The sequence below is a fragment of the Mustela erminea genome, chromosome X, assembly GCF_009829155.1.
Source record: "Mustela erminea isolate mMusErm1 chromosome X, mMusErm1.Pri, whole genome shotgun sequence".
Taxonomy (NCBI): domain Eukaryota; kingdom Metazoa; phylum Chordata; class Mammalia; order Carnivora; family Mustelidae; genus Mustela; species Mustela erminea.
In genome coordinates this window covers 122,087,305-122,158,683 of record NC_045635.1, presented here as the reverse complement: position 1 = coordinate 122,158,683, position 71,379 = coordinate 122,087,305, and the positions used below count along the sequence as shown (strand labels likewise).

At 45.4% G+C, this 71,379-nt stretch overlaps 1 protein-coding gene and 1 long non-coding RNA gene across 3 annotated transcripts; one reads left to right on the top strand and one right to left on the bottom strand.

The window, feature by feature from the left end:
- Nucleotides 1-8,060: 8,060 nt before the first annotated feature.
- Nucleotides 8,061-27,686, top strand: LOC116583137. Its single transcript, XR_004282629.1, has 3 exons — nucleotides 8,061-8,071; nucleotides 16,174-16,178; nucleotides 27,612-27,686. It is a non-coding gene; the product is annotated as an uncharacterized LOC116583137 (long non-coding RNA).
- A 26,837-nt stretch (nucleotides 27,687-54,523) lies between these two features.
- On the bottom strand, nucleotides 54,524-62,333 carry SLITRK2 (SLIT and NTRK like family member 2). Of its 2 annotated transcripts, XM_032331152.1 has the most exons (3): nucleotides 62,144-62,333; nucleotides 58,500-58,553; nucleotides 54,524-57,991 (listed from the first exon to the last, which is right to left on the bottom strand). In XM_032331152.1, the coding sequence occupies exon 3, from the start codon at nucleotides 57,946-57,948 to the stop codon at nucleotides 55,411-55,413; it is 2,538 nt and encodes an 845-aa protein (XP_032187043.1). In that variant the 5' UTR covers nucleotides 57,949-57,991; nucleotides 58,500-58,553; nucleotides 62,144-62,333; the 3' UTR covers nucleotides 54,524-55,410. The 2 variants fall into 2 exon arrangements, with proteins under 2 accessions (XP_032187043.1, XP_032187042.1); XM_032331151.1 differs by lacking the exons at nucleotides 58,500-58,553; nucleotides 62,144-62,333 and adding an exon at nucleotides 58,233-58,336.
- Between the last annotated feature and the right edge of the window lie 9,046 nt (nucleotides 62,334-71,379).

Genomic DNA, 71,379 nt, shown 5'->3' with positions numbered 1-71,379 from the left:
GTGTTTTACTTGGTCAAAAATAAGAGTCCACATTAGTTTTCTACCTCATTAGATAATTTCCATACAGTTAATTAACAAATCTTTTCCTCATTGATGTAAAAACTTGTTCCTATATATCCCTGAATCTTTTTTTTTTTTTTTAGAGATTTTATTTATTTGACAGACAGAGATCGCAAGTAGGCAGAGAGGCAGGCAGAGAGAGAGAGGAGGAAGCAGGCTCCCTGCCGAGCAGAGAGCCCGATGCGGGACTTGATCCCAGGACCCTGAGACCATGACCTGAGCCAAAGGCAGCGGCCTAACCCACTGAGCCACCCAGGCGCCCGCTGAATCTTTTGTTTTATACTTTTAATTTTATTGTAGTCCTCTATTTTTTATTTCTATGGCATAGTACTTTAGGTTTTTTTTCTTAGTTTTTTTTTTTTATTTCTACGGCATAGTACTTTTTTAGTTTTCTATAGTACTTTAGTTTTTTTAAAAAATTCAATTAGCCAATTTATAGCACATCATTAGTTTCAGATGTAGTGTTGAACAGTTTATCAGTCTCCTATAACACCCAGTGCTCATCACATCACGTGCCTTCCCTATGGGGTGTTCTAGTTTTATGATAATTTTCATTATCTGGTTATGCAGATCTCTCTTTGCTATTCTTTTTCACTAAGGCCTTAGTTCTTGGATGATCATTCTTTTCAGTAAACACTGAAATCATGATACCAAGTTTTAAAAATAAAGCTGTATCAACCAGGGCCCTGGCAGAAGACAAAGGACACCTTCACCTCGAGAACTGGAGTTTAGTGAAGGGGCGTGTGTGAGTCATGCGGGGGGATGGCGGGGCAGGTCGGGGCTACCGGGAGCAAGTGGCTGGTGCCACCTCTGCGCCTGAAGGTTGAAGGGAAGATAGAAGTTACCAGAGTCCTGAGACTTGTGTTTTGGATAAGATTAACTCTCCTTTCTATTAACAAACGGTTCTCAATGATGTAAGGGAGAGTTGTTAAGTTACGGGCATTTATTTTGTGTAAAGCAACTATCAAAATCTCATATAAACTCTATTTCAGAACCCTGTCTCCCGCAGCTCACCCTCCCTGGGAATAGGTTGGAGCAGGAAACACAGGAATTGAAGTAAACAAATCAAGACCAATTTGTCTGTCCGTAAACAGTGCAAAGAAGTGAAACAGTAGGCAGGATTGGGGAAGGAAGCACCACCTTACAGACAGGGTGGTCACGACTGGCCTCTTTGAGACGGCATTATCCGAATTGAGACCTCAGTGACAAGGACCCAGCGGACGGCTCTGGAGACAGTATGTTCTGAGCACTGGGGGACGTCAGGGTCAAGAGGCTGAGGTGGGCTGGAACTTGGAAATCTGAAAAGCAGCAGGAGACTGGGAAGTGGAGCCCTGAGGGCCTCATGGATCATGATAAGGACATCCGGCATTGCTCTAGGTACACCGGCATAGCACTGCAGGGCTTCTAGCTGGAAAATGCCATAGCTTCCCCTCCATTTTTCTTTCGATTTGCTACTAAAATGAGTTATAATGTATGAGCCTACCTCTTACGGCATATACATCCAAATGTTTTCCAGTTGTTCTAATTTATACCTACTTTAAAGAGTGTGGTTCTGTCCAGATCAGTGTATCCTCTGTGGCTGAGTATATTATTTGAAAATAATTGCTACTTAGTTGGTTAAATAAGTTTAAAAAGGTATCTTGCTGCCTTTATTTGTATGTCTTTAAGTAGTGGTGATGGTGCCATTTATTTTTTCATTTTTTTAAATTGAATTAAGGCAGATTAGTCTTAATGCCTAGCATTCATCCATTTTCCCGCCGGGATATGTGGCGTATGCCATGGTGTGCCCCCCAGATCCCCCTTTCAAGACTGAGGCACTCTTTCTCTCAGTTGGTAAAAATGTCGATGTCCCAATGCCTTGCCAAGATCATTCCTCTTCCGGGGGGGCTGGCTCTCTTCCGTGACTATTCAATGCAGGGGTAAAGGCTTGGCTCCCCACCTTAAAGATGGTCACCTCCAAAGGGCTAGTCCAGCTTTGAGCTCTCCCCGGAGGAGAGGGAAGTAGTGGACTCCTCTGTGCACACTCTCTTCACACACTACGGGGTTTGGTCCTGATACACTGATGACATAAATTCCCACCTCAGAACTGTTTCCTGAAGCAGGTTGTTAGTAATTCAACACTTAATCATTAATTAGTCCTTAGATTTACCCCTCTATCTGGGATACTGTAAGCTATTTTCTTGGTCTGTTATTCGTCATTCTTGTTCATAGTCTTTAAATTATTTTAATTAAAAGAAAACTGTGTCTTCACATGAGGGCATATTAATCTCTCCCATTTGAATATTGGTTTTACATACATAAAGCTTGTTCTCCTTTTTTTCTCCAAAAAAGATTAGCTTCTCAGTGCTAGGCTTCTTTATTTATGGAAGATTTAAATTTTTATTTAGTGAAGTATAATGATTTTTTTTATAAATACGTTCAGGCTTAGTAAGCCTCTGCCGTCAAATCTTTAAAATAGTAATCAATATTGTCTCCTATGTCTTTTTTAATTCCATGTTTTAAAATTTTCTTTCTTCAACCCACTTAAAATTTGTTGGGATACAGTGAAAGTTTCTCTGTCCCCTGGTATATCCAACTTAACCAACCAAATTTCAGCTGTTTTGCTCAACTTTTCATTTGGTCTCTCCTTAAGCCACTGCCACAGTATTTGAATTATTTTGGCTTTCCAGCATTTACTTAATAGCTGATATGGCAAATATGCTCTCATTTTTGCTTCCTTTTTTTTACATTTTTTCTGAACTAGAGCATCACTTTGTTAAAAAGAAAATATGAAAGTAATATTTGGATTTTAATGCAATTACCTTAATTAGAAATGAACTAGGAAAACTGGCATCTCTGTGATATTGAAGTGTCCTATCTAGAAACTGCTGTATGTCCCTCAGGAACAATTTCTAGATTTCTACATACAAGCCCCAGTCTGATGTTGGTACTTGACTCTACATTTCACAGTTTTTTCTTCTGTTTGTGAGTGGGGAGGTCACTTAATAAGTTGTGTAATGTAGACAGTTATGTAATCCCACTTGCCCCACCGGCTGTATCTGTAAAGTGGCGAGGATAACAGTGCCTCCCTGCAGGGTTTGTTTAGAGTTTGAAATGAAGTAACAGACACAAGGCAGTCTTACACGGATGATCCACAGACATCACTATTATCCATAAGCCCTACCTCCTCTAGGAGGTAGTTGTTCTGAGATTGCCTGTTAACTTTAGCCACCAGTAATCACGCAATGAATATTTGACACCTGATGCCTGGGAACCTGCTTTTATCGTGGGCCAGCCACTGTGCTGGGTGCTGGACAAAACGTCAAGGAAACTGATCTGGTCCCTGCTCCTATGGGGTTTCCAGTATGTTGGGGACAGACAGATAATTAAATGGTATGCAGTTAGAGATGTGGTTATCTCTTATTAAATAGCAATGTAAAGAACTGCATGTTATGAAATACTAGCTATGGAGACGCAGTTTGGGCAGGTGGTAGGGCCAAGCAGCGATGACATTTCAGCCAATACTGGGCATGCAAGGAGCTGATACCAGGCAGAGTATGCAAGACAGAGCAAACAGCATGTCTGCAACCTCTAAGGCAAGACAAATCCTGTGTTTTTGGATGCACAGGTCACGGAGAAGCAGTGTTCTCTGATAAAATGAACATAGGTTCTGGGATCACATGTACTTGGAATTAAATTCCAACTCCTGTCACTTACTATGGGCGCTGGGAAATTTTGGCTTCTCCGAGGCTGGGTTTCTTTATTATGAAATGAGGTGGGTTAGGCACCTGTCCTGTCAGACGTTGTGAGGGCCCCGTGAGATCATGTGCACAGTGCCTAACTACCACCGTGCTGGGGATAGATGGATAGAGGCGGCGCCGACCAAGGCAGTGTTCTTGGGCATTACCACTAAATCTTACTCCACTTTTTTTTAAGGCTATTTATTTACTTGACAGACACAGAGAGAGTGAGGAAACACAAGTGCGGGGTGGGCAGGAAAGGAAGAAGCAGGCTCCTGCTGAGCAGTGATCCTGATGTGGGGTTTGATCTCCCAGGACCCTGGGATCATGACCTGAGCAGAAGGCAGATGCTTAACGACTGAGCCTCCCAGGCGCCCCCTTATTCCACTTTCTTAAGGACTGGACTCCACTTTCTTGTTGCTTTTTTCTTGTGTCTCCTTACATCTATGTCTCCTGTAGTACAAAGTGGCTTCAAACATAGTAGTGGCTGTTAACTGAGTATCTCTTACGTGCCTACACCATGGTGCTTGTGTTTTTTACGCATTGACTCCTTACAACACTGTAAGGTACGCATTGACCCATTTTGAAGGGGTGAAAGCCAGTGCATGGAAGAATTACTGGTAGAAACTGAAGCCACACCATCAGTAGCAGCTTTGAGCCATTATTTTGAAAGAGGCCATGCAGCTTTCTCCTTCACAGAGTTGGCATTACAGCTGAAGTGTACCCAGGACTCCCGCTTTACCCTCCGTTCTAACCTCCCCTGCCAGGTTCCTTAATCTGCTGGTCTCCTGTTTTTGTTGTCTTTCAGGTTTATCGTTTGCACCATTTTCTTCTCTTCTACCTTGACTTCTCTTAACAGTGATTCCGGTTCTCTACCAAAACGATATGCTCGCAAATTGATTGGGTATTTCGAGTCCTTCTACCTAGAGTCAACCCTGTGAAATCCTGTGAGCAATGTTTTTGATGAGACTTGGAAAACCCAGTGCACAGGAACCAGACAAGGTCCACTCCAACTTACCTTGTCCTTGAATGAAGAAGGAGCACACTTGGACCCAGGGATTGATAGAATTTCTAGCACTAAATACATTCCGTTGTGTTGGCCTATGAAAACTGTTTAAAAATTAAGAGCAAAGGACTTTGAGTTTTAGCAAACTAAGGCCATGGCAAGTTAAATAGCTTATCATGTAGATTATCAACAAGCCTTGTACATGGTCCAACTTGACAGCATTGGAATTAAGTAGATGTATTCAAGACACACACCTTCAACTGTCTGGTAGTTTTATTGGTACAGAAAACCCAGGTGATATTTTCTGTCTATAATTTCTTTTGAGACAATATAGTCATTTAGAAATGCCTTCCCAGAATTTAAAGAAGAAAGAAGAGGCTTTTCAGACAGATTATGCACAATGCCAAAAGCAATAACTTCAGTCTGAACTCAAGTCTCATCTTAGCAGAAAAGCAATAGCTTCTTTGTAGAGCGGGCATCCTAATTATGTTCATTAATTACACACAGCTCACAGTGAGAACAAATGATTCTCAACTAAGAGAATGTTGTGTAAATTAAAATCCTGGGTTCTAGGAAGGGAAGTTATTCAGTAAGATGGTTTCTACGTTGTTGAGTAAAGGACTTCATTGAGAGATTGTATAGAAGGTCACTGTGTAAGAGCATCTGGGTGGCTAAGTTGGTTAAGCACCTGGGGTCTGGGGTCATGATCCTGGGGTTCTGGGATTGAGCCCTGGGTCAAACTCCTTGTTCAGCTGGGAGTCCGCTTCTCCCTCCTCCTCTGCCCTCCCACCTCCGCTCATGCTCTCTCTCTCTCTCTCTCTCTCAAATAAAATCTAAAAAAAAGTTCTTGAAAGGGCATCGCTATGTAGAAAAGGTTTTAAAAAAAAAAACTATTTTGGGTCCAAGGAAGAGCCTGTCCCCACTCTCCAGGGCCCCTCCTGTAGGGTTTTCGATGAGGGCTTTTGGGACAGTTAAGAAACTACTGGTTTAATTGTCTTCAAAATGAATTTTTGTAACTAAAAGGAAAAGAAGGTAAAATTGTCCACCAGATATACTTTTCCTGGACATCTGAGGCAACTTTTCTCTTTGCATCTGAGGTAGTAGTTTCCTTTGCACAGCCCAGAGCTCCTCTTCAATCATTTACCTCATTTAAACAAACTCTTCTCTCCAGTGGCTATTAAGCACACTTTAGTTCATAGCAACAGCCTAAGTCAAGTTGGACAAATAAAATCAGCTCATGTCTTATTCATTCCCACATACTAACCTTAGAATTTGTAACTAGCATTCTCATAGCGAAGCAGACAACAGGTGACCTTGTGCAAAGATTTAGCAATTTTTGGGAGGGGAGCTTTTGAAAGAGGAAGCACCCCCACGGGGCAGGCAGTTCAGGATCCAGAACAAAACTTTGCCATTTGCTTGTTCATCCATTGTATTTTCAAACCTTTTATACAAAAGTCAATAGTGCTGATTTGAAAGTAATTCTGCAACTCGTGTTTTTAATGGCTGGAAGGGCCACTTGAATGTTATTCTAGATGTGGGAATAATTGAGGCTGAATAATAGATGTTCACATTTTGTCTGACGATTTAGGAGAATAACTTGGTCCAAACACTGAAAGAAATGCATTACAAGTGGTTACTGTATTTTTTTCTAAAGATTTCTTTAAAAAAAAAATGTGAGAGAGAGCCTGTGCATGCTTGCAAGTGGGGGAGTGGGGAGGGAGAGAGAGAATCCTAAGCTGACTCCAGACCCATTCCAGAGCCTGACATGGGGCTCGGTTTCATGACCCTGAGATCACGACCTGAGCCGAAACCAGGAGTTGTATGCTTAACCTACTGAGCCACCCAGGCACCTCTGGTTACTGTATTTTAGCAGATAGTTTAATTTACTTGAATTGAGCTAAATTTACATCACCATACTCATTACACCGAGGCCAGCTGAATGGATATCTTTGTAACAAATATAGCCGGGTTTAAGGAGCTGAATTTCTAGAGCTTTCAATATTCACTAAGAAATCCCTGCTTATATTTGCTCCTTTCCTTGGGAGCTTAAAAAACCATGCTGTATTGGGCGCCTGGGTGGCTCAGTGGGTTAAGCCGCTGCCTTCGGCTCAGGTCATGATCTCAGGTCCTGGGATCGAGTCCCACATCGGGCTCTCTGCTCTGCAGGGAGCCTGCTTCCTCCTCTCTCTCTGCCTACTTGTGATCTCTCTCTCTGTCAAATAAATAAATAAAATCTTTAAAAAAAAAAAACCATGCTGTATTAAAAAATTTACTAGCTGCTTTTTTTCAAATAAGTGATTGTTCAGTAATGGAGGAGGTAGGTTTGATAGCGCTGAGGAAGAGGTCACATGCTTTTATAATTGACAAGAAGTGACTTACACAATAGGGAGATTCAGAGAACCAGTTCTGTAAGTGACTTGTACGTTTGACTTGACAAATCTTTTTATGGATATACAAAAAGTGCACATTATCTTACGTCAGTATAACCAAAGAACATTTTAATTGAAGATAGTAAAAAAGACAGTTAATGGCCTGCTGTGAATTTATGTCAAGGAGAAGTTATGCTTGAAGTAAGACACACCCACACAGATGTACTTCACCTGCTCTCCATCAGGAGACTAACAAAAGATGAGCAGTTTGGATTTCTGATGACAAGTAAGTGTTTTGGTGAGCTACTAATGGGAAATAATGATATTGGAGGTATTTGCATGTAAGAACCATGTTTGTTAAGCTGGGGTTTTTATCCTTTTGTCTAAAAGTTTTATTTATGTACATGTAAATACATATATAATAGTTATATACTTAGTTGTCTATGCTCTTTTAATAGTTCATACTCTGTAAGTTAACTGTAGAAACTTTTTTTTTTAAAGATTTTATTTATTTATTTGACAGACAGAGATCACAAGGAGGCAGAGAGACAGGCAGAGAGAGGAGGAAGCAGGCTCCCTGCTGAGCAGAGAGCCCGATGTGGGGCTCGATCCCAGGACCCTGGGATCATGACCGGAGCCGAAGGCAGAGGCTTTAACCCACTGAGCCACCCAGGCGCCCCTAACTGTAGAAACTTCTATCTCGTGTACTCTATTAACTATTTTGCTGACCATTGATAGACCTTCCATACATGTCAAGGTTGTGTGTGTGTGTGTGTGCGCGCGCGTGCATGTGTTTCTCCAAATAATGGACAACAAATTCAGGTAGCTCTAAGTATTGGGCACAGTGAAGAGAAAAGAAATTTTACTAACTTTTATAAAGAAGTAACTAAGGTGACATAAGTTGCTTCTCATAATGTGTACAATTCTATTTTACCTGGCCCAGGCTTTCTCCCTTCTGTCTAGCTGGAACAAGTATCAATAGCATCTCCGATCTGCAGCTCAAGCTTCAGGAAGTAGCCAAGTTGAGAGTGCAGAAGCCTGAATGAGTTCTATCTATAGAGTGAAGGAATTATTTGCTGTTTGGCAAATTGAGGAAATCTTAAGATGGGTTAAGGGGGATACAGTTTGAAGCCAAGGGCTTGGATTCCTGAAAAGATCAAGGGAGAGAATAATAATAAGATGGTTGAGCAGGGGCACAAGGATCTGGAAGAATACCAGCAATAAGATGCTTTTAAACATGGATGAGCTTTTTCTTTCCCTTTAGTCAGTGGGGGGTGTGGGTACGTTCCAACATTGCCTCATTCACCCTTGACTACCTCTATTATTATGGATAATTGAAAGCCATCTGCATCGAGGTTCTTTACTCTCCCATTATAACTAAAGAATCTATGCAAAAAATTGCCTAGCTGCAAAACAGACTCAAAATATGCAGCATCTAATGGGTAAGATCTCCCAGGATTTGATCTGAATGGTCACATCAGGTGGTCCAGAGTAGAGCCCTTATAAAATGTTTGCTGAAAATCCCTGAAGTCTCATAATATTGAAATTACAAATCTTAGCTCCGCATTATCTTAGAAAGAACATATCCCAAGTATCAAAGCTTTAAAAAAAATACCTCCCTAATGAATTTTCAAGGTCCGGGGTACAAGCAAGGTATCTAGAATTAGGGTACAGAAATTACTAAAGATTTTTTAAAAGATTTTATTTATTTACTTGACAGACAGAGATCACAAATAGGCACAGATGCAGGCGCAGAGAGAGAAGAGGAAGCAGGCTCCCCGTGGAGCAGAGAGCCCGATGTGGGGCTCGATCCTAGGACCCTGGGATCATGACCTGAGCCAAAGGCAGAGGCTTTAACCCACTGAGCCACCCAGGTGCCCCAAGATTTTTGATAACTACTTAACTGATCATGTGATTGAACTTTGAGTTCTAAGAAATTAAGCATTGCCGAAAGTGCTTTCATAAAATCTTAAAGCTGTCAAACCTGTTGTCCTGTAAAAGACCTTTAACAATTATAGGTCAGTCCTAAGAAAATCGACTTACCAGTTTGAAGAAGATTCTGTTTCAGTGTTTAATGATCCTCGTTATTATGACTTTTCATTATTTAGACTTCAGTCCTTCAAATCACAACTTAACACCCTGTGTTTTTTCAGTCTTAACATAGCCTCTCAATTTGCTGTGGATTTTCAAAAATGGCAGCCAATGTCAATCATGTCTAAGATTTCTAAAACGTTCATATGTTCACTATCTTACCAAATCATAACCGCCCTGCAGTGCAAGTACTGTTATTATCACAGCTCTACAAACCATGGAACTGATGATGATGCACTTTATCCAGAATCACACAGCTGTTAAGTGATTGAGATACTTCAAATATTCTAGTATATGTGATGAGAGAGACAGTGATAAAATACTTGGCAATGATGTCACGTCAAGTTTCCAGGGCTTCACTCTAATGGGGAACTCCCTCCTGAATAAAAGTACTATTTGCCAGGCACATTATTTTTTTTTTAATTTTTAAAAAATTTTATTCGTTTATTTGAGAGAGGTGGCGAGAAAGAGTATGAGCAGGGAGAAGAGGGCGAAGCAGGCACCCGTGAGCAAGAAGCCCAGGTGCCCCTAGGCACTGTTTTAATTATTTCTTTTTTTTTTAAATATTTTATTTACTTATTTGACAGAAAGATCACAAGGGGGCAGAGAGGCAGGCAGAGAGAGAGGGGGAAGCAGGCCCTGTGCTGAGCAGAGAGCCTGATGGGCTCGATCCCAGGACCCTGGGACCACGACCTGAGCCGAAGGCAGAAGTTTAACTCACTGAGCCGTCCAGGCGCCCTGTTTTAATTATTTTATATGTACATTAAATCATTTAATCCTTGCAAAAATCAAAATGTAAGTACGATTATTGTCCCAGGTTTGTTTGTTTGTTTAAGAATTTATATTTATTTGACACAGACATAGAGGGAACATAAACAAGGGGAGTGGGAGAGGGAGAAGCAGGCTTCCCACAGAGCAGGGAGCCCAACTCGGGGCTTGAACTCAGGACACTGGGATCATGACCTGGGCCAAAGGCAGACGCTTAACAACTGAGCCACCCAGGCGCCCTATTGTCCCAGTTTTACAGATGAGGAAACTGAGGCCCAGAGGTGAAATAACTTTTCCAAGGTCACACAGGTGAACAGGCAATGCCAGGATTCCAAACTAGGTCATCAGGCTCCAGAGTCTGTAGTCTTTATCTTGGCATCCTGCTGTTGGCCAGCAGAACTGAAAGTGAATCACTGGAGCTTTAATTTCTATAATCATCACCTTGATTTTGGTTAGCTAATCTGATTAGTCATTGAGCTTTACTGGTCATCCTCCCTGTCTATATGGCATACTGTCAAAAGTTTCGGTTAGGTAGACCCTTCCAGGTCAAGACAAAAGTGACGAAGTCGTGTTCACACACAGCTCGCGCTCTCCTTTAAAATATTCAGACAAGTGGGGCACCTGGATGGCTCAGTCCATTAAGCATCTGCCTCTGGCCCAGCTCGTGATCCCAGAATCCTGGGACCCAGCCCCGCATTGGGCTCCTTGCTCCGTGGGAGCCTGCTTCGCCCTCTCCCTCTGCCCGACACTCTCCCTGCTTGTGCTCTCTTTCTGTCAAATAAATAAATAAAATCTTTTTTTTTAATGGAAAAGAATGGAGGGAAAGCAAAACACACTAGCCACTTGCCCTGGCTACAGGAACCCAAGCCAGAGGTCAGGCCTGAACTTGGAGGGAGCTGTGAGGGCCAGGTGGAGAGAAGCTTTACACTGGGTGTGAGCTTCAAGTGTTGATGTGGACTGGGCTGGACTTCGGAGTCCCTGAAGGCAAGTCATGGAAAGTTTGACCAAAACTAGGAAGTCTGCACTTCCAGTTGTGGAGCAGGGAGATCCTTCAGAACAGTGCAGGAATGATGCTTGGGGGAAAAAAACCAAGTCATTTCCTATTTGTGTCTTACCGTTTCAGTGCACTTCATAAGCTGGTTGCATTTGTGGATACGGGGTCTAAAGTGTGTACCCAGGGGCAGAGGTTTGGTAGAATCATTTTCCCCACCTCTAGGAGAAACCAGTATCTAAAGTCGAGATTAGTTTGGGGGGCTATTATTGGCTGACCAGGTTGTCTGTCTTTGAAAAGTGACTCCGACGCACAGTCTGAGAATTGCTCTGAGCTGATGGAATATCCGAGATGTCCAGCGTTGGAGATCCTCGGTCAATTCATCAAAGCAAACAGGCCCTCGGAGGTTGGGGAAGAATGCTTTGAGTCCCCTTGGGTGCTTTCAGATGAGTTGAGAGAGCTGGAGGACAGTGCTAGGTGCCTGGTTGCCGTTCAAGTTCAGGTCCAGCCTCCTGACCAAGTAGTCCAGATAGGGCTCTGCGGCCCTTTGAGGTTTTCAGTGGATGTGGATTCATGATAGAGCTCTAAATACATGAGAAAACGGAATGATTTATCCACAAATGAATTGGAAGCCAAGCCATGTGGACTCCGCAAATTCAGGGTCTCAGTCACTGTCATGGGGAAAAGACCTACGTGAGAAGAGAATGATGCTAAGTGTTAAAAGTGACATGAAAATGATCTTTGAGGGGCGCCTGGGTGGCTCAATGGGTTAAAAAAACCTCTGCCTTCCGTTCAGTTCATGATTCCAGCGTCCTGGGCTCGAGCCCTGCATCGGGCTCTCTGCTCAGTGGGGAGCCTGCTTCCCCCACCCCCCGCCTGCCTCTCTGCCTACTTGTGATCTCTCTCTCTCTTAAATAAATAAAATATTAAAAAAATCTTTAAGAAAAGAAAATGATCTTTGAAACTAAGCAGTGTTTAAGGGATAGCAAGGAAACCCAGCCTTTGCTGTGGCTTTGCAAGGGGAAGGCTTCTTTCCCACTCCTGAGCGACATATTCACCCACAGTCCTCACTCCCTCCTCCCATGTCCTTCATTTGGAAGAGAGATGCCGCAGGAAGCTTTGTGGGATTAGGTCTTTTTTCTCTTTTTGAAAGAAAAGACCAAGCTCTCCATATGTGTTGTTTTATGGGAGCAGTGATGGTCTCCCTAGGAGAGTGAGACAGCCTGTCAGCTGGTCAGAGAGCAGCAGGGGCTGGGAGACTGTACCATGGGAGCCTGAGATGCCTGAAAATCATCATTATTGGGAAAATCTTGGACTTTGGCAAGATATAGAAAGGGCTTCCAAGTCCACCTTAACCTTAGAGTGAAGAGAACTCAGATGGACATCTGAGGTGTATATGTTTTTATGCAAACGATCCTTTCAAACAATATTTTAAAATGCCTTTGTCATTTTCATAAGGGAGAAACAAGAATAACTATTGAAATAATCTTTCATAGGAGTGAGAACCATCCTCTTACCGTGTGATCTCACAGCTGAACGACTAAATTTCACACTGATATTGGATTAAGTTCTATTTTTGTGATATCAGTCTGTCATTGACTTCAACAGGGAAAAGAATATGAAACACCTCGCACATGCTTGGCATACGGTAAGTCCACAGTTAATATGTGTTGAATTAAATTTGTTGAGTTAAATGGAATTGGAATTTTGACGCTATTATATAAGAAATAGTATATAACCCACAAAGAAATTAAGAATTGATTGACAGAAAGTATTGATACGGGAGAGTGTGGCTTATCACTTGTGATTATCGTGTATGTGAGTCTGTATACATGCCTATGTATGTGTGTGCATCTATGCATCCTTAGGTGTATGGAGTGAGAAATTCTGTCACGTCTGCTGTCTGTCAGTCCGGTCCGTTGGTCCTTTGAGAAGGCATCACTGGGACTGTGTGCTCTGTGGAGGAGCCTACAATTGCGGTGGCCTGCCTGGAGGTGTACGGGGATCCTCAGACGTATTCCCCTTTGGCAGGAAACCAGCAAGCTTCCATTCAGACTTTCTTCCTACTTTCAGATCTTTCTTTATCTTCCTCCTTACACCTCATCCAAGGAGTCACTGTAATTGTCCTTTGGAGCGCCAGCTGATATTCGTAGCTTCCTGTGTCTTTGCCCAAGGGAAAAACGCTGGTTTCCTCTTTGCTATTTGGCAAATGTCAAAAGAAAAAGACTGGCTACACTATGTATTCCTTTCAGCAGCATGAATGAACATCCTGTATTTTTCCTCCAATCTGGAGAAGATTTAACTAGCTAAAACTTAATTAGCCTAAGCTGAGTTTTTTCCTATTATATCCCTATTTCTTCTCCTTCATTTGTTCCTTTTTATCTTCGAAGAATCCCGATCCTATGTACTTATAATCCCAGGCCTTTATATCTTTGTGTATCATGTTTCTCTCTAACTCTTTTTTCTCAGTTCTGGGAGAATTTTCTGAATTCTTCCTCTTTATGGACTTGGTTTTCTGCAATAATCTGTTCACTGCCCCCATGCTAGTGTTTTTTGTTGTATACTTGGGTTTTTCATCTGATGCAATCTTGCCTGACTTTATATTGCTTTGTCTTTACCTATGAAGTGTTTTCTCTAAACTCTTGAAAGACACAAAATATAAATGTTTTGGTATTTTCTCCAGTTCCATGGAGTAAGTCTCTTCCATTGGGAGAAACCTGCCCTTATTCCTTGGATTAGCCCCTGTCTTTGGGACTACCAACTCTTCAAATGTCTGGGAAGTTCTGTATGTGTGTTTTTTAAGTAAACTCCATGCCCATCCTAGGCCTCCCCCCATGTCCCTGAGCCAGCCAGGTGCCCATGGGAAGTTGTTTTCTTTTTACATCCTAACAGTAATCTTTACTGAGTTCTACTAGTTGGGGTGGGTGTCCGCACAGATAGTTTATTTCTGGCAAGAAAAGTGGAGTTTCTCATTTATGCACTTTTATTTTGCTACAGTGACGATCTAGGGGTTATAAGTAAATATGGAGGGGGTTCTTATGGAAAAGTTTTTCTGTTTAAGATGGCTACATAAAGTTAGCTAGAGGACTTCCTCTTCCAGGATTGTCTTGACTGCCCGTTCTGGGTCTGTTAAGCACATTCCCCTCTCCTAGCTCATCATCAGTGCTAGAGGAAGAAAGCAGGCAAGTGAGCACCCAGCCTGCCACTCAGCCTCTGTAGGGGGCAGTTGTTGGACTGTCCTGTCTCCTTCCTGTCACTGCCTCCCGCGTCCAGGAGCTTACCTGCACTTCCGCACTGCGCATGGTGGTTTGAGGAGCTGCTGTGCATGGATTACCCTCCACTTACCTCTTAACCTCACAATGGGGGGGGGCGGGTTCATTCATGTGCAAAACAAGAAAAGGGTAGGGATAATGTGTCTCTTGATTTGTCCTATCCATACCACCCAACCTTTCAGAATGTCCCCTTTCGTGCCCTCTGTTTTCTAGCAATAATGTAGACTTTCCCTAGTTTTTATATTTATGTGAGCATTTTTTTTTACTGAACGAGAATGTCTACTGCAGCATTGTTTTCATAGTGAAAAGTTGGAAACTAATAAAAGGTTAACTGAATTATTTATATCTGTTAAATATGAGGCCATTTCAATGACTGTAAATCTATATTGATTTCTTCTTTTGATTAATTATTTTTATTAACATATAATGTAGTATTTGACCCAGGGGTACAGGTCTATGAATCATCAGGCTTACACACTTCATAGCACTCACCATAGCATATTCCTCCCCAGTGTCCATAACCCCACCGTACCCCCCCTCCCCCTGGCAACCCTCAGTCTGCTTTGTGAGGTTAAGAGTTTCTTATGATTTGTGTCCCTCCTGATCCCATCTTGTTTCATTTTTTTGTTTTCCTACCTCCCAACCCCCCCCACTCTCTGCCTCTCAGTTTCCTCATATCAGGGAGATCATATGATAATTGTCTTTCTCTGATTGACTTATTTCGCTAAGCATAATACCCTCTAGTTCCATCCACGTCGTTGCAAATGGCAAGAGTTCATTTCTTTTGATGGTTGCATATATCACATCTTCTTTATCCATTCATCTGTTGATGGACATCTAGGTTCTGTCCATAGTTTGGCTACTGTGGACATTGCTGCTGTAAACATTCAGGTGGAAGTGCCCCTTCGGATCACTAGGTTTGTATCTTTAGGGTAAATATCCAGTAGTGAAATTGCTGGGTCATAGGGTAACTCTATTTTCAACATTTTGAGGAACCTCCATGCTGTTTTCCAGAGTGGCTGCACCAGCTTGCATTCCCACCAACAGTGCAGAAGGGTTCCCCTTTCTCCCCATCCTCGCCAGCCTCTATCGTTTCCTGGCTTGTCAATTTTAGCCATTCTGACTGGTGTCAGGCAGTATCTCACTGTGGTTTTGATTTGTATTTCCCTGATGCCGAGTGATGTGGAGCACTTTTTCATGTGTCTGTTGGCCATCTGGATGTCTTCTTTGCAGAAATGTCTGTTCATGTTCTCTTCCCATTTCTTGATTGGATTATTTGTTCTGTGGGTGTTGAGTTTGAGAAGTTCTTTATAGATTTTAGATGCTAGCCCTTTATCTGTATGTCGTTTGCAAGTATCTTCTTCCATTCTGTCAGTTGTCTTTTGGTTTTATTGACTGTTTCTTTTGGTGTGTGAAAGCTTTTGATATTGATGAAATCCCAATAGTTCATTTTTGCCCTTGCTTCCCTTGCCTTTGGTGATGTTTCTAGGAAGAAGTTGCTGTGGCTGAGGTCGAAGAGGTTACTGCCTGTGTTCTCCTCTAGGATTTTGATGGATTCCTGCCTCACACTGAGGTCTTTCATCCATTTTGGGCCTATTTTTGTGCATGGTGTAAGGAAAAGGTCCAGTTTCACTTTTCTGCATGTGGCTGTCCAATTTTCCCACCACCATTTGTTGGAGAGGCTCTCTTTTTTCCATTGGACATTCTTTCCTGCTTTGCTGAAGATTATTGACCATAAAGTTGAAGGTCTCTATTTATTTTTAAGTGAAAAAATCATGTTATAGTATTTCTGGCATAGTATCATGACTATTAAAATTTTTGTAAAATTATATGTAAGCTGAGGAATACAGAAAATCCCGATGTCAGATGAAGGCATTCCAACCTTTGAGATGTGAAGAAAATGTTTTGATCTCCCTTCCCATGTCCTGTGGGAGTTCCAGTATCTTCCCCCAATATTTATATGAATCCCTGACAATTTATGTTCCCATGCTTACTTCTGATTCTGAGTTCTAAGTGGTCCTTTTTTTTTTTCCTGCTCTAAGAAAAAGACATTCTGCCTTGTCAGCACCTCAGGCCTCAGGCCTCAGGCCTCAGGTCTCAGTTCTTTCCCACTCTTGTGCTTCCTCTCCTCTGGCCCAGACTCAGCCCCTATTCTTTACTCTCCCCAACCACAAGTTTTTGTTTTTGTTTTGTTTTTAGATTTTATTTATCTGTCAGAGAGCACAAGTAGGGGGAGCAGCAGGCAGAAGGAGAAGCAGACTCCCCACTGAGCCCGACATGGGGCTGGATCCCAGAACCCCGGGATCATGATCTGAGCCGGAGGCAGCCGCTTAACTGACTGAGGCCCCCAAGTGTCCCCCCCCGAGCCGCTCCTTTAACCAGGCCCCGGTTACTGATACAGGCGCCTGGCTTATTGTTGAGGAGGAGGCTCTTTCCTGGGAGAGCTTACCTTCTAATTCAGGGCGTGTGTAGCTTCACTCACATGACCTGAGTGAAGGCAGGGGCAGCCAGTGGCCATCTTTGTTGTGAACTTTCTCTGGCCACCCCGTCACAGAAACACTGTACGACCAGCTCTCCTCGTGGGTGTCCTCCTCCAGCTGGGCTGCTCAGCCTTGAACTTCTCTCTCACTCTCGCCTTCTCATTGAATCCCTGCCCTTCCTTTTCTTAATTTTTTAAATTTTTCCAGAAGACTTCAGTAATTTCATTTCCGATACTTCTTCGAATCACATGCGTGGGACCTCATCTTTCTTGTCTCCAAGTACTTACCCCAAGGCATTTAGCTAATCAGATACAGTGCCTTCCTTTAAAAGATCTCTACTATTGGCTTTTCAAGTGATTAACTTTACTACCTCACTACACGTATGTATAGGTTTACAAAAATACAAAGCTAGAGACATAGAGTCATCCAAAAGGATGATACTATCTCTGGACTGCAGGATTAGGAGTGATTTTATTCCTTATTCCATCATTGATAATCTGCATTTTCCATTTTCTAAAACAAATGTGTATTATATAATAATCTTTAGAAGGAAGCAAACAGAAAAGCTTCAGTAAATATTATTTCAGCCTCTCCAGCTTATCTCATTGAAATAGAATATAATTGGGACCCCTGGGTAGCTCAGTCAGTTAAACATCTGCCTTCGGCTCAGGTCATGATCCCAGGGTCCTGGGATCGAACCCCACATCAGGCTCTCTGCTCAGCGGGGATCTGGCTTCTCTGTCTCCATCTGCCATTCCCTCTGCTTGTGCTCTCTCTCACTCTCTCACAAATAAATAAATAAAATTTAAAAAAAAATAGAACAGAATTGATCTTAACTTCTCTTTTCAGTATCCAGAGGTTTCTGGCCATGTGTCTTCTTTATAAATTGAAGTCCCCTTTTCCATAGTTCCTGGCGACCAGGAACGAAGTCGGAGGAGAAAAGATTCCGGTTCTTTCTTGGGTCCAGTGGTGGTCACTCTGCGCTCCGTAAGCCAGGTGCCCCCTGCTGTCTCTTCCATATGACACTTGCTGTGAGATCTTCTGGCCATTTATTCAAGTCTACTAAATGTATCGTTCCAAGTGTGCTCAAAGTATCTAAATCATAATGCCCTCATTCTGTCAGGCTTGTTTAAAATGCATATTGGTATGTAGGCTTAGTTTATTATTAAAAAAACGGATACCTCCCATTTTGCTGTGTCTAATCTAAACAATCCTTAACTGTGTCAAGCCAGGAATTAATTAGTTTTATATTTCTTATGTTAATTTCTCTCACTTTCCCAGCTAATTTCATTGGAAATCTGTTTTATTAGCTTAATAATACTTCTATCCTTCTGTGCTAATGGGATTTTTCATAAAAAATTCAAGGATTTCATATAGGCCTGAATAAATAGGAAATCATTGAATGACAGGGCTAATACATGGGAACTCCTCGGGTACCCAGCTTCTGTAACCCTTTCGGGTCCCTGAGTAGAAGCGGCTCTGCCTCATGGGTCGTGACAGCTCAGCAGTGGACAGATCCGCTCTCAAGGCGGTCATCTGTGCATGACCCCGAGGGTTAGACAGAAGGTAAGCAAGTCGACTCTTTCTTAAAAGGCAACATTTCAAGGGGCTTTGACCTATCAAACTGGGGACAATGACTCATGCTTTCCTCACACAGAAAGAAAGCAGATGAACAACTATTCCCAAAGGTTAGATGCCATCTATTGAACTTCATGAAGTGATCAAATACCAGATGACTGGGTCACACTGTTGCTTGCATTCCTCGGGGAAGCTCGTGTTCCACCCACCCCGCCCGTTAACTCCCCAGCAAGGAAGGTCTCTAACCTGAGAGAACTAGCAGTTACAAGGAGGAGGCTACTGATTGAGGGAGGTCTAACTTGAGGAGGGCTCTCATGCCTGAGTTTAATAAATATCCTCCACGGAAAAACACATCATGCAAGGAAAGCTCTAGAAGCAGCAGTGGGGCATACACATTCCTCGTAAGTTTAGGGGATGTTCCTTAAGAGTTATAACACCTTCATGGGACCTTGAAGGATTCAAGAAATCAGATGTGGAGGTCGAGTCTGGGAGATACTTCAGCGACCTCTTTTCATTTTTCAAAACAATTGTGGTAAAATCTACAATAACATTTACCATCTTCATCATTTTTGTTATTTTTTTTAAAGATTTTATTTATTTATTTGACAGAGACCACAAGCAGGCAGAGAGGCAGGCAGAGAGAGAGAGAGGAGGAAGCAGGCTCCCTGCTGAGCAGAGAGCCCGATGCGGGACTCGATCCCAGGACCCTGAGATCATGACCTGAGCCGAAGGCAGCGGCTTAACTCACTGAGCCACCCAGGCGCCCCTCATTTTTGTTATTTTTAATTAAAAAAATTTTAGTGGGCTCTGCGCCCAGCACGGGGCTTTGAACTCACAACCCTGAGATTAAGAGTTTCAGGCTCTACCAACTGAGCTGGCCAGCCACTCCCCCAAATCTTGATCATTTTTAAGGGTCCAGTTCAGTAGCATGAAGCCATCACAGAACTCTTCTTCTTGTACAGTTGAATCTCTGTCCCCATCAAATAGTTCTTCATTCCCCAGCTCCAGGGAACCTCCACTCTACTTTCTGTCTCTATGTGTTTGACTACTCTAGGCACCTCTTACAAGTGGAATGCTAGAATATGTGTCTTTCGGTGATGGGCTCATTCTCCAACAGAATGTCCTCCGGCTTCATCTCTGTTGTAGCATGTATCACAACCGCCTTCCTTTCCAAGACTGAGTAATGTCTCATTCTATGAACTACTACATTCTGCTTACCCGTTCACCCATCAGTGGACACTTGGGATATAATGGCATATTTCTGAATTAAAACCAGAGATTCCTAGACACTCTGGAACTAGGTTACCAAAACTGTGCTAAAGAAAAGTTTCTGGAATACCAGGAAAGTCCTCTTCACAGTAGTTTCCTGAGCAAATAGCAAAAGGGGCAAGAAAAGCCAGGTGCCGGGATTGCTAGTTTGTTGGAAGCAGAAGGACGGCACTCCTTTAATGCATTCTCTAGGCACTTGCAGGATTTTTTTTTTAAGATTTTATTTATTTATTTGTTTGATAGGACAAAACCCGGGGGAACGGCAGTGAAAGAGGGGGAAGTAGGCTCTCCACTGAGCAGGGAGCCCAATGCGAGGTTGGATCCCAGTCTCCTGAGATGATGACCTGAACCGAAGACAGATGCTTAACCGACTGCGCCACCCAGGTGCCCCTGGGTGCTTGTAGTTTTGATAATTATCTTTTTTTTTCTTTTTACTGGAGTGATAATTATTGGCTTAAAATAAACAAAATTCCAGCAGCACAGATTCTTTCTCTTTTTTAAGATTACACTTCTTTATTTGAGAGAGAGAGAGAACACAAGCAGAGGGGAAGGGCAGAGGAGAAGCAGACTCCCCGTTGAGCAGGGAGCCCCACACGGAGTGAAATGCCAGGACCCTGCGATCAGGACTTGAGCCAAATGCAGATGCTTAAGCCACTGATACACCAAGGCCCCCAGCGCAGGTTCTCTCTTAAAACACCCAAGACACTTCATAACTTCATACTTTTGATGATGTAAATTCCATAAGGTCACGTGGAAGTTTACCTAGTAAAGATGTATAAAATTCTGTAGGCTTTGGGTGGATTATGGGAGAAAAGTGGTGCTTCAATAGCATTACAATGAATATTTCATAGTTTTCAAAATAGCTTATGTTTTAAAATACAGCATTCATTTTCTTTTTTTTTTTTTTAAAGATTTTATTTATTTATTTGACAGAAATCACAAGTAGATGGAGAGGCAGGCAGAGAGAGAGAGAGAGGGAAGCAGGCTCCCTGCTGAGCAGAGAGCCCGATGCGGGACTCGATCTCAGGACCCTGAGATCATGACCTGAGCCGAAGGCAGCGGCTTAACCCACTGAGCCACCCAGGCGTCCCCAGCATTCATTTTCTTAAAAAGATCTTTTAGAAACCTTGGGAATAGCCCAAAAATTTCATAGCAGGCTAGCGTAAGAATTTGCAGCTTGCCGTAACGTCATGTTCTGACATTTGATGCCCTTTCTTAATCCCCTTATTTTTCTCATCTCTATTTTTTTAATTCTTATTTTAATTTTTTTTATTTAAAAAGAATTTATTAACGTATAATGTATTATTTGCCCCAGGGGTACCGGCCTGTGACTCGTCAGGCTTACACACTTCCCAGCACTCGCCATAGCACATACCCTCCCCAGTGTCCGTCACCCAGCCGCCCTCTCCAGCCAGCAACCCTCAGTTTGTTTTGTGAGATTTAGAGTCTCTTATGGTTTAAAAATTTTTATTTATTTATTTATGTGTCTGAAAGAGAGAGAGTGTATGCACAAGCAGGGGGAGGGGTAGAGGGAGAAGGAGAGAGAGGAGAGAGAACCCCAAGCAGATTCTGCTGCGAGCAGAGCAGGGCTCCATCCCACCACCCGGAGAGCATGGCCTGAGCTGAAACCAAGAATCCGATGCTTCACCCACTGAGTCACCCAGGCGCCCCTCCACCTGTATTTCGAACTCTCCTTTCAAAGTCAAGTTTCCCCCTTTTCCATCTTTCTTACTCCCCTGATCCCTATCCTTGCCCAGACCTCAGCCCTCCTTCGACCTCCAGGTGTCGTCCTAACGGTTTCTCGGCCCCACCGATGGCTCGGAGAGGAAGAGCAGATGCGGGCGCACGTGACACCCGGCGAGACGCCGCGCTTGCTCCCTCACTGAGGCAGGTGGATACATCGGAGTTACCCTGAAACACATTCACGGTGGAATATTATGGACAGGGTTCACGTGGACGGAGTGTTGGGCCAATAAAAGCAAATTGCAGTTAGTTATTGCGTTCTTAAGAAGGTTAGTTACTGGTTTGGATTTTTAAGGCATTTACTAAATAAGTAAACACTGAACACTTAGTGGCGATACAGCTTTCACCCTCTTACAGACCTACGTCTGAAAAGGCAAACATTCTCATTGAGGCTTTTCCTGAAGTTCTTCCTTCCTTGAACCTCGTGATCTTTGGATTTCTCCATGATCTTAATTGCAGTCTGTCCTAAAATTTGGGTCATTCTGCATCCAGGCTGATGGACGATGTGAAAATGCATGTAGAGAGCATGAGGGCAGTTCCCCACGTCGTTGTAGCAGACTTTGCTTACCGCCAAACAGACTTGGCTATATTCAGGGGAGCCCTAAGTCACCGAAGTCCTAAGCTGCTCCAAGGAAACAGAGAACTGCCACTGGTCTTAAATCTCTCTCTCTCTGCGTGTCTATGTCATGCCCCCCCCCCCCCCCCCCCCCGCCAACACGCGCAGGGCTTCTTTCCACTTAAGGTCCTTCTCTCTTGACCTCACTTTCACTCTCTGTAAAGTGAGGAAGGCTCAGTGATCGCTGAGACCCTGTCCGTCCTAATATTCTTTTGTTTCAAAACCTATGAATAAACATGATGCTAATACTCGCACTGCTACTTCCCTTTTAAAATGACCTGTACTCTGGAAAAGAGAGGTTGATGAATGTTGTAAAAATCACTTCCTGGAAATGAGACGAGCCATTTTCATAATGAATATGATTTCATGCACCTAGCATTTAAAGAAGCAATTTGCTTGCCAGGTTGCTAAATTGAAGATTATCATTGTGGTAAGGAAATTAGTGGTTAACATTTATGGCCATCTACAAAATCCACTCCACATTGATAAGTTTTTCCTCATAGCCTAGAGAATGCTATTAAAGGGTTAGATTTCTGTTGTACAGATGAGTATCTTAAAGGTGAAATACAAGTGAATTGAGCTAGCTCATGCATTTAAATTTAAATTTGTCATATGTCTGTAGGTACTGAGCACACCATAAAGCAAGCTTTTAATGTTTCATGTACTTTTAAAGGGTGACACGGATGAGGCGCCTGGGTGGCTCAGTGAGTTAAGCCTCATGATCTCAGGATCCTGGGATCGAGCCCCACATTGGGATCTCTGCTTAGCAGGGAGCCTGCTTCCCCCCTCTCTCACTGCCTGCCTCTCTGCCTGCTTATGATATCTCTCTCTCTCTGTGTGTGTGTTAAATAAATAAAATCTTAAAAAAAAAACCCTATGGCATTTTTAAAAAGTGACATGGAGATTGTATTTGTGAGCAAGAAAGGTTTATTTAAATGGTTAATGAGGACACTCACCTCCCTAAAATAAAGCACATCTAAAAATATGTTTATCTTTCTGACCCCAAACCAATGAAGAGTCCTGCTTATTTGCTTGCTACATCAAGTATGACCCATAGCTTTATAAGCAGACCAAGATTGATGGTAGGAGTATCTGTAACCAAGATATTAAACTATTGATTTGGGAAGACATGTCATGCGTCTGATCTTATTTTCAAAATATCTCTGAGCATAAACACCATTAAACAAATAAAATGCAATGAAATGTGGGCTGTGCTAAGTCATCTCGTCCTCAAACTTTCATTCATCACAGAAACTGGGAAGTATAGAAAGCTCCAGATGCTGGAAAAGCCAATTGTCATGATGGTGGTGGATGGCTCTTTCTTCGTGGTCTTCAAAGGGCACCACTGCCTCGGAAAGGAAACGAGTAAAATGAGCCCATCCCGTGAGCCTGCAGTGAGTGACACAATAGATGCCTGATGGATCTTTCTTCTAAGTCATAATATTGCTCTTGACTTTTAAACTTTAATGCCTGTAAGAGCATCTTGAAAATGCATCTTTGTCTTGTGGGATTTAGGCTTGTGGGTAAATCCTGATATATGGAACACCTCTGGGCTGGGTTTTGAAGGTTTGATAAAGTCTTTTTTTTAAGATTTTATTCGTGCGTAATCTCCACACCCACTGTGGGGCTCAAACTCACAACCCTGAGATCAAGAGTCACACACTCCCCTGACTGCGCCAGCCAGGCGCCCTGAGAAAGCCTTTTTCATTTTTTTAATAATTCCTTTTCTTTTCTCCTCCTGCTTTTCCATAGTCAGATACTAAATATTGGGAAAGGAACAAAAATTCATAAAATATGACTTGGTAGCTTAAAAGAAGGGATAAAAGGGGAAATGTATAAAAACAAAGCCATCTAGTTCTGAACTAAAATCGCAGATCATGGTGTTCTACACATCTGCTAAGGATATGGTCCCAGAATTGTTTCCAGGAAGCCTAGCAGTCACTAGGAAAAGAGAGAATCTGTATGCTGAAAAAGCCACAATGTCGATGAAGTACGTACATAGCAATTATACAATGGATGTATAATTATTCTTGGTTGAGAGGCCAGGAAGTTTCCCCAGGCATCCGCATAACCAGTGGTACTGGGAGTGTAATGACAAAGGTCTCAAACACTGTCCCTGTGATGTTGAATTCCATCGGGCCATTGCTTAACATGGCCCTTAGAAGTTCATGGTGCAGGGGCGCCTGGCTGGCTCAGTCGGGGGAGCGTGTGACTCTTTAGTCTCGGGTTCTAAATTCAAGCCCCATGGGGAGTGTAGAGATTACTTAAAAAAATAAAATAGAGTCCTAAAAAATAAACAATAAAAAGAAGTTAGTGGCATAGTATCATACCAAAGCTTAACGTAGGAAAAGCTGCTCGGCTGGAGGGCCAGTATGATTCAATCTCTGTGTCCAAGCTTCTGCTGACACGCCTGACTCCAGGGATGTCTGGAAGAGTGGACCGATCGTGGCTTCTCCCAGCAGCCCTCCCATTTGAGGAGCTGTTCTTTTTAAGTCCGCTTTTGACAAAGACTGAGCGACGCAGAGCTGGGATCTTTCTCCCGGTAAACTGTTAGAGCTCGGCTGCTTCGTGGCGCAGGTGAATTTATGTACTGCCAGACCTACACGTTTGTGGAGGCGGGAGACCTGGCAGTAAGGTAGCCTTCCTTTTCCTGAAACCTGAGGAATGAGAGAGAAGAGCTCAGCTGAAGTAAGTTATAAGACGAAAGGTTATTATAAGTGAAGGTTCAGTGACGACTGACTTTTGCCGGGCATTGTTGATGGGACTTTACATGCAGGATCTCGTTTGTCACATCAACCAATATTGTACCCATTGTCCATATGGAGAGAGAGAAGAGCAGAGAAGCTAAGAAGTTTGCCACACAACTAGAAACTGATGAAGCTGGGATTTACAACCAGCTGGTTATTAGGCCAGATTCCACGTTTTTAACCACCATAATACGTTGTCTCCTCGTGGCAAAGCTTTTCTCATGACCCCAAAATGATATCTTGGAGAGGAGCAGAGGGCCATGAACCGACGAAGCATTTCGTACAGACAACTCCTTGCACTGCTGACCTTGGACTGCCCGCGTAGAGCAGTGTGGGCGCCCCAGAGGCCTAGATCCACCTTGGCCTGGCCGGCGGGGGAGATCCGTGGCTGCACTCCGGTGACCTAGATTTGAGTCCTTCTGAGGCAACCTTGAGTCTTGAGTCAGTCTGGCTCAGTTTCCCCAACTGCGTAACGCGGGATTGGAACTAGAATGGGGGTGGGGGGACAGCGGAGTGACGTCACCTGGGGAGCTTCCCGGCGCAACGCTCAGGCCCTGCCCCAGACGCGCTCGAGCTCCCAGCGCGGGCTCGGTGTGCAGGGCAGGTGTGCACGGCAGGTGTGCAGGGCATAGCGCTACCTTTCCGAGGCCGGCTTCTCCCTTGCTAAGGTCTTCATGCTGTTGTGCCTAAAGAAGCAATTCTGCCTAGACAGGGGTGTTGTTGTGTTAAAAGCTAGAGCCGCGTGCCTGACTCCAGCCCCACCTAGAACAGCCAGCAGTACCGTCACTCTGGCGGGGTAAAGGTACTTGAAGACGGGCCACGGGCACAAGGTGAGGATCAATGACCAAACGGGACCAGTAAGGACCCAGGACAGGCTGTGGAAGTGCGCAAACCCGCAGCGTGGACTCCTCGGGTGAGCAAAGCCCGATCAGCCGCGGCAGCCGTGGTAGGAATCCCAGTAAAGCCGCGAGCAGTAAGGACAAGGCCACCGACTGCCGTCTCGGGCACCGATGGCCATCTCGGGCACTTGCCTGAAATCCCAGATGAGTGTCCTCCCGGCTGGGTCTCCCTGGGCAAATTTCTCTGGCTTCCCTGAGCTTCGATTTCTGCATTTGCGATATAGAGATGGATCGGAGTGGACTCGGGGCTTTATTCCAGTTGGGTTATGTTTTCATTAACGTTTATTGTGTCCCTGTTACTTGCCAGATGCATTGTACGTGCTTGACACGTGTTACTTTATTTCCTCTTGACCGAACCCCAGAGAACACCGAGCTCGCAGCGGGCGGCCCGGCTGGGCCCAGTCTGCCGGGTTCCAGAGGCCGCGCCTCACCTCCCTGCCCTCTCCCCCGCCGCCTGGCCCCGACGACAGTTCCAAATGGACAGAAGCTACTAAATTGCTTCTTTACAAGCGAAGTCCATTAAATCCTCTCCATTATGAAAATGGCTTCTCTGGTTCCAGAAAGTGCTTTTTACAAGATTCATTAAACTCCCTTTTCCCGTGTACATGTCATTTTATGAGGGTGGCAGAAATCGAGCTATTAGTGCCATGGGTTTTCATTGACTCACAGAATAACAATGCTAGAGCTGTCAAGGCCCCAAGACATTGTTTAGTCTCTTCCTCTCATTTTACACATGGGGAAACTGAGGCTCCGAACAGATAAGTGTTTTGATCATGAAAAGCCACTAGGCTTGTGACTGAATCAAAATGAAAGCCCATATTCCCAGACCTAAGTCAGCGTTCACTTGCTCACTCGCTGTCAGCACACAGCCTTGCAAGCAGCCGCCACTGGTGACTCATTGATGCGTTTATTTATTCCGGGGATACGTATTCATGGGGCGCCTGGGTGGCTCAGTCGGTTAAGCGTCTGCTTTTGGCTCGGGTCATGCATGATCCGCGGTCCCCGGATCGAGTCCCGCATGGGGCTCCCTGCTCCGCGGGAGCCGCCTCCTGCCTCTGCCTGCTGCTCCCCCTGCTTGTGTGCACGCGCGCGCTCTCCTGTCTCTCTCTCTCTCTCTCTCTCTCTCTCTCAAATAAATGAAATCTTTTTAAAAAAGGGATATATGTACTGAGCAGTTATGTAATTTGCCAAGCACTGTGCAGAGTCCAAGGGGGAGAAGAAATAAGCCGGAGGTTGCGCTGGACTCAGCCCCTTGCCACTCTGGCTGGAAGGGACCGCGAAGGGGGCGTGTGGTGAGCCGTGTAAAGTGGCGGTGCTGGGCCTCGGCTGCGCGTGGCAGTGACCTTGGGGTGGTGAAAGGTGCCGGCGCCGACCGTGCTCCGGGACCCACCCTAGCAAGCTGCATGAGAATCTCCGGAGGGTCTGGGCTTGAGTGGTGCCCTGGGGGGCTGTGAGATGCCCCTCAGTTAGTGACCGCGCTCCGAGTGCGTGTTGTGACAGTCATGACGAGTGTGGGAAGGACCATGCTCCCGCGCAATGCGAGGGCTCAGCAGGACATCGCTCTGCCAGGCGAAGGGAGGCCTGGCTGGGGGCACCGGCTCTGAGAGCAAGGGGAGTCGGCCCTCTCGAGCCGGAGCTCGCAGCTTCGCACGCTCACGAGCCCGGCCGGCCACAGCCCAGGGTCCCGGGCACCTTCTCACTCCCGAGAAGTTGGTTGGAAATTTCTGAAGCACGTGTTGGTGCTGCGCACGAACCTAGGCTAGGCGCTTCCACACAGGAGTGCGTTAGACCCTTGCGTGCCGGGGTGGGCGCTGTGACTGTGCCCGCATTAGCACTGAGGAAACAGACTCGAGCTGATGAACTTGCCCAAGATCACACAGGAAGGGCTGAAGCAAGACTGCAGGTTACTCCCGAGTCCAGGGACCTCTTCCACCACATCATGGTGCGAAGGAAAAGCCCTTGTACAAGATGAGTCGACTGTCGCTCCTGTGCCATGTAGACAGGATGTTGGGCGCCTGGGGGACGCAGGTTAAGCATCTGCCTTTGGCTCAGGTCATGATGTCAGGGTCCTGGAATGGAGCCCTCCCCTGCCCTTGGGCCCCCCGCTCAGTGGGTGTCTGCTTCTTCCTCTCCCTCTGCCCCTCCCCTGCTCATGTTCTCTCTCTCTCATCAATAAATTAAGTAAAATAAAAACCTCAGGATGTTGATCAGGAACCTGTTAGAGCAGTCTGTTCCCCATGCTGGTTCCATTCTCCCTCATCTTCCCTGTCCGCTTCCAGCACATCTTCCTGCCAAAGCAGCAGCAGGGACTGTCGTGAAGGGAAGGAAGGCACTTGCCATTCAGCCGTCTCCCTTCCAGGAGGTATGAACATGTCATCTCTTAGGATTTTGAAATCACTTCCCGTAATGAGTTTTGCCGGAGAACAGGCACAAAGAAGTGTGTCTCATTCTTAGCACATCTTCTCAGCACGCCTTTTAATGACTCCCGTGGAACCGGAGCCGCGCATGCTGTGTTTCTGTCTTTGCTGAACATTCTCCACAATGGCTTGAAATTAGCAAGGCAGTGTTGAATACATTTCTGCTCTTTTGTTGTCGAAAGCTAAAATATGTATTTACTTTCTTCTAAAGTAACCAAAAATTTCCGACAACGTTGTGCCTGTCTGTCTGGGCTGCATCTGAGATCGAAAGGAAGCCGTCGGCACAGTGTGTGCCCGTGCCCTCGTACGTGGACTGCAGCCCTGGCCTGCGCGGACTTCCGTGCACTTGAAGGTGGAACCAGAGCGATGGGGGTATTTTTATTTTGTCTGTTGGCAGCCCATTCCCAGTCCAATGTGCTCATGAAAGTCTCTGCAAAGGAAAAGCCAGAGTAGGGTGTCAGAGGAAATAAAAGGCGAACCAGATTTCAGCTTGGGATTGTTATGGGGACTGCGAGGGAAAAGTCAATGTCACAATGCTGCCTACAAGGTGCTACCACTTGCGTGCCAGCTGCCCTTCCCAGCGTGACTTGCCAGCAGAATGGGGTAACCATTGAGTGAGAGGCTTTTTAGAATAAAGCACACTCACATGCACAGTGACTCCCAAGACATTCGTCCCCAAAGAGGGACAGACCTGGTCTTGCGACCTCCACGGTTGATACTCTGCTGCTGACTTCGGGGAGGAGTGGCTCATGTGACATCTACCCTGTCCCCCAAAGTAACTCCTGCTAGGCAGGGGGCAGGGTGGGGCGGATGCAGTCCTCATCGTCCCCAAAGTCCTTCGAACAACCCGCAGCTCTCCTTCCCTGCGGTTCCCGCGCCCCGGGAGGAGGCCTTCGTGCTCGGGTTGCCAAGGTAGGTTTGAGAGGCCCGTGGCTCTGGCGAGGCTCTCCCCGCAGCCCGCGCAGACGAGGGCTCTGCAGTGTCTCTCAGAATAATGTCGCGTCTTCTCCCTCTCCTGGTGACTCTTCAGGCCTGGCTTTCGAACATCATCGAGCACGTGGCTTTTACGAGCGTTGCGTTGCTGCACAGGCTGTACACGTGCTCGGTAAGGCCGTGGCAAGGGCGGCACCCAGGACGCCAAAGACCCATCCCGGACAATGGCAAGACGGGCTGCATCGTTGCAGACCCGCACGGGACCTGTGCTCCCTGGTCACCTTCAGACACTCCACGACCCTCTCGGTGGCAGCAAGGCTTGTGGAACGGCGGGGGGGGGGGCGCGATCTCAGGCACTTGGGGGAGAGCAGCTCTCATGTTTCCGTGAAAGGACTCTGTCCCCGCGTCGTGCATGTCCCCGCGCAAGAGGAGCGGAGGACGAGCGGATGCTCTTGCCCGCGGAAGCCCGCGCGAACTGGCGCGTGCGCAGACCGGCGCGCGGGGGGCACAGGGTGCTCCGCTGCCCTCCCTCCCCTCCCGCAGCACAGCTGCTTGGGCTCCTGGCAGCGCCAGAATATTTCTTGGGCATAAAAGGCTGCCAGGCCAGGGCTGAGTGCCATGGTAAGAGAGGCGAGAAATGCACCAATGAAGGGAGTTTCTCTTTCCTTTTCTCAGAACCCTGAACTAAAAATAAAACAGAGGACACTGCACTACTACAAATACAAACCAGCACTGGGGGAAACGCCCTTGGCCCCCTACACCCCCCCCTTCACAGGGTGGCTGTGAACATGGCATGAATTAACACATACAGAGCACTTCAGATGCTGTTTACCACAAATGGAGGGCTATATAATTTTTTTTTAACAGATTTTATTTATTTATTTGAGAGAGAGAGAGAGAAAGAGAGAGAGAGAGAGAGCACACAAGGGAAGAGGTCAGAGGGAGAAGCAGACTCCCCACCAAGCAGGGAGCCCCATGCGGGACTCGATCCCGAGATTCCAGGATTATGACCTGAGCCACCCAGGCGCCCCTAACTGCTATTATCATTCCTTACATTAGGGTGGCCCCACATCCCTATTGGATCCTTCAAAGGAATAAAACACGCAGAGTTGCTCAACATAATTCGCTTCTATCAAGTCTTGACCAAGAATAGAGTGAGTTGCGAGGCACTCACCTTTGCACATCAAAATCAATATAAACAGCAAAATGAAAGAAAAAATGGAAGGATTGGGCTCTTGCTAACTAAGCGCAGGAAACAGAGAATTCGAGCACTATTCCAGCAGAATCCCTCCACAGAGAGTAGCTGCTCTCGGTTGAGCAAATAACATCACCAGGCAGACTTGAGAAAACCTTTGGAGACCCCCCCCCCACGTCTCCCCATCTCGAATCTTAGTGGTTTGGGGGAGCAGCCGGGTCATTGCAGAGCTGAAGGAAGCCTGGGTTTCTAGAAGTCAAACGTGAAATGATTTTCCTGCCTGCTTCCCTTCTCCTGGAGGTCACCCCCTCCCCCGCCCCGTTTTGGTGAGTGTGACAGCCAGCCGGGCTGTCTGTGTTTACTCCACTCCCTGGAAGGCGACAGCCGGTAGGGGCCACTGAGATCAACTGGTCCACCCTCCTCGTTTTACACCCACGGCTGAGAGCTGCGTCCCAGTTTGTCATCGGCACCGCTCCTGGCATGGCTGGGGCCGCGAACACTGGGAAAATGGGACAGGTTCCTCCTCCCCACATTCTCACGGAGGCCCAGGTCATCGGCCTCCTCCCCCAGCCGGCTTCACACACAGTTTTCACTGTTCCTCTCCGCTGCCGCGCGAGGCGGCTTCTGAAGCGTCAGGCCTTTGTCGCGGAGAGAAGAACAAAACCAGCCTCCCAGCACTCGGGAGACTTATAAGAGCTCAAGGAAGGTCAAAAGGGTGAATTACGCGGTGACTTGTGTATAATCAGCATCTTTCCAGTGCTCTCCGGGCTGAGGCTGACTGCAGGGGAGGCAGAGGTGGAGAAAAAGCATCGACAGTCACAGAACACGGAGCTTCGGGCAGGTGATGGTCCTCCTCTGTCTTCCGGGCTCTGCACGGCGTTCTGCTAGCTCTTTCTCCGAAGAGCATTTAGGAAGAACAAATGACTCTTTCCAGATTTGTGTCAAAGTAGGAGTCGGAAATAACTGGATATCATGTAAGATTTTCTTTATTCCTTGTCAAGAAAGAAAAGGCCCGAGAATTGGAGGACATGGTCCAGAACGGAGAGCTGTAAATCCCGAGGAGTCACTTCCATTCAAAAGGAGCCAGGAAGGCTTCACGGAGGAGGTGCACCTTGTATAGCTCTTCTCCCCTCTTCTTATTTCATTCTGCGTTGTTTCCTTGCACACAGGACTTCGATAATCTGGTAGAATTTAGGTAAAATTAGGATAGGCGTAACTTTACACTCTCATACGACCATGCATAGAAATGCCAAGTGCCCATTGCATCCTGGGAACTTCCGGTCTCTCGCCCAGGGCGCCTGCGCACTCGGAATCGGCGGCCGGTGCTCTCTGGGCCGCCGGAAGCTCTGTGCTGTTGCCCACTCAGGCGCGTCGAGGTAGGATTATGGCCCCAGTTCTTTGCAGAGCTGAGTGGCTGGGATCTCATATGAAACCGGGAAGAACATATTCCTAGGAGTGTTTTCCCGCAACACCCCCCCCCAGCTTTATTTATTTATTTATTTATTTTGTAAGTAAGCTCCATGCCCCATGTGGGGGGCTCGAACTCACAACCCTGAGATCAGGAGGCACGCGCTCTACTGACTGAGCCAGCCAGGCACCCCCCCCCTGGCCCTTGACCTTTATAAGGGTCATTACCTGTCTGCCTCATCCATTCAGGCTTCCAGTACCTCCCATGCTGTCCTCACTTGAATATCTGTGTAAAGGCATAACGGATACGTTAGAGAAACCACTCAGCAAAGCAACCGTTTTTAGGTTTTAGGATCACCCCTTTCACTATGAAATAAGACGGCCCTTTCAAGTAACAAATTGGAGAAAGGATCAAATGTGAGTCATGACTCAGTTACACTTCTCTGCTTGAACTCTTCCCAACCATCGCCGTGTGTAAGATGTGACGGACATCAGACTGTATTGACCTTTCACCCAAGAATAACCCTGGATGCACAATAAATTCACACCTTGCAGGGTTCTCATATTCCGTATAGAATTTCTATGCTCCTACAGTCACCACACATCCATGCTACAAACCAGAGGCCAGCTAATGTTCAGGGTATGGAGGACCGGCTGGCACATTCATTCATTAGGGCATTCGTAGATGTTCCTGTGCAAGTGCAGCCGTTTATTTGAAGCAAGTCATTTATCTACAGAAGCCTTCGGTGCATGTGAAGAAGTGAAAGTATGCTTCTCGTAGGTACTTCGGAATTCCATATAAAAGGAGACAAGGGTTTAGTAAATGCTTTTGATGCCACGACTTTGGTTAAATATATGTGAACATCCTGTATGATATAAACGTACAAGACTCTAGAAAGATCTGACCCCCCCCCCAATTCCTCACCGCCTTTTCTCATTTGGACTCCCTTACCCCCTAGTATCAGCAGCCCTGGCTCCTGCTTTCATTTCCATATGTTTCCCACCTCCGGTTTCTCCCTACTCTAGTCCACTATCCAAGGCCCCAAAGTGATTTTTCTCAATGTACATTTGATCGTGGTACCACCTTGCTCAAACCCACAAAGCCCTCAGTCTCCGTAGAAGACATTCGAGGTCCTCCCCAGTTTGTTGCCCACCTGATCTGCCGCATCCTTGCCTCTCTCTCCTTCAGCCTTGTCCTGTAGTTAGTCACACCGGACTAGTGTCACCGTGACCATGAGACGTCCCGTGCTTGCCCAGGTCTGTGCCTTTGCACCTGCCGTTCCCTTCCCGCCTTTTGCAGTCAGCACAGGGCCCCTCCCTCTCCTAGGTCAGCTCGAGGATGACTTTTGCTAGGTCTCCCGCCCAGACCGAGTTGGTGGCTGCTTCGCCGCCATCTGGTCTCAGCGCGCGCACCCTGTCTCCTTGTAGCACGCATTTCCAGCTCGGCGTTAGCATTCGTTTTGTGCACCGCTTGCTCGTGCACTCCTGGAGGATTAGAGCAGGAGTTTCGCGCAGTGTTTAATAAATGTTTGTTATATGAATGAATGAATGAGTCAATAAATTAATTATTTTCCCCCACCGTGGACATTAGTCAACATTTAGAACAGTCCGTTTCCACTTGGGAATCCCTTTATTTCCATATAGTATAATGAAGGCTGTTAAGTTTACCAGGGGCCTGGGAAAAGGAAATGTAATAAATGGGGAAGTATTTTTAAGTAGGCATGTGTGAGCATTACCTTAAACCTTTTTTTTAAAAAAAAATATTTATTTGACACAGAGAGAGAGATCACAAGTAGGCAGAGAGGCAGGCAGAGAGAGAGGGAAGCAGGCTCCCCGCTGAGCAGAGAGCCCGATGTGGGACTCGATCCCAGGACCCTGAGATCATGTCCTGAGCTGAAGGTAGAGGCTCAACCCACTGAGCCACCCAGGCACCCCTACCTTAAACCTTTTAAAGACAGAAGTTATACTCAGGAAAACATTGTAAATGAGAATGTGGGGAAAATGGTTTGCTGAGTAATAGCTACGGGTGAACAGTTCATTTCTTTTCCTTTTTTTTAAAGCTGTAGACCCAGTGTGGGGCTTGGACTCATGGCCCTGTGATCGAGTCCCATGCTCTATGGACTGAGCCAGCCAGGTACCCCCCAAAAGCTCTTTTCTTTAACCCTGGGAATAAAGTGACAACCCACATTTCAGTCCCCTCTCTCTACCTGCTTTTGCCAGTGTTTACCAAGTGAAAAAGATCCACTGAGTGGTTTCATCCAGACTTCTGGTCTCTGAAAAGTACAAAGGAAATACGTTCATTTTCATTGTTCTTGATTTTCTTAATTTTATGAAGATCAGGTGACATTTGCAAATGTGTTAACATGGTTTAAAAATAAGTTGCTTGCTGTAGGTAAAAATTATTCGTCCAGTTTACAAAATTGGAAATTTCTCCATCCAAAACTTAATTTATATGTTTGCTTTGGTATAATTTGAATCATGGCACAATTTGTAAAGTAAACCGCAGAATTGTGCATTTTTAATTTTTTTAAAGATTTTATTTTTTGAATGCCTGCCTGGCTCAGTCGAAAGAGTGTGCAACTCTTAGTTTGAGATAATGAGTTCAAGCCTCCATATCGATGTAGATATTACAAAAAACCATAAATAAACTTTTAAAATATTTCATTTCATTTTTAAGTAATCTCTACACTCCCTGTGGGGCTCAAACTCACAATCCTGAGATCAAGAGTTCCATGGTCCACTGACCGAGCCAGCCAAGTGCCCCAGAACTGTGTATTTTTTTTTTTTTAGATCAAAAGAGGTCTTAAAACCATTTTTGTCCAGTGTAGGTGACAAATTTGAGGAGACTTTGATGTCGTTACTACTTGGCAATGTAAGAGATGTTATGTTATAAAAAAGCCACACAGAGTTTTTAATCTACCAATTCTAGGGATAACCAAAATACACATAAAGAATTCTGGATTTATTTATTTGAGAATTAAGCCAGAGTACCTGGGTGGCTCAGTTGGTTGGGTGTCCGACTCTTGATTTCAGCTCAGGTACATGGTCTTAGGGTCATGATCTCAGGGTCATGAGATCGAGCCCTGTGTCGGGTTCTGCACTGAGCATTGAGTCTGCTTAAGATTCTCTCTCCTCTGCTCCTCCTCCACCCTGTTCCGGGGCCCACGCCCAGGCTCTCTCTCTCTCTCTCTCTCATAATGAAAAAGAGAGAGAGAGAGAGAGAGAGAGGAAGAAGAATTAATTGAGACCTATACACTTACCTACCAAACCAGTCTTTAAGTTTTAGTTCTATCATCTTTACTTGGTTCTATTGTTTATAACAATCAATCATGAATGGAATTTAGTAACTTTAGGGCTATTCAGAGAAAACGAAATGAATAGTGCTTGAAGTTTTATTAAGTCACAAGCTCCCTTTCTGCTGTGATTCAGCAACTTTGAGCAGTTGCCGAGCAAAGCTTTCGGAATCTCTAGCCATCTGACCCGTCTCAGAGCTCGATGGGGGGAGGCTTCAGGTGCCCGAGTCTGCACTCCAGTGTGTGGGGAAGCAAGACAGCCGGCCCAGAGGGTCACCTACTTCTGCTCTGGCCTCAGGGCTCAGGGCCTTTGTGCTGTTTGGCACTACTGGGATTTTGTCAGCCTAGGGAACCAATGGGCAGTGTGCTGAGCGCTTTATTTAGAAAAGCAGATTCAGAATAAGAATGGAAGCCCAAGTTTTGAGCCCCAGATACAGTCTGGACTCCCCACCTTACATCAGTGCCCACGGTGGCCCTGCAGTGACTGATGGGTTTCCAGGTCAGAAAGATCAAATACATCATTCAAAGATACCGTTGTCCCCTGGTCTCATTCATCTGCATTAAGGAAGAGCCATGGTTGGAGGGTCAGGTGTAAACGGAAGAGCCCTATGTGACCCAACGTCTCAGGCTTCTGAGAGCTCCAGGCTCCAAAGGCAGCTGCGAGCTTTGCCTCCGAACTCCTCCTCTGTGCCTGACGAATGCTTGACAGAAATCTTTGCCTGGGCGTCGGGGGAGTTTTTGCTTGTACAATGCTGTCATGATGTGACCTTTCTCATTTACTATTTAAAGAGTTTTGCTATGAATAACTGTTAAAATTTACCCGGGTGCCATTTAATGGAAATCCTCAAAGGCTTCAGAAACAATTTCATTTACAATGAAGAGATAGAATGCAATAAAAATATCCGGCTTCTGTGAATCTCTTCACTTACTGTTTCAAATTTTCCAAGCTCCCTTCCCTTCAAAATGCTCCTTTTTTTTGGTGGTTTTTTTTTTTTTTTTTTTTTTTGGCTCCATGCCCAGCATGGAGCCCAATGCGGGGCTCTAACTCACGACTGTGAAGTCAAGACCTGAGCGGGGACCAAGAGTCCGACGTTCAACCCACTGAGCCACCTGGGCGGCCCCAGTTTCTCATGTTCTCAGATGGAGAAAATTCTGCTCGCTTCTTTCTCCTTTCTTCTTGAGGCTCTTCTGATGAGTGCCGCCTGGGCCCACTGGAAGTTTCTCTTGTGCTCACAGCTTAGATGAGGTAAATGGAGAGTGTCCGGAAGGACACAATTTCTTCCCCACAGAGCTTACCGGCACGCCAGGCCGTTTTCTTCACCTGCCCCTGCAGAAGCCAGGACGACTCTTCTAGAACACACGTGCTCATGCAGGCGTGGAGAAACGTAACCACAACATTCATAAAAGGAGAAGCATCTACCCTTCCCCACGCGAGAGGACAGCGGAACGAGAGCCGGGCGGCCGGAGAAATAAGAGGTCGCGGGACGTTCAGGAAAAGCGATCCCAGCAGAGCGAGCTCCGCCTTGGGCGGGGGACGTCTGCGCCAGGTTGATGGGGTCGCTGCTGTCGGAGACCCAGGACTGGTTGCGTCATCGGCGAGGCCCCCGGCGAAGGGAGCAGGCAGGGTCTCCTGTTCCAACATTGTTAATTTCAGGGGCCACCAGCGCCGCAGAGCGTGGGACCGAGGGGGGACACTGGTTAGTGGGAGTCCCTGAGCCGCTGCCTGCCCGGGCTGCTAGCCCCGACGTGGGCCCTGCACAGACCTGAGGCCCGGGCGTGGGGGGGTGGGGGGTCCCCTCATTACGTGGCCTTGGGTTTCTGCTCTCGTGACCGACTCCCTTCGAGGTGCTTTCCCTTCAGATTCCACGAAGAAGACAGTCCTTGTTTTCTTTACCCGACTTGCCTTCTGCTTTTCCCTTTGAGAATGTGACTATCATTAATCCCTGATGGTAAGCGGGGAAGGCTTACATGCGTGGCCCCCCCAGCAGAACGATCTGTACTTCCAGCTGTGCACAGCCCATGGTCAGAGGGAAGAGCGGGGTCACTTGGCTTCGTCTTCTCCATCTGGAGGACTCACTTCCTTAAACCCAGATTACCACAGCAGCTTCTGGGCCCCAGTCTCCGCTCGGCCCAAATGCTCAGATCATTCTTTTTGCCAGATGACTCGTTGCTTCCTTGTTTATCTTGCCAGACCCAGGGATGGAGCAGACAGGACACGGGTTTGAAGTCAAGTCAGAACTGGTTTCAAATTACACCTTTGCCTTGATTTAACGACTATGTTCTATTTTGGAAACCCGAACTCATCGCTGCTCATAACCATCCTGTGAGGGCAAATATCTTAGTCACTTTGTTTCAGATGGAGAGACAGAAGCCCAGAGACGTTAAGTGACTTGCCCAAGGTCACACCGTGGGCGAGTGGCAGAGCTGGGTTTCCAATCTTGGCATGCGGGCCTGGAGGGCCTGTCCTTGAGTGTGCCCGCGCTGAATGAGGTGGCCCCTCCCAGCAGCCCGCGGGTCACCGGGGCAAGCACGCTCCCTCTCTGACCTCCGGGCTCCTCCTGGCACCCCAGCCCTGATTATCTCAGTAGTGATTACAGGGCCTCATATCCGAAATGCGTATGAAAGACTTTATAAGGCACTGTATAAATATTAACAGTTTTATGATTTTTACTGTGCTTGAAGGCCTTTCCATTATTTATAGAATTGAGTCCAAATGTCTGACTCTGGCTTTCAAAGCCATCAAAAGGTAAGTCGAGCCAGTTGTTCCATGCTCTTCGCTGTTCTTCACAGGCTTATTTCTGTCTTTACATTTTCGAGCTTGTTCATTCCTCAAGCCTTTCCCCAATTCAAGGCGCTTTTTGTGTCATTCCTCCTCAAAGCGGCCTTCTCAGATAATGCCAGTGCAGTGCGCATTGATCTTTTTCTTCTCTGACCTTGACCTCTCCTATCCCTTTCAAGAATAAGGAGCTCATCTTCCCAACTTGGTTATAAATTCCTTGAGGGCAGGAGTCATGTCTTCTTTTGAGTGCTTATGTTACGTGTCCCCGGCACAGAGAGGAGGTCCCTGACACACAGGCAGTAGCTAGCGATGTCTTCATTTCTCCCCCGAGTCTCGTTCTAGTGTGGGGCACCTGCTGGGCCTTCAGGAACACTTGTGGATCTGTCTTAGATGTGCATAGCATCTGTTCGGGTGTTCAGCACACAATGAGCACTCCATAAATTGTATTTTTAGAGACGATCTGTTACCACATAAGGACTACCAGAAATTACTCATACTCTTTGTGTAAATGGATTTATACAATTATAATGTTTAGGAGCTGAAATAAAGATGAGGGAAAGAAAATCACGAGATTGTTTTTTTAAGGCAAAAAGAACCATAGAACTTCGAGTCCAAATGTTTTCACTGGTGTGTTGCAGAACAGGTGTGAGGTTTGTTGAAAATAATTTGTTATTAATGAGAGTTAATTTGTCAAGTCTGCAGATGATTTACTGTTTTTTTAATGAATTGAAGTGGATTCCAGGTTTCCCCAGAAAGAAGCTCATTTTAATTCAATGGCTTCCTTGACTGGGAAGGCTATGTCTAACTACATTCTCATTCACAGACCTGGAGGCTCCTTATCCTTTGGAGAATGGTCCCGCCACTGTTCTCAGGCCCTCCTCAGTCAGCAAATCAGAAGGAATCAGTGTGATTGAAGACCCAAACAAAATAGAAGCCCATAAAATTCGAAGTCTTACACAGGAAAATGTTTTTCTCTTGAACGGGGACCAAAGCTTAGGAAAGCTTTCTCTTGGACAGGCAAGGTTTAGTTGGGTCCTGAGATCGAGCCCAGTGTTGGGCTCCCTGCTCAGCGATGAGTCTGCTTCACCCTCTGCCTCTCCCCCTTCCCCCCAGCTAATGCTCTCTCTCTCTCAATAAATAAATTAACTAATTAATAATGTTTTAAAATAAATAAAAAAATAATTTGGGGAAATATGTCTTTACCCTTCTCCTAAGACTTCACCTGATCCATCCTTGGATATTTTTTTGGTCTAGAGAGAAACTCAGAAAGTCCAATCCAAAAACAATGAACTGCATCCACATAGGCAAAGGCTCCCCCCATTTTAATCTGTACGAGCAGAAAAATTAGCTTAGTTTTGAAATTTCAGAACATTTGATCTGTTTGCATAGCAGAACTGAATAACTTTCTGATGAATTTGCACAAAGCAAAATCTGAATAAATAGTTTCAAACTAATAAGATTAAAGGTTACCTTGTTACCTTGTTACCCTGTACCTTGTTACCTTGTTAAAGGTAACAAGTTTGTCTCTCAAATTACCCAGATGATTGCTTAACATGTACTTGCTTTTCAGAGATCAATTTGATAGATAAAATATTTTTTTAATCTCAAAGATTTATTTAAAAAATTTTTTTTATTAACATATAGTTTATTATTAGCCCCAGGGGTACATGTCTTTGAATCATCAGGCTTACACACTTCACAGCACTCACCATAGCACATACCCTCCCCAATGTCCATCACCCCACCCTCTTCCTAACCCCCTCCCCCAGGCAACCCTCAGTTTGTTTTGTGACATAAAGAGTCTCTTATGGTTTGTCTCCCTCCTGATCCCATCTTGTTTCATATTTTCTTTCCCTACCCCCCCAGACCCTCCACGTCGACTCTCAAATTCTTCATATCAAGGAGATCATATGATAATTGTCTTTCTCTGATTGACTTATTTTGCTCAGCATAATAACCTCTAGTTCCATCCACATCATTACAAATGGCAAGATTTCATTTCTTTTGATGGCTGCATAGTATTCCATTGTATATATATACACCATTCATCTGTTGAAGGACATCAAGGTTCTTTCCATAATTTGGCTACTGTGGACATTGCTGCTATAAACATTCAGGTGGAAGTGCCCCTTTGGATCACTACGTTTGTATCTTTAGGGTAAATAACCAGTAGTGAAATTGCTGGGTTGTAGGGTAACTCTATTTTCAACTTTTTGAGGAATCTACATGCTGTTTTCCAGAGTGGCTGCACCAGCCTGCATTCCCACCAACAGTGCAGAAGGGTTCCCCTTTCTCCCCATCCTCGCCAGCCTCTATCGTTTCCTGGCTTGTCAATTTTAGCCATTCTGACTGGTGTCACGCAGTATCTCACTATGGTTTTGATTTGTATTTCCCTGATGCCGAGTGATGTGGAGCACTTTTTCATGTGTCTGTTGGCCTTCTGGATGTCTTCTTCGCAGAAATGTCTGTTTATGTCCTCTGCCCATTTCTTGATTGGATTATTTGTTCTGTGGGTGTTGAGTTTGAGAAGTTCTTTATAGATTTTGCATACTAGCCCTTTATCTGATATGTCGTTTGCACATATCTTCTCCCATTCTGTCAGTTGTCTTTAGGTTTTGTGGACTTAGCTTTTGCTGTGCAAAAGCTTTTGATCTTGATGAAGTCCCAATAGTTCATTCTTGCCCTTGCTTTTCTTGCCTTTGGCGATGTTTCTAGGAAGAAATTGCTGCGGCTGAGGTCGAAGAGGTTGCTGCCTGTGTTCTCCTCAAGGATTTTGATGGATTCCTGTCTCACATTGAGGGCTTTCATCCATTTTGTGTCTATTTTTGTGTGGTGTAAGGAAATGGTCCAGTTTCATTCTTCTGCATGTGGCTGTCCAATATTCCCAACACCATTTGTTGAAGAGACGATCTTTTTTCCAGTGGACATTCTTTCCTGCTTTGTCAAAGATTAGTTGACCATAGAGTTGAGGGTCCATTTCTGGGCTCTCTATTCTGTTCCCCTGATCTATGTGTCTGTCTTTGTGCCAGTACCATACTGTCTTGATGATGACAGCTTTGTAATAGAGCTTGAAGTCTGGAATTATGATGCTACCAACTTTGGCTTTCTTTTTCAACATTCCTGTAGCTATTTGAGGTCTTTTCTGGTTCCATATACATTTTAGGATTTTTTGTTCCATTTCTTAGGAAAAAAAAAGATGTTTTTTTTAACTTTTTTTTTTATGTTCAGCATAACAGTATTCATTATTTTTTCACCACACCCAGTGCTCCATGCAATCCTTGCCCTCTATAATACCCACCACCTGGTACCCCAACCTCCCACACCCCCTGCCACTTCAAACTCCTTAGATTGTTTTTCAGAGTCCATAGTCTCTCATGGTTCATCTCCCCTTCCAATTGCCCCCAACTCCCTTCTCCTCTCCATCTCCCCATGTCCTCCATGCTATTTGTTATGCTCCACAAATAAGTGAAACCATATGATACTTGACTCTCTCTGCTTGACTTATTTCACTCAGCATAATCTCTTCCAGTCCTGTCCATGTTAATACAAAAATGATGGTATTTTGATAGGGATTGCATTAAATGTGTAGATTGATTTAGGTAGCATATACATTTTCACAATATTTGTTCTTCCAATCCAATGAGCATGGAGCATTTTTCCATTTCTTTGTGTCTTCCTCAGTTTCTTTCGTGAGTACTTTATAGTTTTCTGAGTACAGTTTCTTTGCCTCTTTGGTTAGGTTTTTCCTAGGTATCCTATGGTTCTGGGTGCAATTGTAAATGGGATTGACTCCTTAATTTCTCTTTCTTCTGTCTTGTTGTTGGTGTAGAGAAATGCAACTGATTTCTGTGCATTGATTTTATATCCTGACACTTTACTGAATTCCTGTACAAGTTCTAGCAGATTTGGAGTGGAGTCTTTTGGGTTTTCCACATAAAGCATCATATCATCTGCAAAGAGTGAGAGTTTGACTTCTTCTTTGCCGATTCGGATGCCTTTAATTTATTTTTGTTTTCTGATATCTGAGGCTAGGACTTCTAGTATTATGTTGAATAGCAGTGGTGATAATGGACATCCCTGCCATGTTCCTGACCTTAGCAGAGAAGCTTTCGGTTTTCTCCATTGAGAATGATATTTGCAGTGGGTTTTTTATAGATGGCTTTGATGATATTGAGGTATGTGCCCTCTATCCCTACACTGTGAAGAGTTTTGATCAAGAAAGGATGCTGTACTTTGTCAAATGCTTTTTCAGCATCTATTGAGAATATCATTTGGTTCTTGTTCTTTCTTTCATTAAGGTATTGTATCACAATGATTGATTTGCAGATGCTGAACCAATCTTGCAGCCCTGGAATAAATCCCACTTGGTCGTGGTGAATAATCCTTTTAATGTAATGTCGGATTCTATTGGCTAGTATTTTGGTGAGAATTTTCACATCTGTGTTCATCAAGGATATTGGTCTGTAATTCTCGTTTTTGATGGGGTCTTCGTCTGGTTTTGGGATCAAGGTGATGCTGGCTTCATAAAATGAGTTTGGAAGTTTTCCTTCCATTTCTGTTTTTTGGAACAGTTTCAGGAGAATAGGAATTAATTCTTCTTTTTTTTCTTAAAGATGTTATTTATTTATTTGACAGACAGAGATCACAAGTAGGCAGAGGCAGGCAGAGAGAGGGGAAAGAAGGCTCCCCGATGAGCAGAGAGCCCAATGGGGGGCTCAGTCCCAGGACCCTGTGATCATGACCTGAGCCGAAGGCAGAGGCTTAACCAACTGAGCCACCAGGCACCCCGGGAATTAATTCTTCTTTAAATGCTTGGTAGAATTCCCCTGGGAAGCCGTCTGGCCCTGGGCTCTTGTTTGTTGGGATATTTTTGATGACTGCTTCAATGTCCTTACTGGTTATGGGTCTGTTCAGGTTTTCTATTTCTTCCTGGTTCAGTTTTGGTAGTTTATAGGTCTCTAGGAATGCATCCATTTGTTCCAGATTGTCAAATTTGCTGGTGTATATTTGCCCATAATATGTTCTTATAACTGTTTGTATTTCTTTGGTGTTGGTTGTGGTCTCTCCTCTTTCATCCATGATTTTATTTATTTGAGTCCTTTCTCTTTTCTTTTTGATAAGTCTGGCCAGGGGTTTATCAATCTTATCAATTCAGAGAAGCAGCTCCTAGCTTCACTGATTTGTTCTACTGTTCTTTGGTTTCTATTTCATGATTTCTACTCTGATCTTTATTGTTTCTCTTTTCCTGCTGGGTTAAGGCTTTTTTTGCTGTTCTTTCTCCAGCTCCTTTAGGTGTAGGGTTAGGTTGTGTATTTGAGACCTTTCTTGTTTCTTGAGAAAGGTTTGTATCACTATATATTTTCCTCTCAGGACTGCCTTTGCCATGTCCCACAGATTTTGAACAGTTGTGTTTTCATTATCATTTGTTCCCATGAATTTTTTCAATTCTTCTTTAATTTCCTGGTTGACCCAGTCATCTTTAGAAGGATGCTCTTTAGCCTCCATATGTTTGGGTTCTTTCCAAATTTCCTCTTGTGATTGAGTTCTGGCTTCAGAGCATTGTGTTCTGAAAATATGCAGGGGATGACCCCAATCTTTTGGTACCGGTTGAGACCGATTTGTGACCCAGGATGTGATCTATTCTGGAGAATATTCCATGTGCACTAGAGAAGAATGTGTATCCTGTTGCTTTGGGATGGAATGTTCTGAATATATCTGTGATGTCCATCTGGTCCAGTGTGTCATTAAAGGCCTTTATTACCTTGTTGATCTTTTGCTTGGATGATCTGTCCATTTCAGTGAGGGGGTGTTAAATTCCTCTACTATTATTGTATTACTTTCAATGTGTTTCTTTGATTTTGTTATTAATTAGTTTATATAGTTGGCTGCTCCCATGTTGGGGCATAGATATTTAAAATTGTTAGATCTTCTTGTTGGACAGACCCTTTGCATATGATATAGTGTCCTTCCTCCTCTCTTATTTTAGTCTTTGGCTTAAAATCTAATTTATCTGATACAAAGATTGCCACCCCAGCTTTATTTTGATGTCCATTAGCATGGTAAATGGTTTTCAGTCCCCTCACTTTAAATCTGGAGGTGTCCTTGGGTCAAAATGAGTTTCTTGTAGACACCATATTGATGGGTTTTGGTTTTTTATCCATTCTGATACCCTGTTTCTTTTGATTGGGGGCATTTAGCCCATTTATATACTATTGAGAGATATGAATTTAGTGCCATTGTATTGCTGGTAAGGTGACTGGTACTGTATATTGTCTCTGTTCCTTTCTGGTCTACTACTTTTAGGCTCTCTCTTTGCTTAGAGGACCCCTTTCAATATTTCCTGTAGGACTGGTTTGGCGTTTACAAATTCTTTTAGTTTTTGTTTGTCCTGGAAGCTTTTTATCTCTCCTATTTTCAGTGATAGCCTAGCTGGATATAGTATTCTTGGCTGCATGTTTTTCTCATTTAGTGCTCTGAATATATCATGCCAGTTCTTTCTGGCCTACCAGGTCTCTGTGGATAAGTCTGCTGTCAATCTAATATTTTTTTTTCCCAATCTAATATTTTTATCATTGTATGTTACAGACTTCTTGTCCTGAGCTGCTTTCAGGATTTTCTCTTTGTCACTAAGACTTGTAAGTTTTACTATTAGATGATGAGGTGTGGACCTATTCTTATTGATTTTGAGGGGAGTTCTCTGTGCCTCCTGGATTTTGATGCTTGTTCCCTTTGCCAGATTAGGGAAATTCTCTCCAATAATTCTCTCCAATATACCTTCTGCTCCCCTCTCTCGTTCTTCTTCTTCTGGAATCCCAATTATTCTAATATTGTTTCATCTTATGGTATCACTTATCTCTTGAATTCTCCCCTTCATTGTCAAGTAGTTGTTTGTCTCTCTTTTGCTCCAGAGCTCTCTTGTCTCTTTACTTCTCCAAACAAGTTTTCTCAAATATCCTCTATGCCTTTTTTGAGCCCAACTTGCTCCTTGAGAATCATCTTCTGAACTCTAGATCTGACATATTGCCTATGTCTGAATTGATTAGGTCTCTAGCCTTCAGTACTGCCAGTTGTTCTTTTTTTTTTTTGGTGGTTAGTTTTTCTGCCTTGTCATTTTATCCAGATAAGTATATATGAACAAGAGAATGAAATACTGAAAGTGTGGCAAAGGCCCCAGAAAAATGTACACTAACCAAATCAGAAGATACACCGAATCAGGGGGAGAAGATAGGGGGTAAAAAGAAGTTTAAAAAAATCTTTAAAAAATTTTTTAAAAAATTAAGAAAAAATATATATTAGACTGGTGAATAGAATAGTGCCAACCACTTGATTTGGGGGTGTATTTTGGTCTTAGAAGAAACTACCTTGCAAAATTTTAAAGAAAGAAAACATATATATACAAAAGTAAGGGTAAACACGATGAAGGGATGGGATATGACTGTAAAGATGATCATTTTTTTAAAAATTCTAAAAAAAGGGGTTGGTAAGTTGGTTGGGAAAGGAAAGAAGAAAGTGGAGAGAATTTGCTCAGGCTGGAGACTAGAACAAAACCCTGTGCTAGATTTAGGGTATATTTTGATCTATTAGAAGAAGTCATATCCCAAAATTTTTTAGAAGAAAAAAAACCCTATTTATATAGAAAAATAAAGTTAGATACAATGAAGGATAAACTATGACTATAATAATGAAGGTTTAAAAAGATTTTTTTTTAAAGATTTTATTTATTTATTTGACAGAGAGAGATCACAGTAGACAGAGAGGCAGGCAGAGAGGCAGGCAGAGAGAGAGAGAGGGAAGCGGGCTCCCTGCTGAGCCGAGAGCCCGATGCGGGACTCGATCCCAGGACCCTGAGATCATGACCTGAGCCAAAGGCAGCGGCTTAACCCACTGAGCCACCCAGGCGCCCCTAAAAAGATTTTTTAAAGAAAGGTATTGTTAAGACAAACTAGTTAAAAAACGTTAAAAGAGGAAAGAGGAAAAGTTAAAAAAATTAGAAAAAGAAAAAAATTTATAAAATTTAATTAACTTTACAAGACTAAAGAATCATGGGGAGAAAGCCATGAATTCCATGTTTTGCTTTCCCCTCCTCTGGAATTCCGCTGTTCTCCTTGGTAAGTGAGCTTGGTCTTGGCTGGATTTCTTGCTGATCTTCTGGGGGAGCGGCCTGTTGTAATGATTTGCAAGTGTCTTTGCTGGAGGCAGAATTGCACGGCCCTTACCAGGGGCCAGGCTAAGAAATCTGCTCAAGTTCGTTCTCGGAGCTTTTGTTCCCTGAACGCTTTCCGTAGAGTTCCAGCGGTCGGGAATGAAGATGGCGGCCTCCCAGTCTCCAGCCCAGAGGAGCGGAGAGCTCGGTGCCCCACTCCTCAGTGCGCCCCCAGAGAAAAGCGATTCGTCCCTACCGTCTCCCTGGCCTCTGGCCATGTTCCGAGCTCACCCGGCCTGTGACCGAGCGTCTCTGTCTCTGGTGCACAGCCCTGCCTGGAGTCTCCAAACCCAGCAGATCCTGCCGCTCTGCTCTTCCGGTGGAGGAAGGTGAGTCTCCCTGGATCTGCCACTTGTGGGGTCCCTGCTCACAAAGCGGTGGTCCAGTTGTGCCACGGGTCACAGTTTAAGGTAACCCCGAGCTGAGAGCTCACTCCTTGGCTCCATCTCTCTAGCTGGTTTCCACACTCTAATACCTGTGAGCTCTGCGACACTCAGACACCCCCAATCCTTCTGTGACCCCGCAGGACCTGAGACCACGCTGTCCCTGTGAGGGCTTCACCCCAACTTAGCCTCTGGAGTGATGTCCCTCAGTGGAGCAGACTTCTAAAAGTTCGGATTATGTGCTCTCTTGCTCCACCACTTGCCAGGAGCTGCCCCTCCCCCCATGGTCTATCTTCCCGTCACTTCGGATTCACGTCTCCCCACGACTTCCCTTTCAGAAAGTGGTCGATTTTCTGTTTCTAGAATTGCTGCTTTTCTCTTCAATCCCCTCTTGGGTTTGTAGGTGTTCGGGATGGTTTGATAACTATCTAGCTGATCTCCTGCGACCTGATGTCATCTCAGCCTGCTACTCCAAAATCTTGCTCCTCCCCCACCCAAAAAATGAAAAAATATATTTTGTTCCAAAACTTCATGTTGAACACTTGAGATGTAATCATACTCTGAGTCTTTTAGTATCTGGGTGGAATCCTATTTTTTTTTTTTAAGATGACAGCTTGGGGGGCCGCCTGGCTGGCTCAGTGGGTAGAGTATGTGACCCTTGATTTCAGTATTGTGAGTTCCAGTCCCACGCTGGGGGTAGAATTACTTAAAAAAAAATAAAATCTTAAAAAAAATGACAGCCTGGACTGGGATAACCTACACTTCCTTTTTCATAAGCTTCTGTAACATGACAGGAAACACACTGCAAAGTGTAGCTGGGTTTTCCCTTCATTCACTAATGTTTTTAATAAACCCCTCAGAAACCTCTGGAAAGCAGAGGAAGTTTCTGAATGGGTATTTTTCTTTTCCACTCTTCCAAAGATCCTGTCAGCTGAATATTGCAAGATTGAGGGAGCTTTAGTTCTTTGTTTCCAGTTAAAATCTGTTTGTCCAGTTAGAGACACATGGGCCCAACAATAAAACTATGGCTGAAGTTTATGATCAGGAAGAGGCCAAATGCCACTTGTCAGCTAAGAGCTGTGCTCGCTGGAATGAAACATTGCATTTCTGAAGTGCAACTGAGTTGTACAAGGGTTTGTTGGTATCTCTGATGATAAGAACCTTGGCAGTGTTGGCTAAAAGGGTGGGGTGAGGAACAACTGATTGAGAAAACTATGCTATGCCCTTAAATGTGGTAATAGGATCTCCCTAGATAGACACGTAGTTTAACTCTTTTTTAAAAAATTTTATTTATTTGTTTGACAGACAGATTACAAGTAGGCAGAGAGGCAGGCAGAGAGAGAGAGTGGAGGAAGCAGGCTCCCTGCTGAGCTGGAAGCCCAATGCGGGGCTCGATCCCAGGACCCTGGGAACATGGCCTGAGCCGAAGGTAGAGGCTTTAAACCATTGAGCCACCCAGGTGCCCTTAACTCTCTTAATAATAACACAGAATAATTAAATATGGCAGCCCCATAGCGCACTCCCCTGCAAAACGGCTACATGAAAATCCCATCACCTCCCATGCTCCACCACCCCACCAAAAAAAGCAGTAGGATGTTGTGATTTACAAAGAAATAAGAAAAGTGGATTGAACATTTTTGAAGTCATTCAAGAAGTGAAACTGATCCAAGACAAATGGTGCATTTGAATCCTATAAAAATAAAATCAGAGGAAAGCTATGTCCGAGTCGTAGCCTAGAATCCTAGAGTATAAGTTTAGATATGTCCATTGAGTTCATCCTCTCCAATGCTGCTTCCAGTTGGAGAAAATGGAACCCAGTGAGGGCTATGGCTTGTCTTCCTCACAGTTTTTTAGCTTCACGAAGATCAGAAGCTCAGATCCTAGGACACCTCGTTATGAAACACTACCAATGGGTTCTTATTTTGTTTAAATGGGACTTTACGAGACAACTGTGTTGTGACAGAAATGTGGCTTAATATGGTCTTGAACCCAAAGACTTTCTCTCTTATCTGGAAGACTTAAGAAACAAACTAATTACATATACAGAGCCATAGGAAGAACTATATGATAAGCGCTAGAAGAATTCATCATTCAAGCTTGTCATGGAGTGCATTTTCTCTCAAGTCAGAATCTCCCAATTCTAAAAGCCAATAACAAGGCAATCTCACAGCTCAGCAGTAAAGCTACTTTTAAATCTAGAATGAGATCATTGGGTTCAATAGACAGACTCAAGTATCACTTAAAATTGGGCCTGCCTGCGTGTAATAGACTTTGGATCTTGGCTGTGTGTTACCATAACTTCTCTGCCATCCTCATGGTGTGTGTGTGTGTGTGTGTGTGTGTGTGTGTGTGTGTGTGTGTTTGTCTGTCTGTCTGAAAATGAGTTCTGAAAATGTTCCAAGTGAACATTTGTTTCAGATTTCCTGGCATAGCTAAGAATCAGTTGCAATTATGCTTTGAACTTATATCCTCCAGTTTTCAACCTTGTCTTCATTGTTCACATGAAAGCCAGAGTCTTTTTCATTTATTCATTAAGGAAATATTTACTGGAGAGTTATTGTGTTCCAAAACACTGCATCAGGTGTTAATAATTTGAAGATGAAAGGGGCTTGACAAGCGAGGGACTTGGCCAAGGATTATCCACTCACCTATCTTGTCTGTCCAAGAGTCACTCGTGAGCTGGAAAGTACCTTGTATTTCCTGTTGGAGCCAACATTCTGCCAAGATCAGATCTGTCGAAAAATGCCAGGTAACTGGATCTGACAGATAATTAGCTCAAATGTTCCTTTTTAGGATAATGTTGATAGCAAATATAAAATAATGTTTGAAAATTAAATTAATAAAAATGATGTGTACTAATTACCCAGTGGTTGCTCAGGGAAACAGGGATCAGGTGCATTTCCAGCCCCCCTTCTGAAGGAAGCATCTATTTTGATGGTCTTTTTCCAGTCTCAACAGACACATCTGTCTTGCTGATGTTCTATTACCTGCATTCACAATAGGGAGCTGTGCATTATTTTCATTCCCATTCCTTTTCATCTTATCTTTTAAAAAAAATTGATTAATTTCAGAGAGAGAGGGCTTGGGGGGCAGAGGGAGAGGAGAGACTCCCAAGCAGACTCAGCACCCAGCATCACCCTGAGATCGTGACCTGAGCTGAAACCAAGAGTCACGTGCTCAGTGGGCCGCGCCACCTAGGCAGGCACCTTTTTAAAGGAGCAGATGATCTAGCCTATCAAGTCCAGCTCTCATTCTTCCACAAAACAGTTCAAAATGAGGCTAGTCCCATTGTTTTAGCCACCTTGTGAAGGCTACATGAAAAAGCTGAATGAATTCTGCATGTAGCGAGTTAATAATCTCAAGAGGGGCTAACTTGTCCGAAGTCTTCGCGTCCACCACAGGAATCCCAGACCCTTTGACATGGCGATGTATTTGGATGTTCAACCAAATGCCACAATTGCAGCCACAAATGTACCTCTCTCTCTCTCTCTCATTTTAACACTACTCTATTCAAATGTAGTGATACCATCTACATTAGAGATGAATTTGTAATTTCCATTCCTTGGATTTGCATGTCAATCTGTCTTATTTTATAAACTATGAAGTTATCAGATTACTTACAGTATTAGAATTTTATCGTGAAAGCCAGTTGGCTGTGGAGTGTGTGTGTGTGTGTGTGTGTGTGGTAGGGGTGTGTGAAAAATCAGTAGACTTTTCTTCAGGTCTTAGAGAGACATCTGTGTTTAAATTGGGTTTTTTTTTTACTTCCAATTTTTTAAGTTTGATACTAATGAACATTCATGGAAAAGTAGTAATATATTTTCAAAAGACTCAGTTTACCCTTAACATGTAAACTATAATCATATAAGGAGCAGAAGACCTTAATTTGTAAGCATTTGAACACCTTACAACAAAGTTCCAGTAATTCTTTTTCATTAATTCCACTTAAATTTTTCTAATCTTAAAGAATTTTTCTAATTTAAAATATATTGTCATTAATTCCTCTTAAAATCATAAAGAAACTTTTCTAACGAATTCAAATGTTCTTTTTTGGTGGCTATTTATTTGTTGACTGTATTTATTTACTAAAAGGTAACTCTAGCATAAATACCTGTGTGAACAGTTTATCTAATGGAACAATGCCGTTGATGACATTTTCAGTACTTTTCATTTTGCCTATTAACAGCCCAAACCATAACATTCAGTTTTTGAGACGGTGTCCCTACTTGGCACAGAAGTCTACACGAGAGCTCGTTTCATTTGCCATTTATTCCAATAACTTGACAACAGTTATTTGCATCTAACTCTAACAGTATTTGTACAAGTACTTTCAAGCTAAAACTGCTAAAAATTTCCAATACACATGCAGTTCAAGATATTTACAAAGTAACGTATTTATTGTAAAGCGTGTGACTCTAAGCTCTTTATAGGATGTGAATACAGGAGTCACTCTACCCTCTACGAAAACACGGCCACATCTGAGAGAGGCGATTCTGCTGGCGAGAGTCCTGTGCTCAATTGGGTTGAAACGGGTTGAAATGGGTTGGCTGCTCTAACTGTACAGGAATGCTACTGTGCCATCATGGAATCGCCCGATAGCTCAATTCACACAAAACAGCCCCAGAGTTTCGGGTACAAGCCCTTAGCAACCAAGAGACCCGCAGCACAAGCAGCACTGGCGGAACACACTCTTATTCTGCAGGTGGGCTCTGCATTAAGCAAAGTCAAGATTGAAAATCCAAACACACAAAACCAATAAAGTAGAGGGATGACTTGTATTCTAAGATGGTCTTCTGCTTTATGAAAGTATTCACAAGTTTTGTCTAAGTGGCAGTTCCCCTGATGCACTGAAAATACAGTTTGATTCACAGAACTTCAGTTTACATGTGACTTTTTGCACAACCATTGTGAGAAGCAAAGTAACGCCTATATACAGTACTGAATTTTCTCTCTCAGGATCTAGGTAAGTGTCATATCACTGTACTGGAAAAGGACACTTAAGCCGAAGTGTTACCTTTTGAGCCACTAAAATATGGAGCAAATACTGCCTCTAAAACAGTTTTGGGACTCAACTTTATAGCATAGATCTTTAGATAGCCCAAGTACATAGCTATCCAGAGGCCACAATGTTGGGCCCTATCCTGCAGAAGTTTGTTTTATTTTTGTGGATTTTCCCCCTTTTTAGCTGTGTAATTTTAAAGAGATGTTAATTGTGGTTACACTGTAGCTAGTCTATTTATGATGTCTCATTCTTATACTTCATTGCACAGAATCACCTTTAAAAATGCAACTTCCTGCATTTCATTACTTTTCCCATTGTTGACCCGGGGTGATTTTCATTCAAATAAGATTCTCTTTTATTAGCTGTAAGCTCCCTGGAGGGTGGGTGTTGGGGGGGGCAGAGATCCTGTCTACTCTATTTCTGTCCCCCCTCGGCACACATCATAGAGCCTGGCACCTAGGAAGCAAGCTCTCAATAAATATTTATTGAATGAATGAAGGAATGAAGAAATCATTGAATTGGGAGAAACGTCTGGAAAGCTTTCTTCACTCTAGCATCCAATCCAGTATGTTTCTGGAATATGTACAATCAAAATGAATTTCCAGAATCTGAAAAAAATCACAGAACCTCTGTTGTTCCCTATACATTTTTTGTTTTGTTTTTGGTAGAATCCACTAAAATATGGAGCCCTTGATGACATAGACAGATTTAGAAAAATTAAATCACCTTAGAGGTCAGAGGGCAAAGCAGAGAAAATTGAAGAGTGTTTCCTTACTCACCAACTGCTAGAGGGAACTAAAAAGGCACACAGATTGACCAAAGTCCAAAACCAAATCAAGCTGTTGGCCATGGTGTCCAGACCCAGAAATAGTACTTTTGAGTGTTGCAATATAAACTTAGCCACAGGTATATTCAGAAACAGTGAAGGCAATTCATTAAGAGCTAGAATCGAAGGAAATTACCATTTGCCATTTTGTAGGGCCAGACACATAGATCTGTTCCAGGCAGGGCCGGGGGAGATCACACTCCGTTGGCTGCAACCATTTCGCTGTGCCGATGCTCATACCCATTACAGGTTGCATAGGAACTATAAGTGAAATAGCAAAATCCAGCTGTAGGAGACAAAAACAAAATCCGAAAATAAAATAGCACTTGAGTGGATAAAGCAAACCAATATATTCAGTGGGCATGCTCATAAGTTAATAAACGTAAAAGCGTTCGTGATTGTGTTAGGAAATAAAGCTTCAGAGTCTACGGTGTATGATGCCTTTAAACGAAATAGTCTGAACCGCATTCGAACAGTTCAACTTAAAACCTAATACAAATAAAGTAAAAATCTAAGGAGCATGAGAATCTGGATTTATACCAGAATTAACGAAGTGAGAGAGTTAATGAATCTGCCTTCTTCTGGGAGGCCTCTTTAGGATCATGTAACTACGTAAATATTAAGCTGTCTCTATTTAAGATCAATGAATGGGTTTTTCTATGGATAATGGAATGACTTTCCTTTCAGGTGAATAAGGGCAAATGCTGAAGTGGGGTCACTACCTCAGTAGTTCTAGCTGGATGTGTAGTTGGAACCTAAAAACTATTCACAGGATATGTATCCTAATTTGCCTTTATAATCACTTCCCAAAATACCTACCTCGGTATTCTGTGTTTATCATTGCACCAAATGAGAGCAGCCCCAAGAGGATTTTTGAAACTCTTACATGTATATATGTGTGTGTTTGTGTGTGTGCGTATGTACGTATATATGTGTGTACATATATGTCTATGTATGTGCATACATGCATGTATATGTACACATATTTGCATGCATGTGTCTATATGTATGTATATGTGTGTACATACATGTGTGTATGTGTACATATATGTGTATATAGACACACACACACATATATAGATACTTCACTCAAGGAGGAGATGGTTTTTCCGGGAGCTGTCTCCAAGTTCAGTTACCAGAACACTCTCTCTCTTCTTGTATGCAATGTAAAATCTCAGTACATTAACTTTCTTGTAGATCATTTCGTGCCACCATTTTTTACCTCAATCTAATGGATTTGGAGAGGAATTATGATCTCTAATCAAAGAGGGAACATGTTAGATTGTCCCTTTCGCTATTCAGAGATTTTAGGTTGTTAAAGGCATTTTTCCCCGAATGCCCTTTACGTTTAAATATACATAATTGACATAATTGACTTCTATTGTTAAAAAAAAAAAGATATTGTACCAGTAATTCTTAATCCAAATCATTTGGACTTAAGTAATTTCTAATTGAAAAGCCTATCACATGAATTGTTTATGGTGACAGACAATATACTATTAGTCATTTTAAAGCTCTAAAAGTGAGTTATCAGGATCCACTTCAATCTCCACATGATAATAAAGGATTATTATGTGCAGTAACCTATTTATGAAAAGGAAACAGTGTGCTTCTTTCAGACGCCATCAATTGCTTTAATAAGGAATTGAAAAGCGGGGCTACTTTACATGCAGATCACCGTCCCAGTTGCATAAGGATTTACAATAGACAAAACAAAACTATTTTTTGTTGTAAAGAAGGGCCGTTTGTTTAAATCGCACAATAATGTTTGCATCTAAAAATTCTTTACAGGCGAATAAGGCTTCATAAACGTTACATAGACTTGGTTAGTTAAAATCATTCTAACGCTAAGACCAAAATGAAAGGCTTGCTGGAGCTGACCAGGAAAAATTCAATTAACCACATGCCTAAAGAAGGCAGAAGAGAAAAGATGTTTCCTTTCTTGGTTTAGGTACTTTTTAATTGATTTGAAGATGCAAATAGTACATGATCAGATAGCACCCCATTAGTGCTCCCATAAATGTAAGAGGAAAACACCGCTTTCCCAGAAAATGTGCAGATTGAGGATTCGGAGCCTAATCTTTAATCCTAAAAGAAATAGAAAGCGATGCACACATTTGTTTCTGCTGCCTTGAATTTGCAAAGAAGTTAGTTGGGATGCTTGAATCTCACCTTTGAAGGGTTCCTTCAAGGTATTTAATGGCTCATATGTTTTTATTAAATGAGGTGTGTGGCGGCCTCTACTGGTGTGTGTTTATAGAAAATGTTTCAGTAGGCAGAAAAAATACTAATTTCAATTAAAAAGTTAGAAATACACACTCTGTCATTGAAATATACAAAAATATCTAATTTAATGCAGAAAAAATATATTACACGTTGTGTAATGCACTCTTAATTAGGAAAATAATCTAAAACACTGACCACGTTAGTGTAAAATGATTTACGGAAGGGCATTAATTGTTCAATTCACTCTGAGATTGGGTTAAATATATTTTATTAATGAATTACTAATCCCGACTGAGGCAGTTTCTTACCTCTAGTCCACTGTTAAATCCCCTTAGTTGACTTAAATAAAATCACTTAGAACAAACCCAGAGGAAAGGAAATATTTTACAGTTAAATCTCTAATAGTCCTACAACTAGAATCATTTGATGACAGGCTGGTTTCTATAACTCAAGCAAACTGTACGTTGACTTAATAGAGCTGACATTTTGATCTATTTTACAGTGTTTTTAATTTCAAAAATACAACACATTAAAATATGTTCAATTTATCAAAGCTAAAAGCAACATTTAAGTAATGTACTTAAAGTGCAAAGGCACTTTAACACAAAGAAGTGATGCCTAGTGGCTATACTTGGTAACTGAAGACGGAAATACCATATATCATTATTTACAAAAGAATTTATAGTCTCAAAAGATCTTTGGAGATCTTCTACAAAATACACTGAATATCCATTTTTATGTGAAAAGTCTGCTTACTCTTTCTTCATTCATTATAATCTCCTCTTCCCATTCCCACACTGGAAAAATCAAAGAAGAAAAAAGAAACAAAACCATAAACAAAATATATGAAAAAAATGCACTGTAGAAACATTCATGTTCACTGATGATTCCTAAGGAGAGAAGGGAAGGTGGGGGGAAGAGAAGGCGGGGTGGGGGGAGCAAGAGAGAAATAATTTAAAGGAAAACTCGGAAAAGCAGTATCATTGCTTCACCCCATCCCCCAGACATTTTCAAAGTCCCCCACTGATGCCGAGAGAGAGAGAGAGAGGGGACGCAAACACGCACAAAAGCAAACGCGGTGTCTCCAACAGTCTGGAGCAGCGTCCTTGGAAGCGGGAGGGTTGTAAATGGTTTCCGTTCACAGCTGACTGATTGCAGTTTGTTTCTCCAGAACTTCGAGGTAGTCTGGCTCTGATTGCGGCTTAGCTCGCAGTAAAGGGTGGTCGGGCTTTGACTGCCCCACAAAGCATTTCCTGGGAGTTCCGTATAAAACGGTTTTATTGATTCTGTCCTGGTTTTGGCGTCGAGATTCATACGAAGGGGCGAACTGCCTTTTCGGTAAGGTACAAAAGTTATAGTGGACCAGTCCTGCACTGGGAAGTTCCTTGACTCGCTCAGCGATGTTCTGATACAGCAGCTCGGGCTCCCTCGGCGTGGCCTGCTTCTCGAGCAACTCAGTGGCACTTATCGTGTACGCCAGCGGGGCCGGCTCTTCTTTCTTCTCCTCCAGGTTGCCATAGCTGAAGTCTTGCAGGTTTCGGTAATAGGCTACCGGGTCTCCTTCCTTCTGCATGTAGATGGGGTTCTGGCACATCTGCCCCACGGGCGGGGGGATGTAGTTATAGACGTGGCCGTCTGTTTTGTCCTGAGCCTCGGTATTGTAAGACCCATACTGCAGCTGGAAGGAGCTGACGTCTAGGTTGTTGGAACTCCTCGGCACGCTCGGCACCCCCTTTCTGCGTTTCAGGACAAAGACGAATAAGCCGGCCCCAAAACAGACAGATAGGATAAAGACAACAAGCAACCCTAAAATCAGGACGGAAAGTGGCACTTCAGTGTGGAGCTCTGGGTAGGAACTGGGAGACACACTAAGCGACCGAGGAGTGTCTGTGTTGTGATTCATGGACAAAACGGTTCCGTCTGACAAGTTCGGGCTGTCGGGACAGATAGCGTCCCTCCCCAGAAACTTCAGGATCTCCCCCGCGTGCTTTGCGGGAGATTCGCAGGTCACCTCGTTGATGATGACGGGGGAATTGGCATGTTCCGTCCAGTCCTTTAGCCCCATGATGTCACAGGTGCAGTCCCATGGGTTCTCTTGCAGATCTATCTGGATAAAGGCCGGAAGCTGATCCAGAACCCCTTTCACAGGCAGGTGAGAAAAATGGTTGTTTCTCAGATTCAGCCTGGTGAGGGCCGTTCCCCCAAATATGTTGTCAGGTAGGGAGCGCAGCAGGTTGTTATTCAGAAACAGCAGCTGGAGGTTAATCAAAGCATCAAAGGTCAGTGGCTTAATCTCCTTGATGACGTTGTACTCTAAATAGAGATACTGCAAGCTCTGCAGTCCGTCAAACATCGAAGGGTACAGCACTTCCAGGTAGTTGCCATTCAGGTAAAGTCTGCGTAAACTGGTCAGGTTTGTGAAGGCACCTTCCTGAATGACCGCGATCCTGTTGTTCCCTAAATGCAACAAGTCCAAAGAACTGTATTCTAGGAGGTCGTTCTTGTAGACAGTTTGAAGATAGTTCCCTGTCAGGTAGAGCTTCTTTGGACTGGTAGGTTTGGGCTGCAGGTCGGAGATGTTCGTGAACTTCCTTTCTTGGCAATTTACGTTGAGACCGTTGTCGGAGCTCTGAGAGGTACAGACGCAGCTGCTGGGGCAGGTGAGAGGCACGGGGGACTTGGTCTGGTATACCATGATGGGTCCGAAGCTCTGCCTGTCCTTTGACACGGTGACCCGGGGAGTCGGGCGATTTCGCATTTTGGGGGGTCGGCTGGCTTTGGGCGCCCTGGTTGGGTGGAGAGCGGGATTCATGGTGGGCGACAGCCTTTGGACGTGCGTGTCGGCATGGCCGCCCCTCTGGCCGGAGTCGCCGGTGCTTTTTCTGGGACAGAGATCTTGCCTGGTCAGCTGGGTCACGTCTTTCCCGTGCAGCCGGAAGGGAGTCTCACAGACGATCTCCCCGACGAACACGGTTATGGTGTCCAGCCAGGCCTTGAGAGGGAGCAAGTCACAAGTGCAGTTCCACGGGTTCTCCTCCAGCTGGATCTCCATGATCCCGCCGATGTGCTCAAGGACGCCGGCGAAAGGCATCACCTTCAGCCTGTTCCCTCTCAGGTCTAAGTGGGTCAGCAGGACGAAGCGGAACACATTGCTGGGCAGCGACAGCAGAAGGTTGTCATTCAGGATGAGCACCTTGAGCTTATTGAGCTTGCTGAAGGCCCCTGCCTCGATGGCACTGATGTAATTGTAGTCGGCCTGGAGGTACTCGAGGTTCTCCAGGCCCAGGAAGGTGTCTTCCCTCAGCACCTCGAGCTTGTTGTTGTTGAGGTGCAGTCTCTTGAGGGTTTTCAGGCCGCTGAACGCCCCGGTTCGGATCTCCTGCAGCCCGTTGTTGCCCAGGTGGAGAGTCACGGCGTTGGAGTAATTGACGAACTCGTTAGGGTACAGTCTCGTCAGGAGGTTTCCATTGAGGAAAAGCTGGTAGATTCGATACTGGGGGGGCTGGAGCAGGCTGACGGTTGTAAATCCTTTGTTTTCGCAGTGAATATTCAGGACGTTTTCCTTCTCTTCGCACAGGCAGCGGATCTTGCAGATGTCTTTGGCAGTTTTGCGGCTCTCCGTCTGTAAGATCCCGGCCACGGTTAACACACTGAGGAACCAGACGCCGCTCAGCATCTTTAGGCACCGTCGGTGTCAGTTCAGGTACCTACAGGCAAACCTTGGGGAAGGGTGCCGGAGAGAGCAGGATGCGGGGGAGAGAGAAACAAGGAAGCCCGATTAAAATGGCAAAGCAAGGGGGCGGAGTGGGAGGCAGGGAGAATGCGGGGAGTGGGCAACACGGCAGCATGAAATCACTGCGTTCGTTTCTCAAAGCGGTTTCTTCTCGCCTCGCCCGCCCCCTCCCGCCCGGCCCCCGCCAGCCCACCCACACGCGCGTCCCGGAGCACACATGCTTGCACCTGATTTCCCGGCGGGGCGCAGCCAGCCGCGGAGTCATTAGTAATCGAGTTGTCCTACTAAATCCAGCCCATCACCTCCTCCCCTGGGGCATCTTGAAGAGATCTCGGGCGGCTCGCCCGTCTTAGCTCGCAGCAGAAAACGCTTTACTTTTTTTTTTTTTTTTTTTTTTTGAACTGCGCAAAAAGGGGGTGGGAAAATCGGGACTGGCGGTGGGGGAGGGGGAGAGGATGGAAGAGCAAAGACAGCGCGGGGTGGGGGTTACTCACACATCAGGAGAAGACGGGACCCCTCTCCTCTGCAGTCCGCCAGTAGTTTAGCATCTTCGGAAAGAGAAGAAGAGCAAGGTAAAGGAAGACGCCGCTTCCGGGGGGATGCCCTGCTTTCTGCCGGAGGATTTAATTTGGCAGGGTTGGGGGGGGGAGGGGTGCGCAGGAATTAGAAATCCGGCAGGCCGCAGGGGAGGAGAGGAGGGCCCGAGCGGCGGGAGGCCGAGGCGACGGGGACCCGGGGGGTGCGATTGCGTAGGGAGGTCGGGGAGCCGGCCGGCCCCGGCGGGCGGGCGGGCGGGCGGGCGGCGGCGGCGGCGGCGACGGCCGAGCCTGGGCGCGCGCTTCCAATCCGGCGGCGGCGGCGGCAGTGCGCGGAGCAGTTTGAATTTGAGAGGTTTTGCAGGCTCCCCCGGACAGGGCTGGGGTGACGTCACGCGGGGAGGGGGCAGGCGGCGGATCGAGGGCGCGCGGTGGGGGAGGGAGGGGCAGATGCTTCCCTTCCCTGCGAGCGGTTTGCAAAGCTCAAATCCGGGCTGCGTCAGTTGCTTCTGAACTACTCCACCTCCAACCCGGCGGGCGGCGAGCCGCTGCGAAGCTCCGGGAGAGGGATTCTCCGGGAGGGGCCCGGCGGAGGGGCTGGGACCGCAGGGACTCCTCCGGCCTCCGGTCCCTTCGACTGGTTTCTCCCACCTGCGACTCCCTCCTGGCCCTTCCGGGGGGGGGAGGTCTCTCCCAGTGAGAGAGGGTGTGTGTGTGTGAGCGTGTTTGTGTGTGCGCGCGCGTGTGTGAGTGTGTGTGTAGGAGATGTGCCTCTTTGCCTCAGGACAGGGGCGCTTGTGCTCCGATGCTCTTGGTGCGGAGTGGGGGTGTGCCCGCTCCGGAGTGGCTGTGTAGGAGGGCGAAGAGGGGCTTTGTGCTTTACAGACCGAGCTTTGTTTCGGCGCTGGGAGAATTACTTTCCGGGCGGTGACTGGCCAAACAGATACTTGCGGGGATTCTGAAAGCCAGCTCAGCGTCAGAGAGAAACCACACCAAAACCATTCTCCTCGAGGCTGAGTTAGGCAGATGATGAAGTTTAAACGTGTGCTTTTTGCCTGCAGGAAGGAGAAGTGGGTGTGAGAAAGGCCCTGCCAGGCTGAGCCTCACTTGGCGGGGTGTGGGAGCCCAGGAGTGGGGGGGGGGGCGCCCGGAGGGGGCCTAAGCCTCCAGGAGGCATTTAAGTGCCAGGTGTTGGATTTTTGCCTTCATTATCTCTCGCCTCCTGAATTATCTTAAGGTCCCCTGGAACCAGGTGGCTCCTGGTGTGGAGTCCATCTGCAGGACAGGAACGTCTGCTGTTGCCCGGAAGGGCCGGGGGCAGCCTCTTCGAGAGGCAGGAGAAGGCGGCGATGGAAGAGAAGGGGGCGAAGCGACGCACTGAGGCTGCGCCTGTCCCGCGGAATACTTACACTTGCTTTCCCCGCCTCTTCAGTCCCAGCCTGCTGCGGACAGGGTCGGCACAGGGTCCCTTTGCTGGGCCACATTTGGAATAGAGATAACCCCACCGGCAAAACGAGCCGCCTGAGAACGGAAAGCCTCCTGCTTCTCCCCACCTGCCTCCCCGGCAAGCTCAGGCTCTGGATCGTTCGGCCCGCACGGGCTCTTTCCTCCCTCAGAAGGGCTCTGAGAGTCTGCAGACTTAGGCATTAAGACAACCTGTGGCTCCGCCAGTCTCCTCCAGAATGTTGCTAATGGCTTTCACCTTGCCCTCTGCTTTTCCTTTGGGGAAGAGCCTTGCCCCTGACGTGGAGAGCCCTCTCCCCATCCTGTAATGCTTGCTTGGTGTTGGGCAAGATCCTTTCCCTCTGGGGCCTCAAATTTCCCTTCTCTGTGCCAAAGGGCGGCGGGGAGCTGAGCTGTCCCCGGCGGGGGAGGGGCAGCTGTGATGGCCTCCCACTCGCTATGGCAGTCTCCTCACTGGGTGCGGAGGGATGCGTGCCCGATGAAGCTTCCTTTCACAGCAAAGGGGCACTTGTTCCTCCGTATTTCTAAATATTACACGTAGTTCCTAGAGAGATGTGGCTTATTCGTTGTCATTCATTTAACAAAACATTAACTAATTAGGTTAATATTTCATGGAGGCAGAAGCCAACATGAGAGCTGGACAGGACTTTTGCAATCAGATTCATCTTACAGATGAGGACGTTCTTCCACCAGAAGCGCTGACTTGCTTAAGTTCAAGCATCTATAAAATGAGAAACCGAACCCAGGGATCCCGAGTCCTGGGCCAGGAACTTTCCCCCAAGCTCACTACTGCTTAGTGTGAACTGGAGAAGAACCGTCTGCCTACACTTACAGAGTGGTGCTGGTGTCTTACCTGAATGTGTGCTTTTTGAAAAAATTGTATTTGAAAGTGAAATCCTAAATATTAGTTTTAGTTCGCAAGCAATTTCCTGCAAGACCCTGACGACGCTGTCAGGACTCCTTGAGGACAGCGACGATTTTCTTAAGAATTTCAGAGGGAGAGGGAGAGACAGAAAGCGGGCAGATAGATGGGGGCAGCTCGAAATCCGTGAACATTATTATTTAGAGTGAAAGCCAGGCGGAGGTAAGCTGGCTGGAGCGGGGGGCGACACTGGGAACCCGGAGATGGTGTGACACATCTTCCTCCCCTGGTTAGCTTCCGACCCGGGTCGGTGGACTCTCGCACTACTCCTGGGCCTCTTGCCTGCTGTCCCTGAGCCTCCACAGCCGCTTTCCGCAAACACGGTTACAGGGAACGAATCGGCCTCAGCCCGAGAGAAGCCCTTCAAGGAAGTTTCGTCCGGCCCCGCGTCTCGGGAGGAACCGCCGCGGCACCCCGCTAGGGAGAGCGGGCTTGGACGGCGGCGCAAAGCTTCTGGGCGAACGGGGAGCCCAGAGGCGGGGAGCCCAGAGGCCCACGCTCCCTCTCCTCTCCGGGCCGAGGGAGGCAGCCGCGGGGACTCCGTGGCCTCGAGCTCCCTCGCATCTGAGTGGAGCCCCGCGCGGGTGGCGGGGGCTTGCACGGCGCGCGGGGAGGGCCGGCGGGGTTAGAGCCCGCGCCGCCCGGCCGCCCGCCAGGCCTCCAGGGGCTTAACGGGAGTGCGGCGGGCCCGCTGCGGAGGGGTGTCAGCCGCCCGGCCGCCCGTCTCCCCCCAGTCGCGGCAGGTACGGTTCCCGGAGGCCGCGTCCGGCGGCCAGCGCGCCGGACGGTTCCCCGCTCTCCGGGCACCGGGCACCGGGCACCGACCGCGAGCTCAGCCCTCCTCGCCCTCCCCCGGGCCGCCGGACGCCTCATGCCCGGCGCTGGGGTCCACAGCCGCGACGGCCACGCGCGCTGCCTTCGCCCCGGCGACCGTCCTCCTCGGGGCCCGCGGTTCGCAGCCGGCTCACGGGGACGCCCGGCCGGCGGTGGCCCCGGAACCTCGCGACGCCCCGGAGCCCGACCACGCCCGCGCGGGCAGTCTCGGAGCCGGCGAGCCCGGGCGGGCGGGGGCGGCCACCGAGGGGGCGGCTGCCGGCGCGCGCGGTCCCCGGCCGATCGCGCCCAGGCTTCCCGCACCCGACCACCCACCCGCGAGGGGAGGCGGCGGGCAAAGGCAGGGGGCTGAGCGCCGCGTTCCCGAGCGCTGAGAACTTACCCGGCGAGCGCGCCACCCGCAGCTTCCCCCGGAGGCGGCCGCAGCACCGGCCAGCCGGGAGGCGCGGGAGCCGGCACAGCCTCGGACCCGCGCGCCCGGGAGCGGGGGGCTCGGCGGCGAGCGCGGGCGGCGCCCCCAAGGGCAGGCAGATCCTCACTGGAGCGGCTCGCCGCCGGGCAGCGCTCCTCGCAGGCAGCAGGGAGGGAGCCGAGAGGGAGGGGGGAAGGAGCGCGGGGGTGGGGGATGGGGGGCGGGGAGGCAGGCGCGGCCGCCCCTCTCCCGCACTTATCAATCACCCTGCAGATCAAATGGCCCCGCCGCGCTCCCGGGAGGGGCCTGTGGCAGCCCACAAAGGAGCCGCCGCTCCATCTCTCGGACGAGCGCCGCGGAGCGCGGCTCGCGCCTCTCGGCCCCTCGCGCCTGGCACTCTGCCCCGCCTTGCAGCGCCGGCCGTGGGCTGCGGCCGGGACTGGGTCAGGAGAGATGAGGATGGCCCTCGGTCGGTACCAAATCCCCCCGGGGGACTAAGACCACTGGGCGGAAGGTGCAGACCACGGGGAGGCCGCGAGCCCCGGAGCTGGACGCCGTCCGGGACGGCTGCTCCCCTAACTAGTCCGCGCCCAGTCGCCGGAGTTCGGGGGCCGATGTTTAAGGACCTCCTACGAGGATGGCCAACAAGGAATTTCCATATAATATGGAGCGAAGCGCGGCTTGGGCAAACGTGTTAACAGAAGCAAGCCCTTAGCAGCGTGCCAGTCCCTGTTTTCGTTTGATTCTTCCTATTCTGCGCGACGTGGCCCGGACCGACGGCGCGCACTGTGCCCCCCCCTTCCTTTCCCCTGGGGTTAGTAGTCCAGGTGGCTGTGATGCGACTACAGGAAGGCGCTCAGCCGAAGACTCACTGTAGTTCCAGAGGGAGGTGCGGGGCTCGCCAGGAACGTTGCCGCTGACTTCAAGACCTGCCTTCCCCAGGGTGTTCGGCATGAACTTGCACTTGTGTTCGTGTCAGCGAGGAAGAGGGAGTTTCTCTGAAGGGCAGAAGACATTTCCCCCTCGATCCGGGAGGAGGGGGGCCTTCAGGAACGCCCTCGCCGCCTCTGGTCCTTCCTACACCCCCTCCAGAGTCTGTAAAACCCCCAATTGTTCGAATCTGCAGTTTGATGATGGAGAAGGGGGGGCGATGAGAGGGACCCCAAGTTAGAGCAAACATTAGCTCTCCCGCTAATGAATCTGCTTTAGGGTTTGTGTGTTTTCAAGGTTATTTCCTATACAATGAAGCCAGTTCTCGCTGCACTGACTCCCACCTCATTCTTAGCCTTCCCCTGGGGCGGGGTTGGGGGATAGGGGGTGGGGGCTGTCTTTTGTGCTTTTCCCCACTCTTTTCATAATGGTTTTCTAAGGAGCGGGTGCTGGGCCTTTTGAAGAGAAAATTACTGGTAATCTTATATTGTGACTGTATGCAAAGTTTACTTTTGGAATAGTCCAGAGAATTATCTCGTATAATCTTAGCTCTGAGGTCTTAAGGATCATTGCTGCTCCTTTCACTTCATTCCTTTTGCGATTTCCCTGCCATTCAGATCAACAATTTGGGCATAACAGCGTTCTCACATGGGCACAGGGGCAGACTATTCACAGTTACTTACCCAGAAACATTACCCTGTTTCATTAATGTCCTTTTTCGTGCAAAATACTAACCGCGCTCTTTGCCACAGACTACAGCTGTGATCTGGGCACATCATATTGTTACTAACTAGGAAAAGTTCATGCTGTTTCCTCTGTGTCTTTACCTCCTTTCTGACTGTGTCATCTTTTCTTGTAGTTATTTAATGGGTGCTATAAACAACCACAAAACACAGAGCTAAGAGGCTATTCAAAGGCAGAAATAATGAGACAGTCATGCTGGAAAAAGGAGACAGTTTACTGAGAACGGTGGTGTGTCTCCAGCCAAAGGGAACACACACACACACAAAAGCAGTAACTTGTATGCAGATTAGATGAGGAACAGAGTAGCAATGATAAAAACCGACATTTTATTTTTGATCCGGTAGAAACATGTAAAATATGGCATGCATCAATTTTAATTAGCCTTGGAAGCAAGGCTAATGTGTTTACCAGCCCTCAGAAAAGCATTCAGCAGGCTGCCTTTCCACAGGGGACCACACTGATGGTAAGATAAAAGGAGAAAGAGCCGATTTTTCTTTTCGTCAGCATACAGTTTTCCAGTAGGGGGGTAGCTGTTCCGAAGGGTGTCGTGAACACACACACACACAGACAGGATGACGAGCAACACAAAACTTTGTGTGAGGGCTGCGGCATAGATAATTACGGTAGGAGAGAGCTCCAAGTGTGTGAGTTTCAAATGTAAAAATTTATTTGAAAGTTTCTTTGTACTGACTTTTCTAAAAGTTTCTGCATTAGGGGAAAATGCCCTGCTTTACTTGAATATCAAAGACATGCATATTAATGTACTTTTGCTAATGAGTAGAAGTGGCATTGTTAATTCTTTGGTGTAGTGACCTTATAAACATCTCTTTCTGTGCTCTCTTTTCTAGTGATCATTTCATCTTATCCATGGGCTTAGAGATCCTTGACTGCGATGCCAGTAGGGAAACAGAGCAAGAAAATGAAATTTTTCTTTTCATTCTAAGATTCAGGGAAAACCAGAAATTTCACCTAGAATTAATCAAAAAACAAACATGTGCATGCATTTCTAAGGTGGTGCAAATGTTGCCCGATTACTGTGTAGTGCACAGTTTGAGAATGTTATTTTTCTACCTTCTCTGCACCTATGCAAAGCTGGAAAGCTCTTAAAAAAAAAAGACAAAGTAGGAACCTCATGCAGAGCGAGTAATTCTAAGACAGATATGAGATGTTCTCAGAGTAGACTGTCTCTTTGGAATCAGAGGTTTCAAAGATTTCAGACAGATACAAATTCCTAAATAAAGAAACGCAACACAGAGGACATGCCATTAATACCGGTTTATTCATAGTTTAGAGGATACTGTAGACTTCGGTTCTGCAATGCTATTGAGAGTGTGGATATTTTTAAATTCAATTCCATTATTTTGATTATTTTGGCAGGCATGTTGGCTTGGTTGGTAGAGTGCTGGGCCAGGACCCAAATAGTTTGTCTTTTAATCCAGCACACCTCCAAACCCTTAGAAACCTGGGTTCAAATCTCACTTCTTCCTCCGACTTGCAGGGGGGACCTGAACTGGCACCTCTGTCAGTTTCCCCATGTGGAAAACTGGGTGCTAGAACCTGCCATGTGCAGTCGGTAGAGATGGGATTTGTGCAAAAGCCCCGGAAAAGTGCGAAGTGGTACATACGTACGAAGGGAAATCTTGACACGAGGGATTCCTAAACTCACTTCTTAAAATAACTAAATTATACAAAACCAGTGATTTTAGTGAGAAAGCAACATTTTAACTGAAATTGGATAATGAACTCATGATTAGGAAGTTATTTACGATTTTGGTTGGCATTCTATGATGTCGAACATTCCAAAGGAAACAAAAACATTCCACCGTTTCCCTCGATTGTTCCATATATATATATATATATATATATATATATATATATACATATTTGATGTATATAGAATGTGTATGTACGTATAAACAGCTTACACTTATTTAACAAATACAAACAAATCAAAGGAACACGATCTGCACTATGACCCAGCAACAGAGTGAGAGGGAGACCCTAGGCTCCCTGAGGCCCTGCTTTGTGATCTGCTTGGGTGTTGAAGCAAGAGCTTCTGGAACCAATTCCCCTTGTCATAGCCATGTGTCCTGAAATATTCCATCGCTGTATACTTTAAAAATCGCCAGCCATGGCCTACTACATTGACTTCATGAATGACTAATAGGTTGGATCTCAGAGGTCCAAAAACACTGACATACAGAATCAGGAAGGGGAGGAAGGAAAGATGGGGCGAACAGAGAAAGGGGGCAGTAAAAAAGGGGGGGTGGGGAGAAGAGAAGTAGAGGAAAAAGAAGTTAAGGAAATACTTACGGTGCTCAACCAATTGTATCGAGTGTCACTTAGCGATGCAATCTGCTCCCTGAAGGTTCTAGAGCCTCGAGCCTCGTCCTTATTGATCGAGTGGGGTGATTCATCAGTAAGAACTATATTTAAGCTCACTGGCCTTGGGAATGAATATACATGGCAAAAGCCACAGATTTTGCAGATAAGGCTTAGGACAGCCTTAGCAGGTATTTCATTTATCCTGACACATTTCATCCTGTTAATCTCCCTGGAGCTGGAAGTGATATTTTGGTCTGGAGTTACAACCTAATGCGTCCAGGAGGAAACCAAATTTATTGGGTTCGACATTGCACATTATTGGAACGATATAATGCAGTTGAGCCTCTGTACTAAGTTTTGTTGATTTTATTTATGTATTTATGTTTGACTAGTATAAATATATGGTAAAGTATGTGCTGTAATGGAGAGTTTAGTGCTGACTCTGCTGGAACAGTCAAAAATGTCTGCTCACAAGATGCCCAGTTCTAAAGACTTACAGCCCAAAGAGCAGCGACTAAGGATTTGCATTAAGTATTTCTGATTTTTTAAAAAAGTCATCATTCGTGGAGGGGACCAGGCTATTAATATTCAAAAATAGCGAGGATGGCACACTCCAGATCTAGCCTGAAGTTGTGATTTGCACAAAATGAAGCAAGGTAGAAATTGTGGGTTCAGAGGGGAGGTGAGCGAAATCTAGAAAGTAAATAAAATCATTTCCAAGTAGTAGCTGAGTGCAGCATTCAACCATCATTGCAAATCAATGAGAGGAGAATGGATTTTTTTTTTTTTTTTTTGCCTTGAGTCTTGATGAGTTATTACTCAGATGTGGTTTCAGTTCTTTTTTTCTTCCCTCCATTTTTCTTCTCCTGGGAAGTTTCCTAAATGACATGACAAGGATACCTGGCACGCACCTTATTCACCCAATGATTGCAGGTGGGGTCACCCAGAAGTCAAATGGGATGGCTCCGGAACGTATGTCCGACTTTTGTCTCTGTCTGTGGCCATATTGTGCTTCCTGGGCAGATTAAAAAGAAAAAAACAAAGCTTCAGATTCCATGACATTAGATATCCCTGAGGCTTTTTCAGAAAAACTAGCCCAAAGTCTCTTTGGAGTGGGGGAACCATATGGAGTTTCTTGTAAGCACTTTGGAGCAACCCCAGGAAACCATGACAGACCTAGAGACATAATCACCCACGGATTTGTCCCCCAGTGTGGGCATCACCACAGCAACTGGTGTGCAGTAGTAGGGTCCATGTCATTTTATTAATATTTTGAAAGAAGGCAAAAGCAAGCTCATTGCTTGCTACACATCAGTGCTTCAGAATAATGAGCTCAGTGTGCTGAACCCTTAGCTCTTTATATAAAGATCTGGTTGGCACAGGTCAGGAAATGGCACTCTTGGAACTAGAGAACTCATTTGCCATCCTTTAAATATATTGAATTGTTTTATTTTAAAGCATTTTTCCCATGACATTTTTTCCCATGACGTATATCATAAGATGTGTACAGTATTATGAAATGATGAGTGCTGGTTATTGTTTGCAGCAAGCATGTACAATTGTCACATGAATGAATCCATGTTCTGCTCACGATTTAAAAAAAAATATTTATTTATTTAAGTAATCTCTACACCCCAATGTGGGGCTCAAACTCATGACCCTGAGGTCAAGAGTTTCATGCCCTACTGACTGAGCCAGCCAGGAGCCTCTCTGCATACACTTTTTGTAAAATATAATCATTAGTCAACCTAAGATAACTTCTATCTCCTTTTTTAAAGATTTTATTTATTTGAGAGGGAGAGAGAGAGAGAGTGGGCGGGGGGAGGGAGAGGGAGAAGCAGCCTCCCCACTGAGCAGAGAGCCCAAAGTGGGGCTCGATCCCAGGACACTGGGATCATGACCTGACCTGAAGGCAGATACTTAACTGACTGAGCCACCCAGGCGCCTCTAACTTCCATCTCTTGAATACAAATAAACAGTACGAAACAATTTTAGGTAATCCTGAGTCCCCGCTGTAAAGTTCCAGTTGCTTGGAATTCAAATACATGATTTACTCAAGGGTCTGAACAGAGCTGCTATGATTTACATTGATAATATTGGAATGTATTAGGCTATAACCAAATTCGTTTATTATGCCTGCTATGGCCACTAGCCAAGTTCAATCTTGAGCTATAGTAATGTCAAATTGTACATCTCCACTGACCTTTAAATAAGTGGTTTATCTAAAATAAAGTCTAGGAACATGAGTGAACCATGATACCCATGTGGCCTTAAATTACCCAAATTCTTTTTTTTAATTTTTTTTTAAAGATTTTATTTATTTATCAGAGAGCGAGAGAGGGAGAGAGCGAGCACAGGCAGACAGAATGGCAGGCAGAGGCAGAGGGAGAAGCAGGCTCCCTGCCGAGCAAGGAGCCCGATGTGGGACTCCATCCCAGGACGCTGGGATCATGACCTGAGCCGAAGGCAGCTGCTCAACCAACTGAGCCACCCAGGCGTCCCAAATTACCCAAATTCTTGATCCATTTTCAGTATTAATATTCATTAACACCTCAAATAATTTTTTAAAATTCCTGTGACATATTAATATAACAAATATTCTATGCAGAAAGTTCTCAAAATACAGGGGAGTAGGGCAAGTGATCTACAGTTACACTTTGCAGATGTACAAAGCTGCTTGCATGCATGTTCAATTGTTATCTTTCATTGAAATACCAAAGTAATTAGTCATCTTTAAGAATTTTCTACTTGTAAAATGTCAGTGATTATTTTGGGTCGATGTTGACTAAAAGCACTTGATAGCCTAAGAATTTGTCTTTTATATGTCTGCCTGCCTGCCTTCCTCTTCTCTCTCCTTTTTCCTCTTGAAGTTGGTCTGCGAATTCCTTCCTCCACAATCAGATGTTTTGTCAAAGAAAACTATGAACACCACAGGCAGCAGTCTGTCTCCCAGGAAAATGATCATTGCAATGGGCCAACACCGCAGAGTGGTTTCTCCCAGAAAGATGCCATCGTGATTGCTGTTTCCACTTGAGTTGTCCCTTGGCTAGTAGAATGGTAGTGCTGGGCGGGGCTTTGGATGGGAAGGTCTAGGGACACCACTGGCATCCACCTCCTCTGGGCTCTTGGTAAAGGGGCAGGTTTCTGGGCCCTGCCCCAGACTCACTGAATGGACTTCTCTGAAGGTGCAGCTAGGGAATGCTGTTTGTATAGGATTCTCAAGGGACTTTGATGCAAATTGCAGGACCAATTCTAGCGGGGAGAGAGAGAGAGAGAGAGAGAGAGAGAGAGCACACAAGTGCGCACCAGTGGGGTAGGTAAGGGGCAGAGGGACAGGCAGACTGAGCAGAGAGCCCGATGCAGGACTAGATCCCAGGACCACGGGGTCATGACCTGAGCCAGAGGCAGATGCTTAACTGGCTGAGCCACCCAGGTGCCCCTGCTACTTTAGTTTTAAAATTGTTTTGTGTTTTTTTTTTTTTTCAGTGACAATCAGCTTTAAAATTTAATGCAGCAAATACACTTTGCTTACGAACCATGTTACAGTAGGCCTGTAAGAAGTGGCTTGCTGGTCAGCCACATGAAGAGACAACATTTTATTTCAAACTCTTTTGACTGCAAGTTTATTGCTATTTATTTGTGCTTTGGGTGATAAACTATATAAAATGGAAAAAAATGCTTGATAAATACTTATTGAATTGAAGGGAAGAAAAGAACACAGACCTTGCTGTTGAGTTGGAAAAGATTTCCTTTCTTATCAGCACATCGATGCTAAAATCGCAAATTTAATGGAAATTAAATTTAATTAAATTTAATTTCATGTTATCCTTTCCTTTCCTGGGTCAGCCGAATCGCTATGAAGACATTGCAGGGAGACCAATGTCCATAATAGTTTTTCTTTTGTCTTTTGCTTTCTTCTTCAAGATTTTGAGCAAAGTTATATAAACCCTTCGGAAAAGGCTTTGGCGCGGCGGGGGTGGGTGGGTGCTGAGGGTGCCACGTGAGGGCTGGAAACTCTCTTGACCTGTAAGTGTCAACTTCAAGAAGATTTCTGCTCGAAACTTTGAAGATAAAATAGAACATCTAATTAACATTTAGGAGTGGAAGATATATATCCATTTCAAGTAACCTGACCTGGATTTCAGCAGAGGATCTCTTCTTGACACATTTGTAACTCATTTTAATTGCTAATAGGTACTGTGTGTACACACCCAAGGCAGAATGGGGGTTAACCTAGCAGAGTTCCAAAGGTGAATTAACTTGAAATTAAACAATAAATTTTTGTGAAGGGACATTTCATTTGCAATCTTCTAATACTGCATCAGATGCGTATGATTGACAAGTACCAATTATCCAAGAAAGTTGGAAGGACTAGTGGCATTTTGTGCTTCATCTGTATTACTATAAATATTTTCAAGGGAAATTGGGTAACTTCAGGGTATGAAGCATGGTGATGGGCTTTGGAGCCGTACAAAACTAGGTGGGAATCCCAGGTTGGCCACCTAACCGGAAGCATGAGTCTGGGCAGGTTACTTAAGTTCTCTGAGTCCTGCTTTCCTCTTTTGTGAAGTCTGGGCAATTCTGCTGATTTTGTGAGTGTTGTGAGAAACAGAAAACAGATACGAAATTTTTCATATTGTGCCTGACATTTAGGAGGTGAAGGGGGAGCCATGTTCTCCTTCTGGTGTCCTTAGCTTGGTCCATAGAGTGAGGAATACTGTCTTTTTGCCAAGAAGAAGAAGAGAGGACTTGTGGGCACTCGTGCTGGCTCTCTCTCTCTCTCTCTCTCTCTCAACCCCCAAAAGAGAAGTGACCTTGCAAGTGACTTTGAGTAAAGAATTTGAATAAACTTAGCTCGGTGCCTTTTGTGTTCTCTCTCTTTCAGGTCTACTTACCTGTAGAATATGGCTAGCACTGCCTGGAATTGGGTGGCTGAATTAAATTGAATTGACTGTGGCCATAGACCTCACTAACATATTGAATTCAAGGTTAATAGAAGCTGATATTCTAAATATCCACGAACCTGATGCTTTCGTTTCCTTCTCAGTAGGTGCAAACTGAAGCAGCGGACCGTGTGGGGCATCGGGCAGGCTCAGTGGGTAGAGCATATGGCTCTTGATCTCAGGGTTGTAAGTTCAAGCCCCATGTTGGGTGACCTTACTTAAAAATAAAACATTGTTGGGGTGCTTGAGTGGCTCAGTGGGTTA

Excerpts from the sequence above, each read along its gene's own strand:
- SLITRK2 (XM_032331152.1), bottom strand. The coding sequence starts at position 57,948 with ATGCTGAGCGGCGTCTGGTTCCTCAGTGTGTTAACCGTGGCCGGGATC.